Here is a 72,089-nt window from a genome sequence, read left to right on the forward strand (position 1 = left end):
GTCAACCATAGCTTTAGTGCTTTGAGTATGATTAACAGAATGAACTTTCAAAGGTCAATTAAATGTCAACACATTTTAAAGAGATATTCTTCTCAAGCTGAGGCAATGTGTAACAGTACCTTCCAGAGCTGCTGTGCACTTCCATCTTAAAATTGTACCCATCTTATACTTAAATGTGCAGATATAAAGATGATAACTAATTAAACTTTGAAAGAAAATAATGGCTGTTTACACTCCTGGCTTTTCTACCACTAAGCGTCTTTATTACTTGTGTCTAAGCAAGTACACTGAGACACTTGCTCCAAAATTCCATTTCAATTGTTGAAGGTGTGAGCAAAGTGAGACGAAAAGGAGCAAGAACAGTTTGAAAGTCTAATAACTTACTAAATGAAAATGAGAAGAGGCTTTTGATATGCAATTGAGCTGCCTCGATGTGAATCTGGGGGAGGGTGGGGGGAACGGAACCGTAACTGAATTAATTATGAACGCATTAATCATGACTTTAAGCAGCCCAGTGATTTATCTCTTCACTTCTAAACGTTTCTGAAAATTCAAACTTCAGCTAACTAGCTCAGGACATCTTAGGTCAAACGCTGAAAAGCTGAACGCTTGGTACGATTCATTTAACTTACCCCTCAAACCGGATGCTCAAATGATTAGTTAGTTTAAAAAAACCCACAAAAAACAAAGTCTCCATCTCAGTACAAACTAAAAGGATCAAAATCCCGATCAAGGCCTCTCAACAGTACCATAATAATTCTGACATGAGCAATATTTATTCAAGACCAGAGTTAAAGAGTAATTTGAGAGTCGAGAAAAGTCAGCAGAGAGCCGCACTCTGTGCAGACGCCAGAAGAAAACGGGTTGGAGAGTTTTCTTTTCACAAGGGCAGCGGTGCCGACACCTCTCCACAGGTAGAACTGTAACTCCACGCAATTTTAGGTAGAATTTTTTAGGAGGTTCCCGCTCCGGCCCTGACAGTCCCGCCAGGTTTTGGACCAGGTGCCGTGGTGTAGCGCACGGCCACGGCTCTCCCCAGACAGGGAGAAAACCAGGACGGACAAGCTTCCAAGTTTCTAAAAAGTTTCCAGACGTGGGGGCTGCCTGACCCCCACCGGCTCCGCGGGGCCCGCCGGGCACGGCCGCCTGGTCCTGCCGCACCTGCGGCCCCGGCCGGAGCCTCGGGAGCTGCGGGCGGAGCGGGAGCGCGGCCCGGCCCGCAGGTGCCCCGGGACCCCCACCCGCTCCTTACCTGGACAAAGCCCGTCCAACTTTCCCACTCCGGGCGAAACTTGCGGCAGACAGTGGCCCCAACCCGACGGCCACCTCCAGTCCAGTCCAGCACAGCACAGCCCAGCCCAGGCCGTCCCGTTTCGTTCCGCCCCAGCCCCCCGCCAGCCCGGCCACCAGGGCGGGGAAAGGGGGCGGAGGGAAGCGAGCCCGCCCCGCGGCGGGCATTGTACGCCCCCGGAGCGCCCTTCCCAGCAGTTGAGGCGGCGTAAGCTCCTCCTCCCCTCGCCATGTTCTTTGTTTCTCCGGCTTTTCCCGGCCGTTCCCGGTGACGCCACGGCCGCCCCGGCGGAGCCGGCAGAGCAGAGCGGGGCCACCCCGGCCGCAGGTGACCGAGCGGCCGCCCCCGCCCGAGCACCGGACCCCGCCGGAGGGGATCCCGGCCGGCTCCGCCAATCGGCTCGGGGCAGGGGGCGCCCCGACCAATGAGGCACCGGGGAGCGCGGAGAGTCCCGCGCGGAGCCAATGGGACGGCGCGGCGGGCGGGCGGACCTCCTCCGCGCGGCGCGGGGCGGCCGGCGGGGGCAGCGCGCGGGGCTCGGTCCGGGCTGCGCGTGCCTGAGGGGCCCGGCCTGTCCTGTCCTGTCCTGTCCTGTCCTGTCCTGTCCTGCCCTGCCCTGCCCTGCCCTGCCCTGCCGTACCCTGTCCTGTCTTGTCCTGGCCTGTCCTGTCCCTCCTGCTCGCCCGCAGGCTCGTTCGGAGAGGCGGCAGGGGTGGAAGGGAAAAAGAACTTGAGAAGAAGCTAAGTGGCGTCCCCGTCACACAGAGATCCGGAGGGAGGAGTTGGTGGAGACCAAAAGCTTCACTTGAGTTGTCCTCAGGTCAGTTTTGGACTGTAGGGAACACCAAGTCCCTACATTTACCATATACCCAAGAAGTGAGCAGAAGAGATAGTAATGATAACTCAGAGGTGAAAACTACCGCCTTGGGAATCTCACTGTCTTTCCCAAGGCTATCATGGAATTACCGCGATATGAGATCACCCAGTCCCACCGTCCACCTGGCACTGCCACTGTAACCCTAAACCACATCACCCAGCGGCACATCCGGACACCTCTTGGGCACCTCCAGAGATGGTGACTTCACTACCTCCCTTGGGCAGCTTTTCCAGTGCCTGACCAACCTAATAGTGAAAAATATTTTAACTAATCTGAATCTCTCCTGTCTTCACCTTAAGGCTGCTTCTTCCAGTCCTCTCACTATGTTATGCTCATTTGGTGACCCACAAGTATGTGCCACTCAGTCCTACCCTGTAAATCCCATTAAGCACTTCCAAACTGGACATGTTTATTGTTTATTCTAGAAATACATATTCTTGTTGCTTGGTGCTTGAACTTCTGTTACTACTCCAGTCTTCCAGTTCAGGCAAACCCTTTTCCAGGCTATCCTGATCTTTCTCCTGGCTGTTTCTCACAGCCACCATCAAGAAATATCACTGGTACAATCCATAATTTAGTGCATGAACAGACCTGTTGCACTTTAGATAGTTGTGATGCCTGATCCTTCTGGAGCTTCTTTCCATGAGGGAGAATTTCCTCTGTGACATCTCTTTTTAGCCAACTTCTTCCTCATGCTGCAGCATCTCACCAACCCCTGTATCAGCTTTCTGTGAAATCATATACCAAATGCTGATTGAGGTCTAGTCATGCTGAATTTCCTGCCTTCTTATTCAGGAACCTTCCTCTGCTCACAGAGGGTTCTGGGTTTGCTTCACAGAATATATCTTTGGCAAAGTCCTGTTGCATTTTATCCCACTTTCCACTTGGACCTATTTAACTGTATTCTCCTTACATATTTGCTCTCAATCCTTAGTGACTAATGGCAGCAAAGAAGTAGTCTGCAGTTGTTGGTGCTGATTATGAATGCTGTCAGTAAAAGCTCACAGGTGGGTACCCCATGTGGGCTTTCTCCTGGGAAGAACATCTCTTTCCCTTTGATGACAAGATTGCCATGGTAGGAGTCCCACGCCATAGATATGACAGTAACAGAGGCTAATTCCCACTTATATGCCATACAGTATGTATGGATTTTTCTCTTGTACATGGCATGACAGTCCTTCTTTCTCAGCCTTTAGTCTTAAAAGATGAATATCAGTGTGCAGGCACCCATTCTGTGCATCTCAAAACAGAGCCCAGGTTTAGATTTTTTTTTTGCTGCATTTCTGTTTCTCAGTTAATATCTGACCTACTGATCTGATTTTGTACTTTTCTGGTGTCTGCAGATTTTAGCACAGAGGTCCAGGCGTTTTTGTTTACAAGGCTTGCACTTCCATCACAGCCAGGGACAGAGCCTTGCCATGCCATTGTGTTACAGACGTCTCATCAAGGATAAACCTGCCCCCAACAGCCCACAGCTCAAGTTGGACAAGGTATAAGGGATACTGAAAGACCAATGACATCTAGTATTTTTAGTGGAATAGTTATCTAAGGATTAAACCAAATCTCAGCAGCAGAGCAGGGTGAAAATTTTGGAATTACTCATAGTGCACAAACCCTCCTGCAAAAACCCAGCTTCATAAAATGTGGGTGAAGTAAGACACTGGTTGCAGCAGATACATAGTGATTTGCATTGCCTTTATGGCCTGCCTCGGACTGACCCAGGGTAATTGGCCATGTTCCTCATAAACAGTTTCAAATGTGAGAAAAACCTTTCCTCAGCTGCATTTACAGAAGAGGGTTGTGTAAGTGACATGTCTCACTACTGCCATGGACTAAGGGCAGTCATGGGCACTTGGCTGACATCTGGTGAGAGGTGAACTCTCACCAGGCTTTAGCACCCAGATGGATCAAACAGAAAGCTGGGTTAGCCCAATCTTGCTGGCCTTTGAAGACCTCAACATTATTGGTTTACACTTAAAGTAGATTGGTAAACTTAAAGTTTAGTCATATATTTAAAATGTGCAGGCTTGTATTTATTGCCTTTTTTCACTCACAGCTTATTATTGTAATATCTGAGTGAAAGTGATTAGACCACCTAATAAAACATTCTTTGAGTTTGAAAAAAAAAAAAATTGTGTCTATTTTTTTAGGCACACGTCTCTTACAAACATGGTAAGTCAATGGTGCTCTTGTAGTGATTAATGGAGAAGCCATTCAGAGTAGAGCGGGTTGGGGTTTTTTAATTAACAAGATAACCACCTCATCAAATCCATTGCTCAAAGACAAAACAACTGTGTTTTACTCACTTTCACTGCTGCAGTGAGATGAAAAAGTAGTGATATATTCTCCCCAGAGGTCATCATAGATAAAAATAAGGTTGAGGATCTAATATATACACACAGACCGATGGATGAAACCCGAGGTTTATTTTCCTGTAGGAGAAACTGAACAGAAGGGAAGGAAGAGATTAAAAAAGGCATTTGGAAAGAAGAGGTACCTACCTTACATGGCATCTGATTTGCAGTGGAGCTGCTGGATGGGAGGCTGGAAGGAGCAAAAAGAACAGTCATTTAATTTTATTTTTTAATGAAGGACAAACACATTGCAACATTAAGTGCAAAACCGGTAATATGTTCTTGCTTCTTCTGATCCAAACTCAAAAAATGTGTCTCATTCCTTTTGAGGCAATACTCATGGTCTCACATATTATTTCCACCAGGAAACCAAGTCAATAGTAGAGTTAGGAGCAGCTGCCACCCTTCCCTTGCAGCTCTGACCACTTGTCTCTACCTCTTACCTGGCTTTTCCCAGTCACAAACAAGCAATACATTCTGGTCGATGTTCTGTTTCTATGTAGCATGGCCTATATAATCTGAGGTATTGGGTGAAATTAATATTACACCATTTTTCTTACTCTAAAAATGTTTGTACTAAAAAAGCGATGAAGCTAGGCACCCCTCCAAGCAACACATTTCAGTGGTACAAAATGATTTTCTGCATAGTCCAACTTTCAGAACAGCTTTTGGTTTTATAATGTCTAGCACAAGAGGATTTGATGGGGGTTGGCTGATAGATACAACCATAATGAATCTGCCTAATGAATAATACTAAGATTGGGCAGTTCTACCACTTCATTTCTGACTGAATCAATAATTCAGAAAAAGACACTGTTCCAAAATTGTTTTTCTTCTTCATTGTAAGGATGGTTTTTCATTCACAGGAGATGCAATGTGAATATATAACATTTGGACCACAGAGGTGACATCTTTGCCCTCCACTATTGTCTTCAGTGCTGGAACATGGCAATGGGTTTCTTTGAAGGCACAGCAGACAGCCTTTTAAAGTGGCCTCTCTGGTAAAGAGGATAGCAGCAGATGTCCAATTCAGTACTTCTATCATGTGCTTGGTGAGATACAATTAGGGAGAGGTATATAGTCTTTAACCTTCAAAACACATGATCAGAGTAACTGGAATTTCTGAATTTCAAAATAAAATTAACACAGCTTAGAAAATACTTAGAAAAATAATATTTTACAACTTAAAAAGAGTTGATTTTTAGATTTTAGATCTCAGCTATAAAGAAATGTTAATCTGGACTGATAGGGTTCAATTTAGTGCCTCAGAGAAATGCACATGATATATATCCCTCCTATTACCCCTTACTCTCTTCTCTCTCCATAGTTATTAATACCACAATTTACTTCCATATAACATAGTAGAAAAAGTATATGCTAACAAAAAATACCTGAGTTCTCTAATAAAATGACCAGATATTGTGTATTGACCATGACAGCATACACTTGTCATTTCTGGTGAGCTTCATGGGACAATGCAATAGTTAATTCCAGAGAAATGCTGTGGTTGAAAAACATAAAATTAATTTAAATTAAATTAAATATCATAGCCAGCTTTCAAAAGATGCAGAAGCTCTCTCTGATTTCGAGCCTTGTTACCAAACCATTTGCAACTTACATTTGAAACAGCAAAACCCTAAAGAGTAATGAGCAAATCGAAGTACAGGTATGTGCCATAGAGCTTCAATGAAGGTGTTTGCTTCACAGTAGGTGGTGTCACAGCTCTTCTTTTACCCTAACCTAGTAGCTTTGGAAGAGGGTAGGGATTTTTCCACTAACTGTTTTGAATTGTGTTCTGCTGTTGTCTGATAGCATCACTAGCTGAAACCTTAGCCATGAAGTCAAAGTGAAGCCAGGCATGAGAAAAATCTCTAGTACTGAAGCCAACAATAAGGGCAACATGACTTTGAATTGTTGTTTAAAGAACAAAGGGCCTGGTTTCGCCCTTCTGGTATCAAAGGAATTTTCTCCTTAAGCTAAAGACAGCAGGACTATTTGGTTAGTGCCACTTGCTATTAGCAAAAAGCAAAAAAAAAAAATAAAAAATCTAGTAGTAAGAGGCAAACAATTACAATTATAAATATTTCTAATAAATGTCTTTAGAAACAAAAGAAGCAGTTCTGGTACAAGATATTATGTAATTATTTAATTTTAAAGCAATTTATATTTGTAATACTGTAAGAGAACAGTAAATATCTGTAACTCTTTACATCTTCCACCAGGAATAGACCAGAAAATACTAAATGTATTATTCCCTAACAAATTTGGAGTAGAGGTAAATACAGAGACAAGAAAGGAGAAAACATGAAATACTGTATTGCAGGAACTATGATTTACTCATTTTTAGACAGTTCTGTGGTGGTAAATGTGTGTAACATGAACAGATGCACTGTGCATGAGTTTGTAAGGATGAGGGCCCTGTGTACATTGGGGAGATGCCATCAAACAGCATGAACTAACAATTTTGTTTTGCAAACTACTGCTACTATCATATGAGTTTTGTAAGGCTCATCCTCTCTAGCTGAATGTATGGGACAAGAAAGAAAAGTAATTAGTCTGCATTTTTCTGAGATAATTTTTCTCATTGGCTAGAAGTCTTTTTTTTTTTTCTCAAAAGATACTTTCAAGCTTCAGGTTTTCAGTGCTGTTCACTAAAACATTTCTGCAATAACTACAGTATAATGAGCAAACAAGTAATGCTCCCATATTTTTTCAGATTGTTACTTGGTAATATTAAATCATCGAACATGCCATTCATTATAGTATTATTTTCTATAGTAAATTACTAGGAAAAGTAAACATCAGCATCTTTTTAAAAAAGCATAGTTGGTGGAGTGTAGTTAAAATTTGTATCATGCAGGGACGGCAGTAGTGGCAGCCACAGAGGATTCAGGGAGCCTGGCTATCCCTCCAGAACCTGCCACACTGTTTTCATGTGACAGCTTTTCCATCTGCTCCTCTCAAGGGTGATCCATTGATCAACAGTGCTTCCCTAATCACCTGCCCCTGCCAACCATCCCAAATCAGCCTCATTCCTTCAATTTATTTTAATTTTGTAAAATTCTTGGAGATCTGCTGGTGCAAAACAATGCTGGAGAGGCAGGTGCTTTCCCCAAACACTGCCTGTGAAACATTAGAACATACGAAAAATGAACCAGAAATAGGGACAAATCTGCCTGATAAAGTGACGAGCACAGAACATGTGAAACCACAGATAGGAGATTATATCCTCCCATTACACCTGCAGAACAGGTAACAAGCCTGTTTTTCAGGTCTTGGTATTTGGAATAGTAGAGATGCTGAATTTCTATGTGTTCTTCAGCTGTCTGCAACAGCAAGTAGATTTTGTGGGTGCTTGCATGTTTTCAAGCTAATCAGGAAAGTTCTGGAGCACACTGTTGATTTCCTGCAGAGATGCTTTTTAATTTAGTCCTGGTACTTGCTGGCTCTCAAACACTAAAGGGCCTAGAGATCCACTGTGAAGAGACAAGGCTGTGTATCTGTGCTGAAAGGAAGGATACAATTGCTGTTAGGTGAATGGGATACAACTGCTGTCAGCCCTTTCACATGAGCTAGGTGTCTGCCCAGGCCTGCTCATCCCACCCTAATCTTCACATCCTACTCTCACCTCCGCATTCCCCCACGCTTCTGCATCCTACCCTCATCTCTGCATCCCACCTTTGTCTCTACATCCTACCCTTGTCTCTACATCCTGCTCTCATTCTCAGCCACTCAGTTTTTCTTTTTGTTGGGTATTTCACCTGCAACAGCTCCAGAATTACCAGCTTGATTCTCATTATTGTCATATTGTTTCATAGCAAGTTTTAAATGTGAACTAAACTGTGACAGCACTGTAGTGCTGGAATAGCTGGAAAATGTATGTATTAAGGCATATAGCATTGCCTTAGCTTGCATTCCCATCCTTCTAGAAGCCAGTTTTGTTAAAACACACAACTCAAAAACTGAAGTCTACTAACATCATAGTACATATAATTTGAATAAAATCTGCATTTTTTCCCATCAGATGAATGATTTAATACATGTTTGTATTCAGCAAGGTTGCAAATAAGCTGCTGTAGCAGTAAATGATGGTAAGCTCTGACCGCCAGACAGTGCTTTTTATAGCAGGTCATTGCTGTCTTCAGTGTTTGAGACAAGTACTGGATTCACTGGGAGATCTTTCAGCAGAAGGATAATATGTTGAGAAGCAGCTCTGTCAAAGTGACTTTGCTGCTAAACATTTTGTAGTAGTCACAGAATCTGAAATCTGACTTATTAATTAAATCCTATCAGCACATGCTCTAAAGAAACCAGCACAGCTGAACTATGCCCTTCTTAAGTGAGATTAAAGGACATGACAAAAGTTTGTAATAGTATGCCTCAGCCCACATTTCCTGTAAAGGATATAGCTTGCTATTTTTCAAAATATGCTGAATATATTTTCTTTATATCTTGGTTTATTATGACCCATGGGAGCAATCATAAAACTGAAGCGTGCAAAAACTAAATGAAAAAAAATAACTGGATTACACAGGAGGAACTGGCATATCTTCACTGTATCATTCTCCTACAAAGGAACATAAAGGTATTTGGCCAGATTTTCTTCAAAGGGGACAAAAACTTTGAAAGAATCTTTGCTTAAACATTTGTTGAGCAATTTTTCAACTGAATTTATCGAGCTAAATGACACATTGAAAGAAATAGAGCATGTCTTAACATGAACAAAAGAATAAAGGAATCCCTATTAATTAATGTAGCCAAGAGTGTCATCCTATGACATTTCTATGGGATTGCTGCAAATAGTGCCTGGTCCCATGGCATGAGACAAACATCTTGCAGTCTGCTGTGTGTTGAGTAATTACAATGCACTGAGCCTGTATGTTCAAATTTGTCCTTGATAGGAAGCTATTCCCCGAGCCCCAGCAGGTTACTCTGTCACTGGACATAGGCAGCTTGGTGCCAGTCTCCCCCCAGCCCCAGGCACACCTCTCCTATCTTTCACATTTTTTTGCTGCTGTTCTGTTTTTCCACCAGTCTGTGCTTCTTCCTGTAAGCTGGGGTGGTTAATGTGCAGCGCTCCTTCCCCACTGGCAGACTTCTAGCCTTTGAATTTTATTTGAATTCTTCATGTGGTGGCAGCAAGACACATGGATAATGGAGGGTTGATGCTGTCTGAGAGAGGTGAAGTGTTGGCCAAAGCTCTTTTTGCCCATGTTGATCTGCACCTCTCCAAACCCCCAGCCTGGCCAGAGAGACATCCTCTAGTGTGGAGAAGGCTGGAGGCTGGAGGGACCTCTGCTCTGCTGTGACTCTGCTGGGAGGGGAGCACCCTTCCTGAGTGCCGTGTTCTCCCAGGGTTCCCGGGAACCCTGTGCCCACCACAGCCTCCTTATGCCCAGCTTCATCCCAGAATCTCACCATGCCTTTCCAGTTTCGCAGAGACAGGGACAGTCCTTAACCCCTGGCCTAGGTGACAGCAGATTGGAAAGCACTGCACGCGGAACAGCAACATGGAGACAGTTGAATGAGTCCTGAATATTCATTTTGGTGGTAATGTGTAACAAAATCAGTGGTTTGGTAGTGCAGTAGTTTACTGGGTGCTACTGTGGCACCAGGGTACTGCCGAGCTCCACTCTAACCCAGCCTATGTAGTTACTGTTGGAGGGGGACTTGTGGGCAGCCCTGTGCCCCTTTTCCTCCGCTAGAGAGCATTTTCTGGGCTTTTCTTGCACCTTTTTCTGATTCTTTTCTGCCACACTAGAAAAAAAAATGCAGGGCCCTTTTTCTGAGTACTTCTTTCTTATGTCAAGGCACTGTCTTGGAGCAGTCAGTTGTCTTTGGTTTCACCACCATTGCTATTCCAAGTATCTACTTCACACAGCCTGAGTAATGTGGTACTTTGGGCTTATGGCATCACTTGCTAAGCCTCCTGATGGCAGAAAGCCCACCTTCATGTTGCACCACCTCCACGGTGCCGTCAGAGCCATGACCCAGCTGCTGCTCACTTGCTCCCCCATGGGAAGCACAGGCCTGGTTTTCCTGCTCTTTGTTCCCTGTGTGGAACAGGTGTCCCATATCCAGAAAGGCTCACTGCAGTTGTTCACCACAGTTGTGTTTGTTTTGCTTCAGCTGCCCCTGTTTCTGATCATGTCTGACTTTGGCTATGAGGGTGTTATCAAAAATTGGTTTGAATGTCACCCCCTTGTGCACTGAATCAGTGACAGAGGCTGCTGCCATGTACAGAGAACAGTCCATTTGCATATTTCCTCAAGCATCCTCATGACAGTCTACCCACAGGAATATTGCAGAACAGTTGAATAGCTCCTGGCATTAAACATGAACATGCTTGGTATGACATTTTGCCAAGGGTGGATTGGGATTTCATACAACAACTCACTGCAGGTACTTTCACACTCTGTTGGACATGAATGCTTGGCTAGACAATACGTTTTGCCTTGGAGGAACCGGCACAAAGCACCGATGCGCCAGCACCTGTGGGAGCAGATGGCTTGCCTATTTTCCTCCAGACATTAAGGCTCCAAATCCACAGCACATCTATTTCTCAGATTCACAGAAAGCTGCAGAGGAACTGTCTCCTGTCAAATTTCTTCTTCTGCCTGGTGGGACCAGCTCCAAACTCAGCTATTCACATTGCATTGTTCATTTCTGAAAACTTATGCTCTAGAGTTTAGAACTATAACAAGTGAAAATGGCAGGGAAAACCCAAGCAAACCACAGCATGGGTGACTAAAAGCAAGATGATAATCAGTGGTCCTTGGGGCCCTAAAAACTTGTCTGTGAATCACCAGGGACTTGAATACAGACCCCATCACTGGGCAGCAAGGCAACAGAATATGTATGGGTTATCCAGCAACACCAAATCTGGGGAGAACTGTAATACCAGAACTTACCTTGACTTTCTGAAATCCAAGACAGTCTGTCACACATTATAATACAGAATGTATGCTGAGTGACCATTTCCAGCTCCAAGAGGAATTTTCTCTGACTTTCTGAAAACTACCTGCTGTATCTCCTCCCCAGCTCGAAAAAATGAGAGAATAGTTCCCTAACTCAGTAGACAGCTCAGGTTTAAATTTAGTAGCTACTTTTAGAAAATACCTCAGGATTCTTGGACAGGCAGCTTTGTGCAAGCACTTCTGGCTATCACTGCTGTCTCCTTAGGGATGAGAAAAGGCTGTACTAAATAGGATAAGAATAGCAACAGAGGACTGATACTGCTCTTGTATGCAGGATGGGTGAGATGAATGTCATCTTCCTCTTATTTGCCTTCATAAATTATCTCCCTTTCTCTTTTTTTTTTTCCTTAGAAGTGTTGATTTTTTACCTTAAATTAAATGGGAAAGATGTCATCAAGGAAGTCCAGCTATTAAAATAAGCTGGCAAGAATTTTCATGCTGTTATTTCCTGACAACTGAAAGGACTTTGGATTTTATGCATAAGAAAAGATTTGGTCCACAATGGCAAGAAAATGACTCTATATATTTGTTTATGTGGCAATAGGTAATTCTGCTTTCAAGAAGCACTTTCCTGTACATATAAACACACAAAATCCCTGGAGAAGAACATCTAAAGAGAAATACAATTTTACCTTAATAAATAGGTAAGATAAATTTGCCATTTAGCTGATCCTTGCCGAGCCATGCAGGAACACTGTGGGTGTTTGGAATTCACATCTATTGTCCCCAGGCTGAATTGCTTTGAAAGAAGTCACATGAGGAGGAAAGGAAGTTTTGACTTTCACATGCCTGTTATTGCTAAGGAAACCACTTCCTTGGTATTCACATATTCAGCATGTCTCCAGTTTTGGTACTCTGACAAATGACATCATGCTGCTGCATCAAGTAACAAAGAAGGGTGGAGAAGACTATTAGACAACTTGATGTGTTTGAAACACCAGTACAGCTTTTGTAGGACTGTCAAACTTCAAGTAGGCTTTGTGTGAGTAAGCAGAGTCCTTTGTTAGCTGCAGATGGGATACCTGGAGTTTAGAAATGGAACAAAAGGTTCTATCCTACACCTCAGCAAACTCTGGTGTAGTTTGGAAGTTTCCTGAGTGGTAGCGATGGCAATAGTCTTACACCTCTGTGGATACCAGAGACAAATTTTCTAATGCCTATATTCTCTGTGTAAAATCTATTTCAGCTTTTGAGTACATGCTTGCCTTTTCTTTGGCATTTGTATGTCAGGAACTGAGTATCCTTGGCATTCACCACATATATCCTATGTGGTGATTTCAAAGTACTTGGATTTGAATTTTGGGTATGTAGGACTTTTCCCATTTTTTTGAATTCTTAATAAATTAGAAAGAGTGACAAGCTACCACTGGTCAGGACTGAAAATCTCTACTGATGTGGGGAATTTTGTAAAGAGGGCTGAAGTAACATTTCTTTGAAATTTTCTGTACAAATCTCAATCTGACAAGATAAAAATGTATCATAATCAGGCTTATTTCTACTCAGAGAAAAAAAGAAGTCTGGTATTCCTCAGGATACAAGTCTTCTTCACTGTAAATTTACAATAGCTACTGACATTACTGGGACCAAGTGTGAGGCATGCACAAATCACAGGAACTGAACAGCTAAAGCCCTGCTCAATTTACTGAGAGGCTACTGAGCTTTTGATATGTCAAGATCTATTTGTCTAAATGTTATCTGTAAAGACAACATAATGTAGTGAACTGAGCCTGGAACTCAGGAAGCCAGAAATCAATATTCTAATCTTGGTCCTACCCTCAGATGCATTTGGTAGCTCCAGATTAGTTGCTTAATCTCCCTGCATGCTTGCCAGAGATAAAACTGTTGAAATATAATAAACCCCGCTGAATTGCTGTGCAGATCAGTTCACAGCTTCTGTATACTTCTTTGAAGAACTGAATTGTTATATAAATATTACCATTACATGCAGGACTTCTGGAGGTTTGTATCTGGGAAAATAGCAAGTATCTTTGAAATTTGAAAATTTCTGAAAATATCTTTCATTTGAAAATTCAGGTCTATTTTCTAGCAGATGCCCTTGCCCCATAGATGCTTGAAGCACAGCCTGGTGGCAGTCCAGAAGGTTGCAGTGGCATCGGGCATGATACCATCTTTTCCCCCCTCCTTTTTCACATTTTCTCTCAGAGAGCATCGTCATTTTCATTCTGACCATGGCCAGAGTAGACCACACCTCAACAGAAGTTATTTGCATAATGCAGAAATAACAGAGAGAAGGACCTATGGCCTGTTTATTTAGGCATTAAGACTAGAAAATAGTTGTGATTTCTCCTGGGTTAAAATACTTGAAAACCTGCTACTCATTTCCCCCAGTATAGTAATTTCTGAGTAACCATGTTACTATAGGCTTAGCTTAGAGATGTACTTGTGTCTGAGGATTTCAGAACAGTTAGCTGAGGTGAAAAAAAAGGTAAGTAAAGTCACAATAACCTTCTTCAGCTTTTAAGAAATGAAACCAACAAAACAAATAAAGAAATTAACCAATCAACGACTCCACAGATTACCTTCTACAATATAGGAAAGAAGAGATTTTTTGGCTGTATCTCTCTTCCATGCAGGAAATTAGTTCCACCTGCAGAGGACAAGAGCACCCATATCTTTGTAAATTGTGCACTTTTCCAGCCCAAAAGAAGTTTATGAACTGTTCTTGAAACTGCATTTTTTAAATTTTGAAATTTCTAAGGAAGAGCAAGTGCTAAACCAATCGACTCTATATTTACTGCTATGTATATTTGTTTTACAGCCATTGTTACTTGCAGAAGGGGGTCGAGCACCTCTAGCAGCCCAGGGTTTTGTCTCCTGTCAGCCTCATGATGCCTCATGAATCCACAGGCTGTGGCTGGCTGGTGGTAGTTGCGCCTGGACCTAGGCAAAGTTTTGTTCCAGTAAAAGCTGGAATTATTTGCTATGTTCAGTGGTGAGGCAGTGGGGAAGGCAGTGCTTGGGGGCAATCACTCACAGCAGCCAGGGTTGCTAAGCACACAGCCTGCTATGCTGCTAAGCAGGCAGGACCCGGCAGAGCCATTAAGTCTGGAAGAGGCTGAGTATTTAATAAGCTGCATGCTACCATGCATTTACATAGCTTAAGTTGTAAAGCCCTAGCAGGAAAGGGTCAAAAGTGCAGGGCTGGAGGGCTAAAGCCCACGCAGACCGCATCGTAACCCATCCTGTCCTCAGCGGAAAAGAACTTAGGGAGGAACCACAAGAAAACAGCCTCATTCCAAGCAAGGAGAACTTTAAAGGCCAAAAGGCAAGAATTTAAAAAATGTAAATTTAAGAAATAATTGAAATTATAGCACGTGCAACCAGCTCTGGCAAAACTCAATTACACAGAGGTTGCAGGGTATCTACATGCCCCCAATAAACTAAGCGTAAGGAGTGCAGTGGGAAGGAAAATGAGATTCCCATCCTTTGTGGTTTACACATCTAAAACAAAATGACTCTTTGCTCACCCTGTGTACTCTTAAGACTCTTTCATGTGAATCATTTGACACTTATTTATTTCCCAGTACACATTTTTAACCATTTCCCTGGGCATCATCTTTACCCTGAAACACCCAGACGAGAGTCCTGTTTCAGGCAGTGCCTCCCTGCAGCAGGCTTTCTATTCTCTCCCCTCATTAGCAAAGGCCGTTTCAATACAGAACTACTGACTTCGGACAGGAGAGCCCATGTCTGATTTCACTTCCTTTAGCATAATCACCGACTTCAGTGACTGTGCTTTTTGCTTTTAATTTATAATGACATAAGTGAGACTGAAATCTGTCCTGCAGCAAATATTTATCAGAGCATATCAAAGGAAAAGCAGACCAGAAGAGAAACAAGCACAACAGAGAATGCCATTAAACTTTGCCAAGTTAGATTTTGAAGTCAGTGAAAACTGCCATGGAGACAAAGAACTAAAATGTAGGACAAAGTAGAGCACTGAAAAAAATAAGTTTCCAAACACTGGTGTCCTACTGAACAGGTTTTGATTACTTGTAATTTCCAAAGATGATGAAGCAAAACCTACACAGAACTAACAATGTGAAATACAGTTAAACAATATGGTGCTTTTGCTAATATCTTTGTTTTGATATGTAGACCCATCACACCTATCTGTGCATGTCAGGGACCCTTCCTACAGAGTAGTAAGAAAGCAACAGGACAACATCCACAACTGGCTTTCCAAATGATATAAAATAACAGGATGCCCCACTTTAATTAGATAATTAAAACTGTTTCTGCTTTGCTAGATGCCAAGGACACCCAGTTTCTTGGCAACAAACCTCTAATTTTCTTTCTTTGATATCCAGGTCACAGCCATTTGGATTAGAGGCTCCTTTCCAGCAGCAGTGCACAGCAGGGGCACACAGCTTCCTGTCCTGCTGTTGGTATCCCCCTAAGTTCAGCATCTTGCAACTATGTTTACAAAAGCTGTTAAATGTTAAAGCTCTTATAAAGGGTGGTTTCTCAATATTCACAAAGGTCAGGGGACATGTAAGCATATTTTAAAATTAGGCAGTCCTGTGGAACACCAGCAACCTCTTACTTCTGCAACAAAGTCTCACCCTGTTCTAGCTAAAGAACATGACTGAAGGGGCTAAAGCAAGAGAGAAGAAACCCCTTCCATCCTCACCTCTCAAGCTTATTTGAAAGTAAGGTCTACCAGATCCCTGACCAGTTGCTGCCATTCCCCCTTAAGTGGGAGAGGAACACTGTCCCGTAAGAGGTCTACCTGCTATCCAGATCAGGTGAGGAAATATCATACCCTTACTGAGTGTTGGTCAGCTACCTGGAAGAAAAGCATATAGCCCTGAATGCCTGGACCAGTGTTTTGCCTGCACTGACATAATTTGAACTGTGGAGAAAACTACAGCCTAAAGATTATCAAATGCCATCAATCCATATGTAAAGCACAGGAAGTCATTCTCAGCCCTACATGAATTAGAAGGGTATAACTGATGCCTGAAGATTTTCAGCTTTTTAATATATTTGTAGCTTTGTAGATTTTTAACTGACAGTCATACGGTTTCTAGTACTTTTCTTGCCATTCCTCACATTTTAAAATGATAAGCTAACTCTTTCTAACACGTTCTTAAAATTCTGTTTAGCCTTATTCTTAGGAAGAGAATTTCTGACAAGAATATCAGGTTCTCCACCAGAAATTAAGAGACATAACAAATAGGGCAAGGAAGCCCCTGGACCAACTCCAAGATGCTGACCTAAGGGTGGGTTACTTGGGGCAACTAATCTCCTATTGTGTGTACACAATACACTAGATATACTGCTAGATATACTAATTAATTAACCTTATAAAAATTGTAGAAATCTTTTATCACATGTGTAGGTAGCCATGCCTGTGTACCTGAAAGCTTTCATTAAAGATCTGCTTTTTATCAGTTTTAAGTTTTTGTCTTTTAATTTTAGGCAACATAACAGCCCATGCATATTTTTTATAGAGCATGGTACCAAGGGGTGGGTTAGACAGAAGAAATCATACAGAGCAGATGGTAGACACAGTGCTTAACACACTGCTGGAAGGTGCCCAGCAACTCAACTTATGAGTGACAGAAGAACCTATAGAGGATAATGACTTTGTCAAGTGCCAGCAATTTATTACATCATATTCCTGAGAACAGCTGAGGTGACTTAAGCACAGTAGCCATTTACTATTCCTTCTGACATCCTGTGTGTAGTGCTGCTGAGGTTGCTGGTGCCTTTTGGGTCATTGTGAACTTGTTCAAAGCTAACCCAAAGCCAACTGGCAGAGTTAGCATAGCGCCAAATCCTTGCCAGTCAGCCACCCAGCAGGTGTATCAGCTTATGCTTGCTGCTACACTAACCATCTCTTGGGTTTTGGTCAGCTTGGAGCATGACCAGAACAAAGAATGTTAACATACAAACAGCTTTACAAAGAAGGTACACCAGGTGTTACAGCAGTACTGGATAAATATGCCCCACTCCAGCTACTTCAAGCAAAGGTAATGAGGAGTGTGTGTTCTATATGCTTTCATCTGACAAAGCCAGTATAGATGACAAGACACTTGCATGCTTATATGCATCACCATTTAGCTATACAAAACATACTTCAGGTTGTATTATTTTTCATTAAAAAAAACCCTACTGAGCAATTTGATGAAAATGCTATAAATGGAATTTTGGCTGAACTCATGGAGGTTATTTTTCTATTGCCTGTCCTCAATATCTTCCACTAGAAAAAGTGAGATAAACAAAGCAGATTATTGATGACAAATACTTTGGATGCATTTTGGAAACAAAGCTGACGGGTTTTTTTACCCCCAGAGAACAGCCTGCCCCTGTAGAATTGGCGTCTCATGGACAGAAGGGGAAATTAATTAATTTTAACTCAATAGAAGGATACATTTTTCTACCAATGAGCACATCAGAATTAGTGTTACTGTTTAATGAACTTCTGATGATCAGGTAGCAGCCATTTTCAACATGAACTTTCATTGAAAAAAGTGCGTAAGTACTCCATGGTCATGTTTTACATCCACCATCTTCTGTTGAACCATCTGCAACGTCCAAGAAACCATGGATCAAAGTACAGAGCAAGTTAAGACAGTCTTGGCAACCTTACTATTCTGAATGCGCCAACTCAGTAAGACAGCTTATTGTAGTTGGGACACAGGTATGAGTAGTTTCAAACCATGATTTAGGATTTTTGTTATGTTTTATTTGGACTACCTTGTGAAAGGAACATTCCACAGAATGATGGCATGCAAGAGAAAATCTAGTCACCAGCTGAAATGCATAAAATTACTACAGTTCCTAACAGAAAAAAATTATAGAGAGTCAGAAAAGAAAAAAGGAATTTTTCTTTCTTTTAAAAATACAAAATCCTAATGAAGAAAATGTATTAGAAGTAACAAAATATAATTTTTAAAGAAGAAAATTGCTGTAATGTTTCAAACTTCACACAAAAAGCTTGTTAACAGGCAGTTTTATTTATTTTAGTACAACTTGCTTTAATGACTTACTTTCAGATAATTATTTTTCCAGTTAATCAGCATCTCTGCCTCATGTTTTGACTTAAAAGGTACTTTTCACCTTTACATTTGAGTAGTAAAGATTGCTGTTATCTTTATTGAAATCACAGCTTTCTTTATTACTACCCCAAATACTATTGTCAATAGCATCTTTCCTGTTAACTGACCAGGTACAGTTTGAAATACTGCAGCCAACTTTGTTGCAATTTCCTCTCTGATGTCAATGAATGGAATTAGAGCTCCTTAGCATCACCTCTTCCCTTCTCTGGAGAAAGTTACTTTCTTTACTTCATTATATCCTGTGACAAGTTACCTCAAGCCTCAAAATGATTTTAATGTTAACTTCGCTGCTCTTTGGTGTTACTTCACTGACAGTTAGCAAGCTGTTATCATGAGATGGCTGCTCAAAAGATTCTGGTCTTTCAAAATTCAGCTTTTAATTAATTGGTATTTATCTCTCAAATTATCCTGGCAGCAGTCTCTGAGAATGTACATAGGAAGAAGTTCCTCTAATACTGAAACTCAGACTCCCTTTAATGTAAGATTAAGGCATGCTAACCAAGGAACCTAAAGACCATTCTCTTTCTTATCTAAAAAAGGAGGATCTGACTTCACAAAGGTATTAAAAAGACTACACATATATATACATGTCCACTAAAGAACTATGTCCAGATTTTGTTTTGACTGTAAATGTGGTAATGCTTGTGAACCAAAAGATCTCTCAGAAAGACAAAATCAGCTGTCACTGTCCTCCAACAAAAACTGGAGACCTTCACTCTTCTCCCTCAGTCAACTTTCTTCATTCTTAGAGTCCCTCCCTTTCAGATGCAAGTGCTTCATCAACAGGTTTTGTATGCTTCTCCCCAGCATAAATCCCATAATGCAGGTTGTCATTCTCTACAGTAGCCCAGGACATTTGCTTGGTGGAGAACCTTGCTGCCCACTCTCCTGCCTTGTTGACAACAATGACACCCCCCAAACCCCCAACTCGTGTCTTCATGTAGTCTAATGCAGTGTCCGCTGCTACCTCTGGTGACATTCCTGAAAAGAAAAACAAAATCACTTTATAGTACCTGTCCTGACAGTTCTTAAATTCTCTTAAAATTTCACCCCTTCCCATGGAACCAGTCAAATCTAACTTCTCTTTCAACTCAGCAAATCAGCAAGAAATTTCCAGTCTGACAAAGGAAGCATTTTTGGAAAGGCTCTGGACAGTTGCGAAGAGCTGTTATGGTGCGGTACTGCTCCAAGTATTTATTTACATAGCTTCAGATTTTGATTCAGTTTCAGTGTTTAATACAAACTAACTCACAAACTTTATGTTCAAGACACAACACTTCTTATGCCATCATGTGACTGGAAAAAAATGCCAATCTGCAAGGTTTTCATCAAGGTTTGTGACAAGCTAGATCTAAAGCATTTACAATTTGAAAAAACATACATCAAAACAATCAAAAATTTCAGTCATCATCTCTGTTCTAGTTCCACTGGCTGCAACAGAGCTCAAAGCACGTACTACACATTGTCATAATTTATCAAAAGCAGACATCAGCATGACTCTTCCTGAAACTTCTGAAACCATCAGGCAAAATGAGGTCTCAATGTACTAGACATCAGACAAAGGACCAGCAATGCAACTTTAGCTTTTCACTGCTTGGTTCTCATTACCAAGAGTATTTTCTAATTAAATCAAATTTACTAGGTACATCATACACACAGACCTTTAATCGCTGCAAAATATTTGCTCACTACAAGCTTAAATATACATTCATGAATGCAGTTGGCTTGGCCTAATTACCTTAAAATACAGACCCTCAGTAATGTTATGCAAGCTTAGGTTATAGAACAAATCCTGACCTTCATGCCTTCCCTGCAAATTTTGAGTTAAAACCAAATAAAACCATCAGAGTCAGAATTATTCACATCACTGGTGACTGACAGGATAAAGCTCCTTACTGTGACACACGGGTGACACTGTGACTATTCAAGTCAGTGGCACTGTCTTCAAAGGGCCAGTATTTCACTGTTTGATTTTTCACCAAGACAACAGCTGCCACAATAAGACTGAAATTCCAACAGCTGTTAATACTGGCAAAGCAATTCAGTCCTGAAATGCAGAAGTAAATTTTGCAGAAGTAAATTTGTCCAAAAGAGGATATTTAGTATGCGAATTACCAAATAGCTGAACAGAATTATGAGGGCTCTGCAGTTGTTCTTACACACACAACTTCAGCTCACTGTTCAAGGACTCAAAAAGCTATAATAACTTGAGGGTTTGTTTTCAGTGCCTTCATGGAAACATGCTGGGAGGAGGGGCTGGGGGAATCTAATTGCTGACATGTTTGCCTGGCAGCTGAGTTATCCTTCTGAGCAGGATGAATGAAGGTAAAGCAAGCATGGGCAGGGTGAACAAGTGCAAACCAATTAGACATGAATACATGTGGGTTCATTTTCTTTTTTTCCAATAAACTTTCTAATTTGAGACTCAGTCGCCTTTCAAATTGATTAATCACAAGCCAGATAACTGCTATCAATGCATAAGTCTTACAATGCAGTTAGCTTCAAGCCAGAGAAGAAACTGGTTTACAGAGTTTAGACAAGAGCTTAGAAAGCTGTTCAGAAATTTAATACTTAAAGATGTAATTTAGAGAGTAAAGGGAGAACATAACATGTTAAGAGCTTTGGGAAACAATCTGTAGATTGTATTTTATGCTGAAACTGTCACGTCAGCTGTAAGATTTAGAGAAATGCACCCATTATATGCAAACAGCCCTATAAAGTACAACAAAAATATTTGCAGCTGTTACTCGTCTCTCTACTTACTGCTTCTCCAATGAAAATGTAAATTGAATGTTTTCCAACTATTTCCACTTCGGTCAATATCAAAGCAAGTTATATTGTACTGCCCCAAAGCTACAGCTTTCTAAAAATAATGGTGATATCTATATTAATGATTCTTGAACTGCATGCAGCACAAGTATGTTGTCTGTTTACAGGCTGTAACATAATCAAGGGTTTAGATGACAGACTAAGTCATAAAGGTAAAGCTACAAAGGGTCATCCCACAGTCAGATTGTATTACAGTCACATAAGACATACTGTGTCAGCTGTTTACCACATACCCGCCCAGTCAGTTTAATACATTTTCCAAAACAAAATGTAAATTGAAATCATGGTTAAAAAGTCTTAAAATAATTTCTTTTGCTGTATTCAAAGTTGTTACAATACAGACCTTTACAGTTTATTAGAAAGGCATTATCCCACACTTTCAGCTACAGTTATCTGTTTCAAGCCCACCCTTACTATTCCCTTAAATATATTTTATTTTTACTTGTTTTCTTTTTTTTGTTCACAGAATTTTAAATTATAATTGGGAAAAATTATTAAAGAGGACTTCCATTAAACAAAGTATAGAGTAATGTCTTTCAGTGTACACTGATATAAAGCATGATTCAGTACCAGGCAGCAGAGATAGTTCTGTTTACCTCAGCTATTTTAGCTTTGTTAATAATTTAATACTTTGTTTTTGAAGTTTTTGTTTTAACCCATCCACATATCCCTGAGAGCAACTCTTCTGACAACTGCTCCAGGATGACCGTATATACACTGAAACCTGTGATTTAGGCAGTGTTTCCTATCCTCATTATTTCAGGCTGCAGGAAGTCTGGAATATACCTTGCTCCATGTGATAAAGAATCAGTCGGGCTAAGACCACTTTCATAATGCTCTCCCCATGTCCTGTCGTTGAAGTGGCACCAGAATGGTTGTCAGCATAACCTCCACTTCCTTTCAAAGGGGAAAAAAAAGAAAGCAATATTGTGCAACATGATTTAAAAGCCCTGCATTATTTAAAATAGGTACCTAACATTTCTTCCTTTAGGTCCATTAGCTCTGTGCATTTCTGAGCAAAGTGTCAGAAAAGCTTCTTTCTCATTTCTGCCACAATTTGAGAAGTAAAATCTATGAAAGACATGAACAACAGCTGGAGCAAGTCAGTTGCCAAGTTAAGAGAGAAGACTAGTGATCTGTTTGTGTACAAGAGGCTGAAGCAGGCCAGCACTCCACAGGAATGGGCAAAAATATTTCCAGAACAGCAAGGGAGAGTATATTGAAGATCAACAAGACTGGGTTGGGATGCAGAATGCTAGGTCACATCAACTGAGAATACATGAAGGAAGATCTAGTCAGGGCATTGGTAAGCTGACCAGTTTGAGGAGAACTTACTCTCCACAGTATGCAAGAGATTTCAAGAGCATGGGCTCTTGTAAAATTTCACAAAGCACCCCTGAAGAATCTTCAAAGTCCTCACCACAAGCAGACTGTTTCTTCTATTGAACTCCCCTTTTTTTTTTCTCCCATCCTTGTTTTGCTGGCACATTCCACACCCTGTTCTCCACCAAGCTTCTGCTTGCTCAATACCCATATTTCTAGCACATCTCCTAAGAAAAATATTTCCCAGGAGCTAGGAAGAAACATACCACAGCATTATAAACAAGGTACTGGGGGGAGGAAAAAGAGGCCTTAGAAGAGCAATGGAAGTTTCCTGCCTTCCGTACTTTCTTGATCAGATCCTTTTAATGGACTCAGAGTAACATGAAAAAACACTGCCATATTAAGTCAGTGCCCCCTTACCAAAGCCTCATGTTTAAAAGCTGACATTTGAATATCAAATCCTGAAGATGCCTAGTGAGACCAAAACTTACAAGCAAGATTCTCAAAAGTGCCCAGTTTCCCTTGTCTTTCACAAACCCCTGTCCCAAACTGTAAGAATGCTGAACATGATCTACACAGGAGGAGGGTATCTGCAGTCAGAAGGCTGCAGTGAGACACAAAACTGAAAACCATAGTCAGAATCTAGAGGATAACAAAATGTCAGCAACTTTGTATGCAAAAGAAAGACAGTTTTATAATAATCATATACTGCCAACAGTAATGCTATTTGAGTTTGGAACTTGTTTTACTAAAAATAATTCTTTTCCAAATCTCAGCTGTATGGTAGAACCCTGAAGCAATCAAATGGAAAGCCTCTTTCATGAGAGGAAGAAGTCTGTGGAAAGGATTTCAAGTGTCTCTTTATACCTGGATAAGAGATCTCTTTAAATATTTCCTTTATTCCACACCACATCTATTAGGTTCTGAGACAGTCTTATTGGGGCTCTCTAAGAGTCACTTTATAATTCTTGCTCACTGATACAACAAGTGGTAATTGCAATTACACGTTCTTCCTTAAGTATCAAGGAAACAGCATCTTAATATGCAGCAGGCTACATTTTGTACCTTAGTGGAAAGTAGAGCCATAAAAACAGAGAGCTTTATCAGAATCAACAGAAAGGAAACACAGGTGTTAACACTGAAGAAAGGACAGAAAAAACCAAACTCCCCCATTTTTCACATGCAACTCCCAATCCTTTCTTGCAAATCTACATGCTGTAAGAAGCTTTAGCTAGAAAGACAGATTTGAATGTTAGACCTCAGTTTCAGATGGATTACTATTTACGTTTTGTTTCACTAATGGAGACTTGTAATACTTTTTTTTTCTTTCTTTAAATGAGATACCCCCAAAAAAGCTAAAGGCAGGATCCCACACCCCATACCTATGCATGCTGTGTCACCAACACGGCCAATCAGTTTATTAGAGAGTCCTCCTGTGGATGTTGCACAAGCTACATTGCCTTCACTGTCTATAGCAACAGCACCGACTGTTCCAAGGTCTCTGCCAAGAAAAACAGTTCAGAAAATTAGACAGAATTAAAGCATACCTGCCAAAGCACGTTGCTTTTATTTCCCAAGTAGCTTTAAAGAAGATTTCTACCACAGAATTACTGCTCATCATAAAGCCATTTTTGCCATGTTTCTCATTACAAAAATAACAAGAAACAAGCAACAATTCTCACAAGCTTTGTATTTAACAGAGCAGAAAACACTTTTTAAAAAAATCTTTCCACCATGACTTGTTTACTTTCATAGCATGGAAACTTGGGGAGGAAAGAAACCCACAAAACAAAAGCACACAGGGAAGAAATACTTCTAGTCATTATGGTTCTGGAGCAGTTTTTTGGCCGACACACAAACTGAAACACAACTTTCCCCTAAATGGCAACTCAAAGATGCAACAATTGGCTCCACTGTCTCAACAGGAGGTTAACCGGAATTATTAATGACAATGCACGTAAATGAGTGAATACAGAAAAGGACAGTAATGTTATGCATGCACTGAATCATTTCCTTCCTGTTCCTCCTCTTTCCTTTTCCTTACTCCCTTTACTGTTTGAATGCTGTAAAAAAAAAAAAAAAAAAAAGCTTATTTATTTTCCTTTAAACTAGTATTGCTCACAATGCATCATTAAGACATACTTTAGTCTTTGTACTCTGTAGCTACATAATCTTAAGGTTTATATCACTTGGCCAGTAGACTGCTGAAACTGCACAGTGGTTTAAAAATCTTCAGGCATGGAAAAAAAACCAGAAGCGTCAACTATATTTCTTCAACATGGAAAAGACATATAATAGCCTGCTCAAAATATACACGTGTAGTTGTGTACAGGGGGGGTGGGGGGGTGGGAAAGCCTGTGGTGACTTACTGTAACAGATGCTGCACTGAGAAGTGAGACATTACTGAGAAGCAACAGTTTAAATATCCATATATTCCAGTCTTAGCAATTCACGTAGGAACATAAACCAGTATGTGACTAGAAGTATACCAAACCCCAAAAATAACTGAAATCCCTCCGCACAGGAAAATAATTTGTAACAATCCTTAATGTAACTACCCAAAAGGCGACTGGAAAAGGAATACCTTTCAAATTTACCTGGGCAGTGGTGAGGGTTTCTCTACAGCTCTGCAAAATCTCAGCTAATTAAGTCAGACAAAGTATCTGTGTACCTTGAAACCCAGAGTCAGTTTCCCAGAGATCCAACTTCCTGTTCCCTCCTGCTTATGTAAAATATCATACTGTCAGTCCCTACACTTCATTCACAGCAATTCAAAGTTGACTGATGAATCACAGACCTTATAAGCTGCTCTGACATTTATGTAGAGACGGACCTCATCTCAAACTGATATGATGGTGCAGATGGGCTTCCCACCCATCCATCTGTTAGAAATGATTTGCTGAAAAGAACATTAGTAAATTCAGTACTCCCTTGCACATTCATGTAGCACCCTTCAACCAACTAAAGTTAGATCCTCCTGAGAAATTAAGAAAGATGTATCCAGATGTACATTTTCCTAGGTAAGTATTTACCTTAAGCAACTGTAAAAATATAGGTACACAGATTACATAGGCAGTAATTACCTGGTTTTGGTATGAGAGCACAACAGGCAATAAATAACAAAGTGAATGTTTCCAACACACCTCACCTGCAGTGGAGCAAATAAACAACTACACTTGATTTCTTACAGTCCCTTTTTTTACTGCTTCAGTGTAACCTTTCCTTCAATCATCCTCAGAATAAAGGCAAAGAAGATAGGAATAAATTTTTTTGCATGGATAGTTACCTCCAAAACATTAAGAAGGAAGACAAAACTGCTATCCATCTCTCTGTTTTTAGTTACTGACAGCAGCAAGAACCTAAACAAGTACCTGTGCTATACCAGAGAAGGCTATTAGGGATTTTTTTCAATCAAGAATTATTCCTATATACTGCATATACTGTGATACAGAATATACTATTTGGATTTGTTCATTCCCTTTTGTCTACATCTTGAATTATCCAATACCCATGAAGTGACATATACTTACACTATCCCCATTTAATTGATGAGTTACCTGCTATTTTGTCTCTCAGTCCTGCATCAGTTGTGGGGTTTTGTGTTTACTGTTTTTAGGGTCCTTGTTAGTCAATACCTCCTCAAGTCACTCTAGTAGTGTGATTCACAGTGGGGCTAGGAGCCCATTTACTACCTCACAGCCAGACTCAACACCTTTTCTGTGGGATGCTCAGGCAAACTCCAGAAATTCTTAACAAGGGTACTGCTAGAGTCTTTGTAGTGTGAGACTGCAGATAAATCAGATCACGCCTTGTTCTCAGCAAAAGGCATGCAAGATGTAATGTTGTATATGCAATGGAATCCTAAGTTTTCGGCATAAATCGATGCAGGCTTCTAACCAGCAGAGGAGAAAGGTATCTCTTATGGAGACACCAGACTCTACCTGCAAAGCCTATGAAACCCCAGGGTTTCCAACACTGTGAGGATCAGGGAAGTAAAATATACACCAACCTTCAAATTCCCAGTATGATCTGGTATTATGTTGCCTCTGACTAATACTACTTCACCTTCTGTCTGTTCGCCTCAGGCAAGCTTCTGCATAATCACTGTGAACATAACAGGGAACAAGAACATTCCACGTGTGACACAGAATGAAATAGATTTGCACTAAGAAAGACCTGTTTTCTACTTTTTGAATTTGTGATGTCTTGGTTTTCAGAAAAATAACAACATGGCCAAGACAAGAAAAAGTCTTCAGCCATTCAGAAACACACCCAAGCTTTTTATTATCAGATATTCCAGAAGAAGTTCATGGTGAAACTGAAGATGCCTAACACTGTTTGCATAAAAAAAAAAAGGTAAAAAATGAAGCAGTTATGAGGAATGAATGAAGACTTAAATGCCATGCTATTCCAACCGATATGTTCAAGAGAGTAAGAGGCAGTGGTGGCTACACCACGCTCAAAATTCTTCACAATGAATGAATGGTAATACCACACCTTGGACATACCTGACCTTGGACAGACCACAGATCAGAAGAAAGCTTCTGCTGGTTATAAGACAAATAAATGACCAAGACCTTATGGGCAAGGAACAACACCACTTTGTTTACAAGACCATATTTATGCTTGCTTCATTACTTTGTTTTTCCTTCTAGCAATTTACTGAAAGTAACATATAGGTTGTAATTTATAGCCTCTTTCATGGACTTTAATTAACATGGTCACAGAAGAAATTTCCTCCTTCTGATCTACAAATTCAGCTCTGCTCCTGCCATTACTCGTGTTTCACAAAACAGATGGAGAGCATGTAATACAGCATGTATGTAATGTAATATAGTGTTTTCCTGTACCAACAACATGGATGTTCAAATGGAAGCTCAAAACAATTTAGGCACAGAAAACATTCTTAACACCTGATGTTTTTATCCCTTTACTGTCCACCTCACCTTCCACTCTACTTTATATGAGACTGGGTTGTTTTCCAAGTGATGTTCATTTTGCTGTTGGGCAATAACATCCAGCAGCATCTCTCTTCCGACCCACCACTAAACTTGGTAATTTTTTTCATTGCTTGTCTTAACCAACAGCCACAATCACCACTCAGAAGGAATTACTGGTCAAAGTCTGATGTTGTTTAACTATCTAATCCAACTGAAAGACAAATCTGATCATCTACTTAATACTTAACCAAGATCAGATTCCTTAGGTTTTGGTGGTTCTTTTTATTAACTTGCTTTAGTATGCGCACTGGAGATATTTTTTTTTTAAATCAGTTCCTTCACAGAAAAAGCAATACAAAATCGTACCTGCTGTTTTTTAAAGCTACTCTATGCACTTCTGTAACTGATGATTTTAAGAGCAGTAACAAGGTCTGTGCTCTCCACTAAAGCCACAAAACCTATACTATTGTCAAAGTCCCAAAGTGACCCATAGTCTTCTTAAGCAGCAAGAAGTTTCATCAAGTTTGTTCCAATCATTTAAGTTTAAGCAAATTCATTGCAAGCTTGATTTTTGTACTGCTTTCTGTTAAGACATACTGTAAGGACTGTATCAAACCACATAACATTTGGAATACAGGTCTTCAAGGTTAGTGTTTATTTGTTTGGGGTTTTGGTTTTTTTTGGTCGCTTTGTTCTTTGGGGGTTTCTGGTTTGAGGGTTTTTTTGTTTGTTTTTTTTTGTAACCAGATAGCACAAATCAAATTACCCAAACTGGAAACTAAAGTACATTTTACCTACTTCTGAAACTCTTCAGGGTTGGAATCTGGCTCAAGGTTCTTCTTCCATCTCTCCCGGGATCTCTCAGTTACGAGTTTCTCCCCTGGAACTTCAGGAATACCCATGGACTGAGCAAACAGCTGTGCACCGTGGTCAGTCAGCAGCATGTGCTTCGTCTGCAGAAAGACAAGAGATGCATCGACAATTCTTGTTGTGTCTTTTACTTGAGCTGTTTTGTATAACCACTATTTTTAGAAGTATCCACACAAAGAAGACTACACATTTTATCTTAAAAATTTCCAAACTTCTGTCCATAACCCCTTCAACTATAGCTGGAAAAGCTTTCAGTTCTCCAAACCACGCTTACTATAACAGAAGAAAAATTGGAAAATTTGTTTTTTAGCTAATTTGTATGCAACTGTTTTGTACTGTTTCAAAAGAACCACCAAAGTGCTATATAACTAACTGTTTTGTCCAGTTAACTAAGAGATTTAGAAGGCTTTTATTCAAAAGAATGCTAAATAAATTCCCATTTAAAGGCATTACACCTAGTAAAATAACCAACAAATGTAAATAGTATGCAACTAAAATGTTCTTTATCATTAGCTGAACAATTTAATTTTAAATATTTCCTTCAATAAGCTGCTCTTCTTATCAGAGGATCAAATTTAAGAACAGAATACCTTTAAATGGATTTGACAAAAAAATGTTTACCCTCTTCTAACAGTACTTGAAAGTTTTATTTTGATTCCTTTATTTACAAAGCACTTCAAACCAGATTTTAATTCAACAGCCTTAGTTAATTCCATACTTCAAATTCTGTAGAGCTTGGTTAATTAATATTTTAGAGAAATTTGCCAGATAAGTTTGTTTAATTAGTCCTTATACTTTAGTAGTAGCTCTGAGCCCTGAAATCTGGTATTTTTTTTTGTTTGTTTTGATATGTCAAAAAGCAAGCAGCAGCTTCTTGCACAATTACACAGCTGTCAATTGCTCATCAGAGCCTGGGAAAGTTTTAGAGAAGTGGTGGTCTGACTGTATAGCACAGAACAATTTCAGAGCAGAGCACCTAACTTACAGCAAGACTTTTGTGTCCATGCAGCAGCACAGCACACAGACCAGCTGAGGTGCAAACAGCACCATGAGATGCAGCAGGCCTGCAGAGCCTTGTGAAGCACCCACGTAGCACAGTCCCAGCTCTCAGCCAGAAGCAAGGACAGCAGAGGTTGGGGGTTTCTGTATCATGCTACACTCTGGAAGACATTTACAGTCTCAAAGCTTCAGGTTAAGATGCTGCAGACCATCAGCTGCTGCTGACTTCTAAAGGGATGACAAGTAATCACTACCATGACCAATGCATAGCACTGCATAGTTTTAAAGGATTCTAGGCAAACCTCTTCCCAAGTCAGAGCAAGCCTATTACAGCCTCTGCACTAAGCCCTTTGGACAGGGACAGAGGACTACACTTTACAAACATTTCTGATGTTGCAGCCACGATATCAAACATTTTTGAAAATCTAAATGCCTTTTTAACTCATCTGTAATTCATGAGAGTACTGCTTTAGGGAATACTAAGGGGGACAAGGAAGAAGTCCCCTGTATATGTCAAAGTGGACATCAGGTTTTCATGCTGAGTGCTGTTACCATATTACAAGACGATGTAAGACCTACCTATGTCTAACAAAACTGAGTAGTGTTCTTCGACTTGAAAGCCAACTTCTTTGTGCAATACTGCCCCCCTCTGCCACTACCACTAACCCACAAGAAGCATATAATACAGCATTCAAAATAGTTTTGTTTTTCATTTGTGGGTCTGGGTTGGGGTTTTTGTGTTGTTTGGTGGGTTTTTGTAGGAAATTCGAAATTTGCTTTTGTCTTGACCTGTACCAGAAGGCTGTGTCCTCCATCCCTTGCTTTCTTTAGCAACTAAGACTATATCATCATTTAAATTAGTTTTAAAAATATAAAGTTTCATTATAAAAAAATGGAAGTTATTTCTAAAAGCTTTTTCATAGGATCCCACCCCATATACAAATCTGCATAAAATATGCACCTTCCTAGGCTACAAACAACAAATACTTGCATATTGATGAAAAACTGCTATGATAGGACTTTGGGGTTTTATCTTTTTCGATCCTCACTGACAAGAAGATGTTTTAAAGTGATTTTTTTTTTCTCTTTAGCAGATATTGTCAATCAAAGTAACTAGTAGAACACTGTCAAACAATGCAAAAGTACTTTTTTCTGTCTCATTCTTCCAGTTTCATTAATATGTTTGCTAGTGTAAAGTGCCTACCTTTTCTGGAAGACATTTACATAAAGTAATCCAAAAGGACAAGAAAAGGGTTCAACAGATCTTACAAACAAGCAACAAATACTGGCACTTTTAGTTAATTTCACTGGAAATGGGGAAGATACCCCAGATTTCATCCTGGCCTAAAGTTCAGACTATCAGAGCTCTTTATTTAAAAATTCTGGCAGCACAGAGCACAGAAGAAAAACCTGGCATTTTGCCTCAAGAAATCTGTGCTCTAAGCTAAATTCTCTTTTGCCTAATGTAAGTGGACAGTAAGAGCAGGAGAAAACATACACAACTTATATATACCAATGAATTAGTGCTCTAATGTTCATGAGAAGTCCATCTAATGAAGTGCTGGAGCTGAGAAATGTTAGATGCCCCAAATTAAAAAAAAATAATTTCAATGTATCATCCTATTTATGTTCAGTACAAACAGGAATAATTCAACAGAAATTTAAGTGCCTTTTCAAGAATGTGTTACATTAGTTAATTTACTAAAAGTCTTCCACCTCTAGAAGCTCCTGTGAACAACAATACAGTAAATCATGAATGGAAATTCTTCTGGTGCCCTCCCTTTTTCCTACTACATGAATTTGGACAAGTTTAAGCCCAGTGGGAAAATGACAGCCAGAAAGCATAAATGTGTTGCAACAACAACCCAGGGGAGCTGCTCTGGCCACCAGATGGAGCCCACAGTTCCATAATGCAATGGAAAAAAAATTACAATAAGATGTACTGGGTGGTTTTGGTTGGTTTGTTTGTTTTGGGGAGCTGCATGTTTCAAAATTCTTTATGGTATTAAGGCATCTCAAAACCATTGGGAATAATGCATACAGACCCCAGGAAAACTACCCTTCTTACCCCCAAGTCACACAGTTAAAGATGTCTGTTAATTAAGCACAGCACAACAAAACACACTATGAAATGCACTGTGAAATACCTTGGGCTGGTGTCTCACAATTCCTATCTAAGATGAACAGATGGGCAACAATGAGCTGAAGAGCAACATCAGTTGGTATTCCCATTTATGGAAGATAGGGAAGCACAGAAACTCTTCTCAAGATGCATCAAGCAATTTAGGCCAACATTTACATTTGAAATTTATCATCATGCACACAGATTTTTTTTTTTTTTTTTTTTTTTTTTTGCATCTTGGCAAAGAGTAATACCTTTACTACAAAATGTCATGGTGTTAGGGCTACACCATTATGCTTTGTCCTGTACAGCAGAATTTCATTATTTCATTTCAAATTTAGCCTCAACATTTTTGAACACCAGAAGCACCATGCAATGACAAGAAAGACCTTGTAGTAGACAAGACAGAGGAGAGGGCTTTTTGTTTGGGGTTGGTTTGGGGTTTTTTGTTTAATTTTGAAAACACATTTTGCAAAGTTATATTCTCAAAATCCAACAGTGCTGTTTTGACCTTATTCTTGTTGACTTAAATGTGATTTTTTTCATGAACAAGAAAACAAGGGAAATAAATCAGTGATTCTGGAATAAGAAGTAAACAATAGGCACTAAAATAGTTTCTCTACAGAGGAAAATAAAATACAACATTCACTTTAACATGCTAGAGACATCTCTTCCATAACCCCTTTATCTATATTCTCAAGTTTTGTCTTGAGAAGCTGTCTACCACCTCTACTTATTTACTGATGTAGGTAATCACAAAATAAAATCCATATGAAGAAAATTTTATTCATCACATGTTTTAACACTGTTTTCTAGCAGACATACATTTCACTGAAGTATTTATATTCAATATTTTAGTGAAATGTTCTGATTTTAAAAGCAGAACTATCCTTTGATTAAGGACACAAAAAATTCTATCTGCTTTGGAGGCCACTGAGGACAAGATAAATGTCAATCATCTTTATAGAACACCAAAACAGGTTTTGTGTACTCAAAAGCCACTTTGAAAGGTGAAAGAAACATAAATTCTTCTTTATTAGTAAATATTTTTATAAAAATGAACCTTTTCAACAATGGGGCAAGTGCACTAGTAGGATGAAAATGTAAACTCCAAAAACAGGAGAAACTTTTTGATCACTGTCACAGCCTTGTAATAGTAAAACAGACACAGATGGCTTACTCCCATCCTGACACAGATCAGTTGCACCATATCTGAAAAATAAGAGAAGTCTTCTGTGGCAAATATTACATGGACTTCTTAGTAGAGTAAGGTGGGATTCATCCTATATAGAAGGTCAAGTAATATTCTACTGCCCTAATAAATTTCATTATCTTGACAAATCTATCAGCACCACATAGAGCTAACATTACCTTCTATTGGTGGAAGACTACCACTGTACTGGTGCTACCACCTGATCAGGTCACAATGGACAATACTACCCAGAACAACATAGGAGTGCATTACACAGCCAAAATGTAACTGGGTCATTTAATTCAGTTCCGTATCACTGCAAAGTGAACAGTGTATTACCTAACTTTTATCTTGCAAAATCAAGCACAACACTGCGTGACAAAATAAAAGCTCTTCAAAAAACAAGTGAAAACAACAAAAAACCACTTGAACACCAGCAACGGAACTACAGGCAATCTACAAGTATAGGTCAAGTTATGTTTCCTTAGAATGCTATTTTTTATAAATATTTCTCAAAAACCCTGAAAGTAAGTGCTTCATGGTCATGACCATAGTATCCAAACACTCCAATCGATTTCTCCCTTCCTTCTTGCTTTAAAGCACTACACAAACATCATCATTGAGATGTATCAACATACTAGATGAAATTCAAAGGAAAAGAAAATGCTTCATACTCACGTAGATAATCAGAATACCTTTTCCATAACAAGTCGAGCAAGTTTTATTGGGTTTGCTATGCACTTAACTGCAGATACTGCTCCAGAGTCTAAATTTTTTCCATCCATGATAATGGCATCCATTTCTACTTCACCTTTTACATTTAGAACAGATCCACAACCTAAAGACAAATAAAAAAATTAGAGGGCAAGAGAAAAAGAAGTCATTAAGCGCTAACCACTCAGGTGATTCAATTATAAGCTCTCATCAGGCAACCTTGCTCTTTCCCACTTTGCTGACTTACTGAAAGTTTCTCCCAAATACAAACAAAACAGCAGAAACACTACTGAGTATAACCACAAAATTCATCCATTAACAGAAGTCTCACAGAGTGCAACATCTACTTTAAAACAGAGGGGATTTTTGCATAAGAACAAACTTTTAATCCCATCCAAATTGTACACTTGGTATTAAAGTTAAATCAACAAACCATCATGAACAGAATTCTTTATTCCCCAGATCACTTTTAAGTGTACAAAACTATTTTGCCATTACAGTTCTTCCAAAGGAGGATAAAACACCACCCAAAGAAATAGTGTAGCATTTGATTCTATCAACAGATTAACATCACACAGCACTCCAAGAAACTGCCAAAATTAATGGGGCAGAATAAGTGTCCTCTCACTACTGTAGCAAAAGCTTGAAAAAACAAGTTCTTCCATTACCAAACAAAAACAGTATATAAAATGTTTTTTGAAAAATAAAAAGTAAGTAATAAAACATCAGGTAGTTATCTTCTATAATTATCAGTGCTATCACCAACCTAATTGAAAATTAATGACATACAAAATAAGACAATGCAAATAGGGTGTTTTCTTAAATAATGCCAATAATTGCACCACAGAGGAATCATAGTAAGTCACCAAGTGCACAAGCCTTGCTAGTACAGCTAGTGAAGACTAAACCTGAAAAGAAGTGAAAAACGAAACCAAAACACAGCAGATTTACACAGTACCCCGGGTAAAAAGACCTGAGCATTGTACATAACTAATTCAGTAGGGTTTTTCTCCTTCCTGTTGAACCAACATTAAAGCAGTCCAGAAACCACTGTTATTAACAGACATGAGACTTCTATACCAATGTACTACAGACCCGAAAATATGAAATTAAATTCCCTGACAAAAAGGTAACTAAATCCTGTAATCCTCCTCTTGTAATCTCAAAAAGTGTCCTGCCACATACAGACACCCCCCAGAAGTTATTTTTTTACCTGTCTCCAACTGCATAAATTATTCCACAGTTCAAATCTGCATCATTCACAATATGTTAATTTCTAGACTGATCTGTAAAGAGCTTACAGGTTAATTGCCTTGTGCCACCCATGTTAACATCATTCTTCCAGCTTTTCCTTATGCTGGTAAGGAATTGTTTCCTTAGCTAAACCCTGCCATACTCCTAACTTCCTTTGACAGGGTAGACTTTCTAATCCATTATCAGAAAATTCCCACTAGAACTAGGGTACCCCTTTCTCAAGCATCAGTGACCAGAACCATGGTTCAAGGGGAAATTAAATGAGGCCCCTTCATCACTGCATTAAGAGCATCCCATGTCTACTGGACACATCTCAAAAAATACACTTTAGGATTTTCTAAAATTTGCTGAGCAGAAAATGGTTGCAGAGTTTCTGTAATCAAAGGCAGCTTTCTATAAAGGTCTCCTTTAACAGCTGGTAAAGAGAGACAGGTACCTTTTAAAGACAATTCATTCCACTTGCCATAGATTCACAGAAAGGCCTGGGTTGGAAAGGACCTTAAAGATCATCTCGTGCCAACCCCTTTACATAGGAAGGGATGCCACTCACTCGATCAGGTTGCTCAGGGCCTGATCCAACCTGGCCTTGAACGGCTGCAGGGAGGGGCTATCCACAACTTCTACAACTTTGAGAGCTGTATAGCCAACTTTTCTCATTCCACTAATCACCATGAAAGTCTACACCACAGCAAAGCTAGTTACTGAACTTCAATTGATCTCAGGCAGGATGAATCCTTCCTTCTGTGGTTACAGGCTGCCTTTTTACCTGCCTTCCAGAGCAATGAGTAGGGACTACCAGCCTCTGAGGCCATGGTATCCATTAGCAGCAGGGCTGAAAAAATAAAGTTTTTGGCTTACTTGTTAAGCAAAGGGCTGAGAAAACAAGAGTCAGCCAACAGAAGGCAAATCTAGGAGGAAACAAATAATCAACAGGTCTGACATCAGCCTAATCACCACTGGGAAACTGAGAGGAGTACTCTAACTCCCTCTGTGGATACATAGATCTGTCCTCTATCCTGCAAAGGCTGCACAGGAAACAGTGTGCAATAGTATCAGTTCTTACGCCTGGAGTACTCATGCCAAGCTGGTACCTACTGCTAGACAGAAAAATAACTATGTCACAAGTAGAACTTGATGACTTTATTACAATGTACAAGTCACTAAAATGGTAATTTTATACACCAGTATAGCTTCTGAGCCCTTGCATCAAGCCTACATCAAGATGACCTTACACAGCATGGCTGTATCCTATCATGCAAAAAAGGGTACAACCTGATTGTTCTGCCCATTCTTCCCCATCTTTATTATTGTCTCCTAGCAATGTCTGCGTTTGCCTAGAAAATATTACAGCAAAAATGATTTTATCCTTTTATGAAGATAAATACTACACAATGAGTTTTAAACAGCCGCTCCAATCAGGGTCCTTTCCACATAGCTTTCAGCTCATTTTTGCAGATTCTGAGAGCAGCTGTACCTAATGAGCATTAACACAAATAGATATATCTGTAAGTAACAGACTCTTTGCCATTTAGACCATCATAGTCATACCTGAACAACAGGTAAAGGCTCAAATCCAGTTAAGTAAAAGCTAAATGAGAGAATGCCACCCTGATGCTAACTGTATACAAGTACACACTACATCTCCAAGTCCACTTCATGATTTCAGCTTGACCGCTCTAAAAATCAGAATGCTCAACCCAAATCAATAAGAAAACAATGAAAGTTTCATATTAAAGAAAAGCTGCTCTCGACTGCAAGGTGAGACAATAAACCTCTGCAAATTAACCGAGCACATAACTAATAGCTATGCTATCAAAACCACTAAGCACCTACAGGTATTTAATTTAATGCTCTTTTCAGACATACCACGGTGGGAATGGGGAAATACTTTTGCTGAAATTCATCAAAATAATAAACTTGAGGTCCTAAGAAGAGGAGAAAGTATTTGATTACTACCACTAACATTAATTCACATTACTGATCAGGAAATCCAGTCATGAACCCTTACTATAAGAAGGTACATATTTGTGACTCATACACCATCACTGTAGTGCTTCTCTGGTATTATTTACCAAATAAATAATTGCAAACATTAATGAAAACACCTAAAATCCCCAACACCAATATTTCTGTGGCAATGGGTAAAGGTCAAGGGGCTCAGGATTAAACAATGCTGCACTTGGTATATGCAAGTGCCTTAAAAGAGATACCTTAACACATATTCTGTAAGAGTCCATGTCTTAAAACTGGATATACACAGCACAGTAACAGAAGATTTACAGAAAAGTAAAACAGCACTACACAAATTAAATGGCAGATACATAACAACGAAGAATGGGAAAAGCATAACTCATCTTCCTGAGGGTACTCATGAGAAACTACAGTACATACCATGCTGAGAAATCACCTATTTTGTGACACTAGTATTTACTCCACTGCAATGTACATAAATCATTAATAATGCGATAATAATAATTCAAGCCAGGATTTCAGAAGCATCAGGGCAAAACACCTGAAACATAATATGATTCTAAGTCCACTCAGTTCTTAAAAACATTACCTGCATTAAAATGGGGATCATCTTCCATTGACCGTACTGCCTCCTCAACTGCATCTACAGCACTGCCTCCCTGCCTCAGGACACCGTAACCTCTCAGCGCAGCTCTGACAACACCAGCACGACATCCCTCTTCTCGCTCTTTGAAGATCCGGCCAGCTCCACCATGCACCACGATGACAGGCTTCATGCTGCCAAGTTCCTCCCCAGGCTTTCAGCTGTGCACACAGGTCAGTTGATTGGAAGGTGTAGTCTGCAGCACGTCCTTCTTTCTACATGGAGAGTAGCTGCAGGTTAGGTAACACATATGGGTAGTGTGCCACAATTTTACCTTCTGGGAAGCCAAGTATTCACATGAAGGAGCTCCTAATTCAGTCTGGATGAGGCCCCAGGCAATTTGGTGCAACTCTGAGGCCAGCCCTACTTTGAAGAAGGGTCTGGGTCAAGTGGCACAGGAAGGACCCTTTTCAGGCTAAGTTATTCTACAGTCTTGTTGTTTAGTATGAACCCTGTCTGGTGATAATACATGACATGGGAACAAGCATTTGAGTAACCCTTGAACCTGCCAACTGCTCTTTGTTTTATGGGCAGCCTGCCGTCAGAATACAATAAAGACATGCAACTGACCCGACCCGAGTTAAAGGCTTACCCAGCTCAACCACCCGGATCCCAGATCTCTGACCTCTTGCAATACTTGGAACTTGGAGCAGGAAAACAAGGTGTTCATTCACACCTGGCAAACAGCACCTTGTTACTGCTCATGGTCTCCTGCGAGAGAAAGAGATTGTTGCTAGTTGCTACGCATCTTTGGTGATGCAAATCACGGGGTTTGACTCCAGAAAAAAAGGCAAAGAAGCAGCAGCTAACTCATCTCCCACTGAAATCTGGGGCACCTCACAGAGAAAACTCCCCTCGTTAAAAGTTTATCGGGGACGGCTAATTTTGGAGGCTGGAAAGAATAGAATCCAACAGCCTTTCCTCTCACGCTACAGGAAAACCCTTCCAACAGAGCCTCCCGCACTCCTCCGGTCCCTCGCACTCCTCCGCCCCAGGGAAGGCCAGCCGGGACGGCAGCAGGCGGGGAGCAGAGGAAATCCAAGCCGGGGCCGCTGTGGGGGACAGCATCCCGTAAGGGCGGCCGTTCGGGCTTCTATTTCAGCCATCAGCTACGCTCTTCCCTTACTCAGCACAGGCTACCCTCGGCCGTAGATCCAGCCCTGCGGCACTCCGGGGCGGCATCTCCGCTCAGGGCGGGCCCGCGCCGCTCTCCCGCCCGCTCCCGGCGTTCCCGCGGACTGCGGGGTCACATCCCACCTGGAGCACCCTGTCCTTGCTGTGACTCACGGCCGGGCTGGGCGCGCTCCCGTGCGGGTACTCAGGGCCGGCCTGGGCGCGCTCCCGTGCGGGTGCCCGCGGCAGTGCGGGGCGGGCGCAGGCCCAGGTGCCCTTTGCCGGCAGCCTCCCCTAACAGATACGGTGCCCCGGGCTGCGCCGCCGCCTGCCCACGCCTAACATGGCGGCCGCTGCCGCTCGCACCCCGCGGTTTCCGCTCCGCACCGGCAGGGGCCGGGCCGCTGCCGCCGGCCCTAAGACGGCCCGGCCCGGCCCGGCCCGGCCCGGCCCTGCGCTGCCGGCAGCGGGTGTCGCCGCCCCTTGCTCGTCCCGGTGTGGTTTCCACCTGAGCCGCGGCGCCGCCGCCCTGAGCACGGCCACAGCCGCCGCTCGCTTTCCCTTCGAGTTAAATTAGAAAGATGGCACCTCTCCCCAAAATCGGTCCCCAGCAGCGTGCTTACCCTTCCCTCTGTCCGGGCCGGGTTATTCCCTTTCCCTAAACTCGGGCTGCCTGTGCAGTTTCGTAAGCTGAAAGGAGCTGTAGGCTGAGGGAACTTCTGTCTGTGGAGATCATCACACACAGGTTGGCACAGACTACATTATATATACATGTGTGTGTATGCATATATGTGTATATATTTATATATATATGTATGTATACGTGAGGATAAACTGTATGTGGCCACACTGTTCCCAAACTGATGACAAAGACAAGAACTTGATGTTTGTTTTGTTTCTAATTATACACTGCCGGTGGAACAAAGTTGTTAACTAAAAGTAGAGCTGCTAAGGGTTCTTTCTGCAAAGTAAAAAACAGAGTTTATGAAAAAAAACCAAAAACACAATCCCTGTAATTCTGAAGCTCTCTACCTGTGTAACTAGGAGTGTAAAGAAAGATTTCTCAACATTTGTATGACGTGCTGGCATGCGTCGTCCTTCTCCCTTGACCATTCCTGCTTTGCTCAGCGCCTCTCTGCTCCCTTGTCTCTGCTCAGGTGTTGTAGGTCAGGCTGCAGGGAGACCGTGAATGCAGCCTGCTGTGTCCACTCAGGGCTGTGCCAAAAGGGCAAGGAATTATGGCAATGTGAAGTCACTCAATTTAACATCTGTTTTGGGCCTGAAGGTTTGTTGAAAATTAATTGGTGTGGTTTAATTAAAAAAAAATACTCCTGATGTTTTGGGGGTTTTTTTTGTCACTGGTAGGCTTAAGACAGAGGCATTAAAATTTGTTACGTTAATTATTTGAGAGTGCTGCCTGTTTTTGCAGAATATTTATCTTGTTTCCAGGTACTATCAAGACAGGAAACCAATACTATTTAGATTAAACAGTTTAGAAGAATAATTTTGGTTGTTCGCATGGATAGCTGAACGCAAAATTTATATAGTGACTTTAAGTTGAAATTTTAATATTTGTCTATTGTTATGATTTATCAAAACAAGTGTGTCACTTGATAGAATTGGAATAATCTGTCTCTACATCATCTTTTTATTTTAAGCCCTCTTTGGCCACTGCCTTTGTCATTGTGATCAAATAGTTTATGTGCTTTTTAAAATGCTGTAAAGCTTCTCAGAGCCGACTGGAAAGTATTAACTTTCCTGCATGTAAGATGAATGTGGTTTATTTGAATGAGGTGGGAATGTGTGTGAGGGTAAAAGGCTGAGGTGGGGTATAAGTGATCCAGGCACATGTGGATAGGGAACATGTGTGTGAAAATATTCTGATGTCATAGGGTCTGCATTTCCAGTGACTAAAATACAGCTGTTTGTCCCTTCTATTTTCCTGCAAAATCCATAAATTAAGGACATGCCCTCCTAGAGAAAGAATTCACCTAGAATCTCATTGAAATGTTAATTTTAGGAACCAGCACAGCAAGTGAAATGCATTGTAAAAGTAACTGTTTTAATGCTTGTTTATTATAAACCTATTTTAAAAATAAATGTTTATGTAGCAACTTGTGTGCTTATCCCTAAAATATTTTAAAATCTTCAAAATCTGGTGTAGCATAGAAAGCAGTGCTCTGTATTTTATTAATTGGATTGGAGGAGCATTGCAGAGTTTATCAAGGCTAAGGCTGCTTGAGCAAGTGTCAAGCATGCAGAAACAGAATGCTGCTCACAAAGTCTGCAAAGTTGGATCTTTTTATATTAGAACTGTCATATCACTACAGCATTATGATGCTCAGGTCACACTCTGGAAAAACTCATGCATGTTGAGTAACTTCGTTCATATGCACAATTTGATTAAGTCTGTAAACCACTTCTTACCACATTCTTACTGTCAAGTGTGCCACCATTTAGGGGAGCTGGAAAAACAGTTTCTCTGATAGTTTAAATTTTTTATGCAAACTTAAAGTTGTGTTCAGGTAAGATCAGCAGTGAAATGTGCAGTAGTAGAACAGTAAATGGTAGATGAGGTATTCACTAAAACACAGTTGTCATCAATTCTAATTGATTAATGAGCTATATGTTGAATATTTCAGGTGGAAATATTTTCTTGGGAAGAGGCACTGGACTCACCAGTGCTCATGATGTTTCTTCCCCTTCTGTGCAGAAGTGAGATTAAGATTGGAGATGGGTAAGTTTTCCTGCTTTGGGTAGATTTTAACCATAGAACTTAAATGTCTTCCCAATGGCAGATTGTCCCAAACAAGAAGTTAACAGTGCCTTACTGCTCCTAGTATTTAAGCACTGTGCACACAGGGGATGGTTCTAACAGGGCACTCTCAGAAACCTGCGTGAGAGGAAGAAGGGAGAGTGGCATAGGTTGCAGTATAGGTCATGGGAAATCCCTGTTCACATCCTAGTTTCGAACTGTGCGCATCATGAATTTGACCAGTTATTAAAGCTAGAGTTTAAAAATGGTCCTGGTGGTTCCTGTTTCTCTGTCCTGTCTATTTACTGACATTTGATCAGTATTTATCAGCTGTGTTCTCTTCTGAAGGTGCATTTGAGGTGAGTGTGCTGAGTAGAAGACAGACTGATACACGGATGACTGTCAGAGACTAAAATTAGAACTTTTTGTTTTCCTATTCTTCCTGATGCAAGAACCCTGAAACCATGTTGCATTTTTGTCACTTCAGGGCTGAAAAAATATGTTCCTCTGTCACTTATATGCTTTTGAAGTCCCTCCCACAGCCTGTGAAGTCTATAAATGCCAGTCTCCTCAATTCTAACCACTTTAACTTCAAAGAAGGCAGATCAAGTTCAAATTTTTGAGATTATTTTCAATTCTCTATTTATCTGTAAAACTCTTTCAGACATTCTTGTTTTGGCTCATCTGCATAAAACACAGGAGCATGTTGGAAAACTTGTCTGCATGTCTGACAGAGGCTTACAACTTCCCAGCAAGTGCAGGGGGCTTCTGGATGGATCCATTCAGAGAAAATGGCACCCTCAGGCTGGCAAGGATTACAATTGCTTTGGTTCAATCCCCGTGCCCCTAGCCAAAAAACCTTTCAAACTCCATAGCTACCACAACAATTGCAGCGTTTTAAACCCCAGGATTTAGGAAGTATTTCTCTTATGTAACTCTCTGATTTATTTTGTCTTATATTTTGATTACATTAGGAAAAATGCAGTTTTCTTAGTTCTTAATGATATACAATTAACATGCTCAAGGCTATAATTAAAAAAAGATTTCAGCTTAGCCTATATTTTAGGCAAAACCATCATTACTTTTTAAGGTACATTAGATGATGTTTGCTTAAATATTGCTTGAGATAAGGAGTTAAGCTTCCAAAAACTCCAGGAATTTCCAGGAAAATTTATAATACACCTTAGCAGTAACAAAGTAACAATTCTAAGAATTTTGACATTCGTGAAGACTTACTGAGGGCAATACAAGTATCCACAATAAAGATTTTAGGTGGATTTTGTCAATGTACAGAACACCTTTGGGAGAAAAGAGCACAAAATAGTTTAAAATAATTCACAGGGGATTTCTATGTTACAATGTGGGAACAGAAGGAAAATTAATCAAATGACAAATGAACATCTGTCCAAGTTTGTCCTTTCTTTGTGACTTCTTGTCACTCAAATACATGGACCTTTAGCCACCCTAATCGCAGGATACAAGAAATAATCACAGAATGCAGGAAACAAAAGAACATAATCATGGCAGATATATGCCAAGTGTATATATATGGTAATTGAGGTGCTCTTTGTACTTGAGAGATGAAGTAGGAACAAATGAAACTAAGTTGGGACACACAGTCATGGAATTAAAGAAATTACTTTTGAGTAACTTTTTAACCAAGTTTCCAGGCGTTGGAGAGAATCACAGGGCTCCTGTGTCAGATAAAATGTTCCTTCTTGTGATTTGAAATGGGGATCAAATAATAAAAATCTAGTAAATGATGCTCCAGGGAGTCACTACCATTACCTGCAGGTGACCCTGTGGAGGTATTTACTTCTGCAGAAAGGTGGGCAGGGAAAAATTAAGCTTTGGAAGTTTGCTGGCTGTGCATTCTATTGCAGGTATGCTTATATATAGCAGTTATCCAATTATCAGGAGGATTATAATTACCATGTGTGGCCATTAGAAAGAAAAATAAAGACATAATAGTTTTGCTTACTGCAAATGTTTAGTGTATTATTAGAATTACGGTGTAGTGCAATAAAAAGCTGAGATGTGACAGTAGAAGAACAAAGGAATTTTAAGTGATAAAGTCAGTTTAATGCAAGTGGTTTATGTATCCAATAAAAGTACCTCCTACTACGGTAATTTAGAAGAAAATATGTGCCACGTACATAAAACCAAACAAAACTAAACCAAGCTGTTTAGAAAGGTTACTCTCCAAAGTTCTACCTCAATTTATTTCTTATGAAAATTTCATTTTTTTCATCAATCTTATCTGCTGTCAGAGTGGTTTTGAACAAACATTGTATTTTGTTTTTTTAATGAGGGATTGCATTTCTTTCCCTTCAGTTCCATGTAAGTATAAACTCATACAGTATGTGTAATACTGTCGTAATAATTGATAAAAAATGCAGTTGGAAAAACTTACAGTTAAGACACCACCGTAGCTGTAGTTTTTGATGTGCAAATGACTACAAGGGCAATGCCAGGAGCTAAGGGGTTTTATTTTTAATACTTCATTTTCTATTTTATTTCTAGCTCTAAGTCAGCACCTCAATTCTAATAAAGTAACTAAAGCCTATGTAGTTACATATACATATAAAAGCCATATTTCAGGATAGATTTTTAAGATGTTAATCAAATTACTTATAAAATGCAAGAATACTGCAGAGAGTAGGCCATGAATAGTATGCTAACAGAAAACTCTCCAGTATAAATCAAAGAAGTCAATCATAAGCTTGTGGTAGGAAAAACTAATCAAGCAGGGAAAAGAAAAAGGATGTATTTTAAAATGAGAATACTAAATGAGATAGCCAATTGATGTCTGCCAGGCACAGACAGATCTATTATAGTGAGAATTGATGTCAGGTGTCTGTAAATACAATGTAACAGGTGATGAAATTTGTATGAGATCTTCAGGTAAGCCATGCAAAGATACTGGAATCAAAAAGCACTTTTAAATTGATTGTGATGGGAATGGGGAGCCAGTGGAGTTGGATGAAAGTAGGAGCATTGTTTTGTCTTTCTCCTCAGTCATGGGGATGAAAGCAGTGATGTTTGCCCCCAGCTGCAGTACAGAAAACGATCATCACATGAGAGCTCAGAGAAGAATTCAAGACCAAATGTACAGATTTTCACTTGTGTTGATCACAGGTGGGGAATATTGTTTATTTTGGTACTATTATCTGGGAAGCTTCCTAAAGCTGCTGAGAGCAGCAAACTTTGTTTGCCTTCAGGTAAGCAAAAATGCAGCTTACATATGCATACTGGACTGCTAGATGGCTGCAAAACTAGTTATTTTCCTGAAGATTTGATCATGTTGCTGGTGCCAGCATATTCCTAAACAAGCTCATAGGAAAAAAGAAACCTCAGGGTTAGGTGTTATTCTAAGGTTGCAGAAAGAGGCAATTTGTCATTTGATCTTTGAGTAAAGATAAATGAATGGGTATGGACTCACAATGTATTTTATTGAAGAGACTAAAATTATTGCAGTACTAGCAAAAGACACACATATGAACAAATGTAATTAGGACTGGTTTAAGATGAGTACTGAGTGTAGAAAAGATCAAGAGAGCAGGGATCAAAATGTTGGTACCGTTCTACTGTTTTCAGCACTGAGATATGTGTTAAGAAATGAGACAAATACAAACATGATACCTTGTATTAAAGCAGACAGATTTAGGTGGAGTTGTAAACTGCAAATGAGGTATTTTGTGAACCACCAGTTCTCTTTTTCTCTACTTCAAGCGCTTATGAATAGTGTCTGATGTTGTCTGTTAAGTCCTTATTTTAGTATTCTTTCATAATGTAGTCTCAATTTAAAATGTTATTAAGGGAATTTTGAAATAAATCATTATTCATATTGTTACATTCAGTAGCCACCTTCAGTTCCATATAAATTAGCACAATATGAAACAGATCTGCTAAGGGCATTCGCACATTGAAGTTATATTAAGGGCTTTGCTGGGCTATGCAGGAAAGATTTATTTCTTCATCCAAATGTTTTCACTTCTAATGAAACTTACTTGTCATGTATGTTCAGGACAATGGATGCTGGGTTTTCAAAGCAAAGTTTCAATCCAAATCTAAAAACTTAGTTCTGAGTGTCACATTTGTCCAGAGAACTGGAACAGGCTTTGTGAACGAAGTTCCGAGATAAGGCCAAAAAACACCCTGGTTTTGAATATCAGATAGTTTCCAGTGTTAAAGGAGAGGAGACTCTCAGGAATTGGGGTCTTCTACAACTATTGGATATTTCATAGAATGGACCTGGACTCTGACCAGTATTTGGGAAGGAGGATTGTGGTGTGGACCTAAGGTAGCACAGCCGTGAGCCTTGACAGTGCTTGGGACTTTGAGTACTGGTGATGGAGCTTTTGTTCCTTCTTAGGATGTCAAGGATAAAATGAGATCTGTGCTATTGTAACTATACTTTGTGTTTGGTAAGTGAAGTTGACTCCTGCTATAATCGGGAAGAATGTCAATTCCAAGGCAACTGCCATTGCTGCCCTTTCCTTTCCTCTACATTTTTCATCCTTCTCTTTACTCCTTTCCTTCGTCCTCCAAATTTCTTTTTTTTTGTACAGTGGGTTTCATGAAAAACCTGGCAATGCAGCACTGGTATTTCAAGTGATGGAAAATTCAAGAACATGAGATCATATTTGGTAAGCTGTTTCTGCAAATAAATTTTGAAGAAAAAGTAGTTAACATCTGAACATGAGTAGCCCTAAAATTTTGAGGATATGTGGTTAGATCTATTACCTTTCTGCTTCTTTTATTCCTTTTCTAGCTTTTGAATTTTTAAAGAAATAATTTCAATACCATTTATTCATAAGTCATTGGAAGTCACATTTCCCCCCCTTTTTTAAAAAAGTAAGTTTTTATGATTACAATATTGTGGATGAATGCTGTCTATAACCAGTAGAAATGCTTCAAAGCTGATTGAAAGGAGGACACTAGGCTTGCTGAAATGCTGTCTGATCAAATATGAGATATGGAAGCATCCAACTTGTTTTAACAATGGAAACTCCCTTTTTTTCCCCCGTGCAAAAATAGATCACAGTGCAGTGACCCTAGAGGGAGAGAAAGAATGTAAAAGATGTGTCTTTCTCTCAAAATTCTGACTACATTGTTACAGTCTGTGTCAAAGGATGACAAATCCGAATCTGCTTCCTGTGTTCTTTGAAGTAGTGCTTGGTGCGTTACACTATTTGACTTCTTCAAAGCTTTGTAATTTAATTAGCAGGTTTCCTTTTCCCTCTCTAGCCTATTTTGAAATGTGAGGGGGAAAAAAAGAACATTATATATATATATATATATATATATATATATATATATATATATGTGTGTGGGAGGGGGGGTAATACTTCATTATTTTCTGAATCTAACTGCATATTTTGAATGGAATTTGTATTAAAGCAGTCTTATATAAATTTAAATTAGGATGATATAAAAGCAATAAGTGGTATTAACCAATGGAGATTAAAGACTATCTGAACTGGCTAGAAAAAAATTACTGCCGTCACTAATTTATGGGCTTGATCCTTGCTGGGGTATTTGCCCAGCTGAACCTGCCTTATCAACATGCTCAACTGCAAATTAGTTAGCACAAAAAGTTGGCAGAGGAATAGGGAATTTCTCACCTCAAGGTCAGTAACAAGGCAGGCTAATACTGATTTAATGCTGTTATAGTCTGGTAGTTTGGCATGAACAAGACTCTATTGATGTCAGCTGACACACATCTACATTCAAAAAACCACTTTCCTAACTTACATCCTTTTTGTAAGAACAAGAACTAGCAGGCAATTGCCTTAGCTGGCAAAAAGTTAAGTGTCCTGGCTAAGCTAGTTGTCTAGGCTTCCTCTGTAACTGTGGGGAGAGGGATTTTCAGGGTGATTCATACTGTTCTAAGATGTGTCTAAAATAGATAAATGACTCACCCTCTGGAAGTACCTGCCACTCTGCTGACGACAGAGGGAGACCTAGATGACTAACTTACCATAGATGGCTAAATTTTGGACTGGTAGTTAATAGGAGAGAAAGCTCAGTACCTATGTCTTTTTCTTTTAATGAAAAGAGTCTGAAGTATGCAGTCATTATGAAGAAGTCTGTATGACCACTGATCATGCAGTATATGCTGAAAAAGAGATGGACCTGCACTGCTATCCTCCTGTGTCTTTCATAAAGATGTTGATTTTGTTTCTTGCTAAATTAGTCTATATCAAGGTGAGGAAAAGAAGACTTTTTTAACCTTAAAAATTCCTCTGGAAAGGGATAAGTGTTATTTACACAGATCTATGAAGCAATGAGCATGATATTTATTCTGCATCAGTTTCCATTATTGAAATTGCTTTGTACTGAAATCGCATTGTATTTATACTGGTGGTATTGGATTCAAAATCCATTTGGCAGGGTGTAACAGATTGTTAGCATGTATTTACTTAAATACAGCCTGAAGCTCTGCAGTCTGCAGGGCATTATCTTCACTGTCAGCTGCTTCAGATCCACCTTTTTTTTTGGAGAAGTTACAAAAATTAAGTTCTAAACTCATTAATATTTAATTAAAACCTATCACTTTCCCAATTTGAAAATTCTGAGGTCTTAGGGAATATTCAGGAATTATTCACCACATCTGATTTTAGATAGCAAATTAGGTTTCTAAATAAGGAGTCTAGGCACCGTTTGTAATCAGCAGAGTAGAGTTGACACCTCCAGGGAACAATTTGGAGCAGGTAAGGCAAGCAGGGGGTAGTGCTCTGGTTGCCCTCCAGAGCTGCTGCCTAACTTGAATCCTCTGAAATTGTCTGTGAGATACTTATTTATCCCTCTATATTTACTGTGGAGGAAGCCTAGTCTGGTTTTGTAGGCTGTTGATGTGGGGAACGTGAATATTCCCCTTGTTGTTTGATATCGTAATTCTTGGGTTAGTAATACCTTGTCAACTCAGACTGCAATATTTTTATGAATATATTGAGAATATATTTCTGAATGTCAGGTGTGCATTCAAAGTGCCTGCTGCATGCTTAATGTACATAGTAGGCTCAGCAACGTTAATGTAGTAGTGTACAACGTAGTGGTGTGTATGTAGTCTGTGTAGCATGCTGGCTTCCAAGCTATTTTCTTGTGACTTGATTAACTAAGCACCCCCTGGATGTCCAGAGTAATCAGCAAAATCCATTTGTTTTTCTCAGAAAATTTGCTTTCATTTTGGGTGCTCTCTGATTGAATCATAAACAGTTCTAACCTCTGCTGTGTCTGCAAAGCCCTGAGTAGTGAACTGCTGTCTGGCACTGACACTGTAAGGCCTTCTTCACCTGTCCTTGCATTTAGAGAGTCAGAACACAGTGCTTTGGATCAAACAGCACAATGAATTATTTTGGTTTTATTTTTGTTCAACAACAGCTGATTTACCTAAAGCAGTAGTACACTCCTACTGTAGCTTTGAATGTATAATAACTGGTTATATATTGCTTTATGCAGATTGTACACGGCTTCAAAATTCAGGTGCTAACTGATTTGATACAGTTTGAAAAATCATCTACAGAGTTTAGGAATGTATTATCATGGTAAGTTGAGATCTGTGGATCTTCCTTTCATATAATATGGAAGCCCAAGTTTATGAATAAAGCACAAAATCAGTGAAGGGTAAAGAGAAGTCATGAACACAAATCAGCCTTGATTAATCTTCATTATATACATGGAGAAAAAGTACAATATAGGATATTTTGTTAGCACCTGGAGGAGGGGGAGTTTCCAGAATTTCAGGAAGAAATGCAGGCATGTTACAGAAGACAAGCAACAACTCTACATGCTGTACCCTGGGAATTGTCTCCCAGTGAAGGAGTTTAGGTGACAAAATTGCTTTAATGTGGTAGCCATAAGAAATAGTGAGTGCTTCATCTAAGACAATAAACAACCTTGAATCTGGTGGATAAGTTAAAATTCTGTTCTTTGGCAATTCTTCTTATAAAAGACAAAGGAAGGTAAACTTGCAAAGGGCACAAGGGTGTATCCAGGGGAACAAGAACATCATTTATAGTCACCAGAGTTGTTTGATGAGGCTCACTTGCTAGATACCTGATAACAAGGAAAGCCAATCTGTCACTGTATGGTTCCATAAAGAAGATTTGTCTATAATAGGAAGCATTAAACAGGGTAATGGAAATTACTTGAGCAGCCACTGAATTAATTTTCATTTTAAAATATTCTAAAGATAACTGGCTGGACAGCATTGCAAGTTCTGTATCTGAGTGCATCCATTAAAAAAGGACTGTGAGAAGTTTGCTGGTTTTGCATATAAACTTGGCTTGTTGTCAGCTAACATCTCCTTTACCTGGAGCAAAAAGTGATGCATAATACAGATAGGTTCCATTGTGGAGTCCTGAAATCATTACTTCATACAAACTGCTTTTATTTAATAGAGCAATGTAATTGTTTCTCTAGAGGGTGATGAGAGTGATTCATTATATTTGATCTTTTTCATACCAGAATACTGCTGTTGCTAGCTCAGAAGACTTTTTGGTAAATCAAAAGGATACTGCTAGTTTGGAGTATTTCTCTGTCAGTTTGAAATCCCCAAGCTGTAGCTTCAAGCTTGGCAGTAAGTGCTTTGCAGTAGTACCAAGAGAGCTGAAATAATCAACAATAGAAACCTTTTATCTCATGTCTCAAATCCATAGATAGAAAGAGAATATATATAAATATTTCTCTTTAATATTTCACATCATGCTTCCACTTAAAAAGTTTAAAGTTCTTTCACTGGGAGTGGACATAAGCTAAGCCAACCACATGATTAATCTTAAATAATTTACATTAACTCCCTCTACTAAGATATCCCACAATTTCATAAAGAATGAACACATGTTCTGAGAATACATAAGGGTTGCTATAATTGGTTCACTTTAACACACCTGGGAGCAACACATGAAGCTGCTGTTGCAGTTTTTCTGACATAGCTGCTCATGTTGCTCACTGTCCACAACAATTAGATGTTCATTTTTCTCTGATTTTTTTTTCCTTAGAACTGTATCCAGATTAAGGAAAAAAAACACCTGCTAAAAATTCTGAACAATGTTGACTTGTGCAGGCTGTAGAACAACTATTGCTTCAATAAACAGGATTAGTTTTGGATTACTTTTTCTACAAAGACTCTGGAGCACTGCCTTATTCCTCCTTGCTGTGAAATGTCAACCCCTTCAGATCTCCATTGTTATCTCACAGAATGAAAAGTAAAAGCATTCTGGGATGATTATATAAAAACTTGTAAGGGTAAGTGCAAACTAAAAAAAACTGTATTTGACAACTAAACTCAGATGACTGAATTTGTGTGTCTGGTTGGAGAGATGAATAGAAACCTTAAACTGTGCAGCATGGAATGGGCCTTGGTTTGGGGAAGATACAGAAAGGACATAACTGATTTATTAGTGTTCCTTTTGAACAAATACCTACTAATTTGATTAAAGCAACAAGAAATTAGCTGGATTGTATTTGGAAACAGTGGCTTAGTCATTAAACTTAAACTTTACTAAAATACAAGGTATTCAACATTCTTAAACACCTGTACTGAAGAGATTTAAGAGCATAGTTAAGGCTAGGCTTGCATATGGATGTGCATACCATTAAAGCTGGGGAAGTGTGGATTTCTGCCATGTTCTGTAAATGTAAGATACATAAATTAGAATTACTTAGGGATACTGTTCCTTACATGAATCACTTCTCCAGTCTTTAATTTATGAATAAATGTGCTTGGTGTGACTACTCTTGTCTCACACTGATCTCAAATGGCAGAAGATATCCTGTATGCAATGGTTTGCAGATATATAGTATCCATGAGATATGTTTTTCAATATTGATTACTGTTCTTTTATGTTTACAGAAAATTTAAAGCTGGGAGGACTAAAATACACCCAAGAGAAGTTTAATACTGATGTGGAAAAATAGTCAGACAAAATTAGAATGCAGTTCAGGGACAATTTCAAAGTACTACTCTATTTAGATGGTATTTCTTACCTAAAATGTAATATGAGGAATGGACAGTGGTACTTAGGTTGAGCATGAGTCAACAGTGTTTTGTTACTATAAAAAAGTAAACGTGCTGGAGAGACATGACAAATATCAAATATTTAAAAGACTTGAAAGTAGAAGGAGAATAAGCTGTTCTGTGGGCTAATGGGAGTAGGAAAATATAAAATGGGCTTAAATCATAGGATAATTTCAGGCTAAATATTATTACCTTCCTCCTCAGCAGGTTGGGACAACAAAGAAAAAGAAACAGCACCATGGACAGCAAATTCAATTTAAGTTGACTGTCTGATGCTGTTGTTGGAAAGCCAAAGCTTGTTCCGTGGTGCATTAAATAAATATCATATGTAAAGCACTGGAGGTATGTGATCTGTGTGGCATCAGCTGGGCTACTAGAGGGTGACACACCACTAGAGAGAATACAGAGGACAACAACAAATATAAACATGGTAGAGCATACGTCCTGCAAGAGAGCAGATTGCAGTGTAGAAAAGGGGAATGGAGAATACTGCCTCCCAGTGAGGTGCTTGACTCATGCTTTGTGTATTTAGTGAATAATATCTAGTGTTTAAGGAGATGTATATGTATACACCTGTGGATATAAAGAATCTCTTCATGGAAACTAATGAACTCTTCCAGTCTGTAGAAAGCTGTTACAAAGGCAGGAGCTGCCACTTGAGCAAGAGGACAGCAATTTAATGTTTTTTTTAAAACCTATATTCAAGAAAAGTTTTTGCCTAAAGCATGACCAGCTCTATTATATCACTGTTTCTTTAACATTCCTGTTGGAAAATTTCTGAAGTAGGTTACCTAAATATATTTCAGGGCTGATCTTGATATGCTGAATTCTCTTTCTCAACAGATCCCCATTTTGTGACAATTTATTTTCAAAAGACAACTTTCAAAAGTTCCAAAATTTTAATTTCAAATCTCTGTGATTCCTAATACTTAATAGAGTTTGGTTTTGGTATTTGTAATCAACTCTTTTTTCCCTCCCTGTTTTCATTCACTGTGTCCAGAATATCAAAGGCAGTGGAAAAGAAGCATCCAGAAGGTCACTGCTAATGCTGCTCTTGTACTTGATTGCTATCAGAAAACATAGCAGACAGGTTTTGTAAATAAGTTTCCTTGGCAGAGCACCATATGCTGGTATGATTAGGTCTGGCAGACACATGCAGAGTTTTCTTCACAGTGGACTTTGTAAAGAGTGGCTGCTCCTGCTATCCACATATCAGAAATGTTTCACAAGGCACTTGTATTCTTTCATTCATGGCCTCATCATGCCTAAGATTAGACTGTAAAATGAGAATAGGCATCAAATATGTGCTTTTACATTAGCTCAGTGATCCAAAATACTTTTACCAATCCACAGTCAAAAAAACCCCTGAGAGACAATGTGAAGTGGGACTCTTTAAGGAATATGAAATGTGTTTTATTTTATATTGTGATATCTTCAGTTTATTTTAAGCAGCACAGAGATTGTTTCTGTTTGCAGACAAGTTCCCCAAGTAACTCTTTTGAAAAGGAATATGTATTTGAATTAAAGGCTGAATTATGAATAGTCAGTAATGTCTGCAAAACAATATTGGCAACCTGTCATGAGTTTTTTAAATTTGAGAAATTCCATTGCCTTTTTCAATTTCCTGTGAGACAAAATATGCTTTCCCCATTATGTGCAGGTGACAGAAGACTCATCTGTTAATCATCAATTTCCTCATTAGAAGTTCTTACCTCCTTTTTATATAATTATTCTAAAATATCATTGTTCTTCAATTGAAGTAGATTCCTTGAAATAATTACACTTCGATAGAGCATATTTCTTCTGTCCTTCAGAACCTTTGAATCTAGTGCCCCATTTCAACCAAATTTGAGAAGAAGCAATAAACTTTGAGGTAATTTCCTGAAAGTGTAATGAATGAAGATATTCAACGAGAAGAGGTGCCTTGAGTAGTTTTGAATGAAGGATTGTGTATAAGAGCATTCTTTATTGAGAAGCTATCAAGGAAGCCATATTGCTGTTCAAACCTGAGAGGTATATCTATAGGATACTAGATTAATTTTAAATTCCTTGGCTTGAATTTTTATTTCAGTGGAATTATTCAAATATTTGAAAGTAAAAATTCCAAATAATATATATGTGAGAACACTGTAAAATAATATGAAACTGTGAAAAAATCTCTAGCAAAGACTGTGATGCAAATTTTAAGTTCTCTAATAATTTATGTATTATATTGAACTAGTGTACTGTTACTAAAAGGACAGTAGAAGTAAAGAGGGATAATGTCATCAGTGGCTTACAGGGGTGGAAATTTAATGGAAATGAGAAGTGCTGAGTCATAGTTAAAATTTTCATTGGTGGAATATGCATTCCTGTAATGTTCTCAAATTCTAAATGAATCTGGTGAGTACTGAGAACCATACTGTAATATTGTCCTTCATTAATTTAATGGATAAGAAAAAGCTGTCAAATTTTTAAAATGCATTTACTTGCAGAGGAATTTTAAATGCCAGATTTTAGGAGTTCCTTATACATGGTCTGGAGTCACAAAATTCAATGTAAGTATTTTTGTTCATGGTTTATGAGGATGAGAGTATTGATCCAAGATGGAAACCCTTATGACAGAGACTGCCAGATTCAGTGAAAGCTGTTGCAGGGACCTGGAGATTACCTGATGTATACAAAGGGACAATACAGAGCAGCTGAAGAGGTCTGTAGCATTGGTGACATACCAAGTATGGTGCAGTGTGTTTCACTCTGGGTGAGTCAGTGTCCTGAACGTCTCAACAAGTCAGAGTAACACCAAAAATGCAATAAAAAACATCAAAGAAGTTAAGACGGAAAAAGGAAGGCTAAACTTGTATTACTTGGCTACATGGTAGCCAAAACTGTACAAAGGCACAATAAAAATTTATATATATACTTGAATAGTGTACAGGAAAAGATGAGAATTACACACTTCAATGAACAGTATAGAATTGAGGATGAAATGAAGAAAAGTTGTATTGATCAGTTCTAGAGCTCAGCTCCTGTGATATTAAATTTCCTTTTTGCAACAATCCCCTCAAGGGAAGAGGAGGAAGCCTTCTATTATGGAATGACACCAGTAAATGGCTGGAAGAAATACCAGTAAAAGACTGGGAAGACAGCAGTTATTGATGAATCCTGCACGGGTACCCGGTGGTGTGCAAGGTTGATGGTTGTACTTCATGACCTTAGAGGTATTTTCCAACCTTAACAATTCTCTGTTTCTATGAATCTGGGATGTAACTCATGGCAAATTCCTAGCTTAACAATATAACCCTGATGGAGCTAATGTGACCATATTGTTTGACTTTCTGTGTAGCACACAGGATATTCTTGAAGCAATTCCTGATTGGATTAGATTTCCTTCTTGTCCATTACATATGGTTGCACCTTTGGTGTTCAGGTTGTTATGCTATTTTTTCTCTTTTTAGTTCTTCACCTGGAATATTTTTTCATCAGTGAACCAAAGCTAGAAGATAGACAGTTTGAAAGCATGTTGTGAGTCCTGTACTTGTGAGGGAGGAAAGAGAAGGGGAGCCTAAATGTTTGGAAAATTATCTGTCCAATCTGTCTTTCCTTTCTACTTGTTCATTCTCTACACATGGTTTGTTTTGCTGCTGAACATATATTAGAAAAATCTTAATGTATTTGTGCCATAGGACTAGTGGAAGATGTGTATTCTCTCACTATTGGAGAGATGATCTTTAAAGGAATTCTATGCATCTTGAATACATTTTCAAAATGAAAAATGAAAATTAAGCAAAGATATTTCTGTGTAGTCTAAGAAAGGAAGGAATTTAATGAAAATTCCCTGTTGACAAGTTCTTACCCAAGCAATAGTAGCTAGCAATAGACGGACCTTTTATTAAACCCTTTAAGCTGTTTGTGAGTTGTCCAATTTATGGACTTACATCCTTTAAACCATTTTTACCTCATACCAGTTTAATGGTAGTGCGCACCTGTGGCTCTTGTTTCAAACTAGGCTTCATTATGGAAGACAGGTGTGAAGATGCGGGGCCCTGCAGTAATACTTGCATGTATACTGTCAGTGCTGAGGCCTGACTGAGAGGCTCTCTGAAGTCTGGGAGAAATTTGCATAAAAAAGGATTCAGGATTGAAAACAGAGATAATAAATTATTTTAAGTAAAGGCTCCAAACATTTTGTGTTTGTGCAGCATCCAGCTTGATATTGCCTTGATTATGTCTGAAAGCCTTGACTATGTGACAATTTCAGGTAGCATTATTTTATTTATATACTATATTTTTTCCCCTTCTTGCCATGAACATGTTTTATCTTCCCTCAAACTAGCTAAAGTTTGTTTTCCTTTTTATGAATATTTGTCTTCCTATCTCTTGTATATTAATTTGGAAAAGAAAAATATAATTTTACAGAGTTAATAGGTCCTGGCTTTAAACCAACAAAATCAAAATACTCAGTATTCCAGGGTTGAACCCAACAATTCATCCTCTGTGGCTCCCAGGTCTTACACCAGCTCTAAAATAAATGAGCACAGTCCCAAATACTGAGGCTGACTTGTTATCTCTATATGTACTTTTCAGATAACAGACATTAAATAATTCACTATACAAAGTCTTATTTCAATTAAAATGGTAAAACTGATAAAGAAGTTTTCTTTACTTTTGGGAACATATCTCTGGCTTGTAATTGCATTAATTACAAATACACACAATTGAAAAGTTATTCAAATGCAAATTTTCTTAATGAGAAGAAAGCAACTGGGAGTATAATTTTTAGTTGTTGCAGTTAATGAAAGTATTTTATTTTGTTTTAATTGCACTTTTAATAATATAAAGTGCTCTTACAGTGATGAGGTTTCACTAATACAGCATCATCTAAGCAGTGCTAGAGCTTCTGGAGGTTGCTGATGGTGGATAGATCAGCTGGCACTGGGCCCTTGCTGGAGATAAGAGAAGCAAGCAACCCTTGCTTCAGGGCAGTGCTGATCTCTGGCTAACAGCAGTGGGTTGAAGAATGTCACCATAATGATCCTAAAGGTTCTCTGATATTTCACCAAACACTTGTAAGGAATTGCAGTGACTTCCTTTGAAAAGGATTGATGTCAAAATGGATTTACCTCCTTCCCCAAACATCCTTCTCTCAATATATTCTAAACTATTACTAAAAATAACCAACTATATAGATATTAGTCGGTTACTTTTCATTCTTGCATGTGAGATGGTATCAGATGAGGAAGAGCAACCATCTGGGAAACTGGAAGCAACAGCCTGGTGGCTCAGTGACCATATCCTGCCCCTCTTCACATTTCGGTCTGGGAATGTTGGCAAAATAGGATGGCAAATCCCTCACTGGGTGAGCCTCCTGGTACCCATGAGTAGCTGTATCCAAACCTCAGGGGTTACATTTCCTCAGCTGTGATTTTGGAATGTCATACTTTCAAAATGATTTTGCAATGTAAATCAAGAGTGAGTTCGAGAAAGCCTTGGTCTAGTTGTAAACAATTTAGGAACAGCAAAAAGACAAAATGCATCAAATAAATAGGAATATTTTCATTTAACTCTACTTATAATTAATAATAATATTCCCAGAATAATTCTGAGCTCTTTGCTTCATATAATGAAGAAATCTAGTTATTTTTAGCATTCTAACAGAATGCAATTTGGTATAGAGTGCTAATTTTATGGCTTTTTTTCCAAAGAAGCAAGTATTTCAGAGGTACATACATGGCAAATTAATTTTTCATAGATAATATGCATAAATTAAATCTAGAGAAAATATGCATATCTTAAATTGAATAGATTCACCATAGAATCCTGATAAGAACTCACCTGCTGTTAATTTTCCTCTGAGATGAAAACACTACCAAGCAGCAAAACCAGATGTCTAAGCACATCTTCACAGGATGGAAAAGAGGGTTTTAAGATTAGAACTTCTAACAGATTTTGATCCCGAGAAAGTACTTACAGAAGCCCGTGGAGATCTCTCAGATAGACCAAACAGAATCCAATATATAATAAGGCAACTGACATGACAATCTCTGTGTTCTACAAAGGAAATGTAAGGGGTACAGGAGTGAAGTAAAGGGTGAGGCAAGTGCAGGAACCAAAAGACACCATTCTGGTAAAGGAAAGGTAGTACAGTCAGAGAGGAAGGGAAGGATAAAGCAGTGAGAGGGATAAGAGACAATAAGCTTGCTGTCTTCCCCACTTACCCATTTTTCTTCCCTTGTGTGTAAAACGAGGGATATCTCCTAGTCAATGTTAAGCATTTCACCTTTCTCCCATAGAAGCTCATGGCAAGGGGCTATCTCAGACCTCATTCACCCAATGTGGGGGACATGGCGAGAGATGGTTTTGTTCCAGATTGTTTCTGCTCCAGGACTACCTGCACTCATTTAAGTGTTTGGATGAATGACCCAGAGAAACATTTCGTGTGAAAGAGTAGCTGATGTAAGTGCTCTGAAATACATGTTTATTCCATTTTGATTGTGTCCTCTCAGAACGGAGGTTCTGAGATGTATTTTGGGGAATTTGTGTCCTAGGGCTCTCCAAAGGCTTCCTTTGGAGAAAGCAAGAGCAAGCTTTTATAACAACCATCAGATTCTATGAATGTTTTTTGCTTCTTAAATACTGTTGCTTTAATGGGATGAAAAAAAAGGAACAGGCTCTAAATGGCCAGTATAGGTATAACTTTTATACTCCATAATGGGGAAGTAGATGATGACGGGGCAGACATCAACCTGCTTTTAAGTACTTAGGATTACTGTAACCGTCATGTCATGAAAGGTCATTGACATCATCAGCTATAGAGCCAAGTTATTTTCTCTTTTCTGATACAGTATTTCAGACAACCATTAGCCAATCTTCATTGTGCTATAACAAACAGAAATTTAGAGATGGGAACTGAGCATTTCTGTCACCCCTGGAGCTAGTGGAGAGAAGAGTGATGTGGGATCCCTAGAGCTGCTCACTGGCTTTGGGGGACACTTGTGTCTGTGCTCTGTGAGTTGACCTTTTCCTTCTCTGTGAAGTATTGACAGTGGTGTTTCCTCTTCCAGTAAGTGCCAAGGAAAAGCACTGTCTGATTTCACATACATGAACTGCATCACTATAGCCTGTGGATGATTAGGAATAGGTGATCGGAAGATATTGCGTTGTATGGGCAGACAGAACCCCTCCCCTCAATAGTTAAAGTTACTAAACCCCCCCTTAGTTAGCCAGCAACATCCAGTTTACGACGCAAACAGAAGGAAGTGACGTGGTAAACCCAAGCTATATGCAACTACCCATGCAACCTACTAATAAACACCATTTGCTGTCCACCATACTGGTGTCTGTGAGCTTATAGCCCGAGCGGCCTGGGGGTGGCCACCGTGCCGTTCCTGAACCAGGTCGCCACACCTCAGTGAAGGCAACAAGTGGTGCCGAAACCCGGGAACTTCATCCAGGAAACGGGAATCGCCTGGACGGGTGAACAGCGGCCGAAGCGGCTGGACCAGCTCGGCGGGGAGAATGCTCCTGGACCAGCGAACAGGAGAATGGAAGCTCTTGCAAAAGTCGTATCTCAGATTCATAAGCAATGGGGTATTAGTTATAAACCAAAAGATTTTACTCTCACCGTGTTGAGACTTTTGCAAATTGGGGTCATTGACCGACCGGTGGATATACTCCACCCAAAAATATGAGATAAATGTACTAAGGCTCTGGCTGAGGAAACAATGTCCTCAGGTTCAGGGAAGAATCTTAAATTATGGGGAAAAGTTGTACAGGCTTTGCAAAAGGCTTTGCAAGAGCAAGAGACCTGGCAAGTCGCACAAAATTGTTTGCTGGCTGTACCCCAGTTGGGAGTTGAGGCGACCATGCAAACTATGAATGAGAGCAGTCCTGCCGAGCACAAAGACTCTCAGGAGCAAGGACCCTCTCTATAGCCCCCGAGCCCAAGCCCCTCTACAGAGGGAAAAGAGCGGGCACAACTACTCAGGGATGAGCTAGCAGAGGAGGCCAGAAGTGCTACTATTAATTCGGAGTCTGAAAGGACCTGGGAGAGACCCCCACCTTATGTGCCACAAAATGGCGCTGAACCCCAAAGGAATAGGAGAAATGCAAACACAGCCAGCTGGAATAGAAAAGGTCCATTAAATAACACAGACACGTGCAAACAGGAAGGGGGGGAGAATCCAGGAGGGGAGATTAAGGCCAATCAAAGCGCTTGCCTAAAAACATATCCATATAAGGCAAATGCCTCCCTTAGGAGGAAGCAGGGCGAGCCTAGGGGGAAAGAGTGGCCCAACCCCAAGAGAAAGGGGCGGGATCGAAGCCCACCAAAAAGGCTCTGGAGTCTGGAAGTATCCAGTCAGTTGACTTCCGGCTCCGAGTCAGACTCTAGCTGGAGTGAATGGCTTGACAAGCAGTCTGCAGCCGACTCCAGCTCCAACTCCGATAGAGAGGAAGTGACGGTAGATAAAATCAATAACCACAACACTCCTACTTGGGTCAAGGGGAAGTTAGAAAAAAATTCAATGACAAAAAATCCACATCAGTGCAGGTGGGACACCCCCCATAAAGAAATTACTCTGAATCAAGTCCCAAGCCAAGACAAGTACTTTGGCAATGCAACCAACCTTAGCAAGACAAATGGGCAATATCTGCACTAAATTTATCGAGCCTACTACAACCAACAAGTGTGCGATCCCATCCGTATCAGAAATGTGGGTCTGCCAGCAATCCAGAGTAAGCACCTGTGTGCTCCTTAATAAATTCAATAAATCTGTTGACTTTTGTATCCAAGTTTTAATTGTTTCTAAAGTCCTGTATCACCAAGAGGAAGAAGTGTATCATGTTTTAGAGGAACCCAACCAGCTCCACAAAAGGGAAGTAATAACAGGCATAACCATTGCAATGCTCCAATGGCCTAGGAGCCACTGGTGCAGCCACAGGTGTTTTGGCCCTCGTAACCCAACACCAAGGACTTTCTCAACTGCAAATAACCATTTACAAAGACTTAAAGAGAATTAAAAAATCCATCCCGTTTCTAAAGAAATCTGTCTCCTCGCTTTTGGAAGTCGTCCTACAAAACAGGCGAGGACTAAACCTCTTGTTCATGCAACAAGGAGGCCTGTGTGCAGCCTTGAAAGAAGAATACTGTTTTTATGCAAACCATACCAGAGTCAAACAAAACTCAATAACCAAACTAAAAAAAAGGCTAGCCCAAAAAAAAAGAGAAAAAAAAGCCCAACAAAAATGGCTCGAATCATGGTTCAACCAGTCTCCATGGCTAACCACCCTCGTTTCCACTCTAATAAGCCCTCTTACCATAATACTCCTAATGTTAATGTTTGAGCCTTGCGTACTAAACAAATTAGTGTCGTTTATTAAAAACTGTTTAAAAAAGTTAGCATTTTATTTGTTAACCGCCAACAATTGCTGTGAGGCACGTTTATTATAGACATATTATATCACCTTTTACAACTTATTATGTTAGTTTTAATAGCCTTTTTTATAGCCTTTATAGTTTTTATAACGTTTATGCTTTGTACGTTTTTTAGTTAATCATGGAGGGGGGGGGAAATGTGGATGATTAGGAATAGGCAATTGGAAGATACCGCGTTGTACGGGCAGACGGAACCCCTCCCCTCAATAGTTAAAGTTACTAAACCCCCCTTAGTTAGCCAGCAACATCCAGTTTACGACGCAAACAGAAGGAAGTGACGTGGTAAACCCAAGCTATATGCAACTACCCATGCAACCTACTAATAAAAGCCATTTGCTGTCCACCATACTGGTGTCTGTGAGCTTATAGCCCGAGCGGCCTGGGGGTGGCCACCGTGCCATTCCTGAACCAGGTCGCCACACCTCAGTGAAGGCAACAACAGCCACATCTTAAATGGCTATCTGCAGCTGCTTAAAATCCACTGACATGTTCAAAAGTGAATGTAAATGCATTCTCTTTAAAGTAATTCACTGCTGGAAAACTGTGCTAAGACAGTAAAGGCATCCCAGGCATATCTTCTGCCCTTTCAGATTGAGAAAGTCAACAAATACTGGTCTTCTAGAAAAAACACATAATGAAGAGTTATTTTCAGTTCTCAAATAACCTTAATTCTGCTTTATTTGAAAAATTACCCAATAAACATAACTTCTCTCTTTCAGTCTCAAAAACTGTAATGAAAGAGAAGCTGCTTATAAGTTTCTCTGTGGTCATATTTGCCTTAGTCCAAAAAGGTACAACTCTCCTGCTAAATTTTACAGCTACATCACCTTTAGCTGGATGCACATGTACAATATAACACTATTTGTTTTTCAGTTAGCCTCTACACAAACTATATTATTCTGCAGCTTCAGTGTTGGAAAGCTTGACAACAAAAATACTTCTAAGCTGACTCTACCTATCTTTCTCCATGAAATTTTTAAAATGTGTAGAAAAATTAAGATTGGAAATGACCAGCCAATAACCCAGCACCTCCATCCACCAACATTTAGAGTTCACCACTAAATCTTGTCCTCAAGTGTCACATTCACAAACCTTCTGAACACTTACAGGAATGCTGATTCCACATCCCAGCACAACCTGCTCCAATGCATAACCACCTTCCCAGTGAAAAAAATTTCCCAAATATCCAATCTAAACCTTCCCTGGTGGAACTTGAAGCCATTTCCTCTCATCCTGTCAGCAGTTGCCTGGGAGAAGAGGATGACCGCTCCTCACTACAACCTTTTTTCAGGCAGTTGTGAGAGTGATAAGACCCCTCTTGAGTTTCCTTTTCTTTGGGCAAAATATAGTTTATTATACATCTTAAGGCACTAGCACATCACTTTTTATCTCTGATCACATGTCAAGGTCTGATAGAGTTCCTGTTATTGCACAGAACATCTCCTGATGCCTCCTCTTGGACCCACAGCTCACCCACACTACTCTTGCCACATGCTGCAGTTACTTTGACTGGGAGCAGGACACTAAGATTTTTACCAGCCTTCTCAGGACTGCTGTCCTCAATGGAAGAAGAGGGAGGACAGAATTCAATGTATCTGTATTTATTAAGCTTCCTCATAAATTTGGGGTTGCTGAATTTAAAATTATACAAAGGTGTTGTCAGGTATCCATCATTATTCTCAGTCTCTAATTCTTGCACTGGAATGGCAGGGATTCTACCACCTCCCCAGCTAATCTCTTTCAAGGCATGTAATTAGAAGACAAACTGTTGATAAACATTCCCTTAAGCATGATTTTAAAAAATCATGCTTACTGAAAAGTAATTGTATACTATTTTCATCTTTCAATAGAAAGTAGTCATCTTGCCTAAGGGTAGATATCTGAAAGTTGTTTGTCGATGTCTAGACTCATCAACCTAGATTCCCTTTATAGCCAGCTGAAAGAAACAGGCACCTCCAGGGCATGATTCATCTGTCTGTCTTAGAAGAAATGGTAAGTGGATAAGGATTTCTTTCTGACATATATGCCTCAGAAATTATTTTAGTTGTTCAGGAAATGATTTTCATATTCTGTGGGAAATGGATTTAAAGAATTGGTTTTCTTCAATACTAGAATGAAGAAAGAAACTTTCAAGAAATTTTCAAGAAAGTCACATATTAAAAAATTCCCTCTTAGTAAAATGAAAGGCTTATTTTCTCATCTTTTTTTTTCCATTATGTTTTATAATTCACAATGGAAGAATTAAATTTGTAAATGAAGAGAGGTTTTAATAAGAAAAATTGAAACCTGAGATCAAAGTGGAATATTTTGATCTTACTGTTATCCTTCAACTTGAATTGCCTTTTCCTTATGACACATTACCAAAATTGGTCCATTCCTACAGAAAGTTTTGATTTCCATGAAATAGCATTTTTGTAGAAAAATGAGACAACAAATTTTTTTCAACCAGCTATACGAGTTATGTGTGAGTGAACAGAACTTTTTACAGATAACTGTTTTTAATCTAGATACCCTCTTTATAAAAACATTATGCTTTTAATTAACAAAGTTATTTAAACTTTCCATGGCCTAACAAGTAGGTCTCACTTAAGAAAGGGGTAATGGTGGCACAGTTTTAGAAATGTCTTATAAAGGCAAGCTTCCAATATAATTTAAAAAAATAGAATGAGACATATAAGATTGTTTTGGGCTGTTTTTCATGAAGGACATGACCAAAAGATTGAAGTAGCATATAGTCCCTACTTTCATGTGACCAAATGCAAACAAAGAAAACAAGCAAAATGACGTTGTAATAAAAATAATTTGGTTTGGTACCCCATTAAAAAATTATCCAGGGGTTTGAGTTTTGTATTATAAATGTTTGATGGCTATCAAGCTATGTGAGACTGCAAAGCTAATACATCAAGCTACAGTATGACAATAATGAGCTGTGATAGTCTGAGTAAGGGAAAGTTTCACAGAAATGGGTGTCTGGAAGGAAGACTTCAAAGCTGACAAATGACTTCTAGCTAACTTGCTTCCTTCTGCAAGGCATGTTCTAGTGTTGTTGAGAGACAGATGTTAAATGGAGCTAGACAGAACTGAACACACTTCAGTAAATATCTTGCTGATAGGATGATTTACACACCAGAAAGAAGGAACAAGCATTTTTAGGAAAATCGGAATGAAATCTTTGTCTTCATTCAGACAATGTGGGATTCACTGTACCTAATCATGAATTGTCTACTGTGCAGTATTTACACTCTAAAGTAGCCAACACACTATAGTCCAGGAAGAGAAGTACATGTTTCTAGGGCATTTTTTAGATAAAAGGTTTAGGATAAACATACCTAAAAAGCACGTATTTGTTTTGCCAGATTTAAAAGGAAGTCTAGGGTAACTAGTTTAGATGCCAGTGGTTACAATCACTGATCTTCAAAAAGTCTCAGAATCTGATCAACTAAACCACTGCCTATAGAATGTTCTGTAATTAATTTTCCATTTTTACTATATTGACATTTTTAATCAGTCAATTGGATTTAATTCACTGCCAGATATTTTCTATGAACTAACTAGCTAATTGTTTGAGGGAGTAATGAAAACTGAAATATATATGTGATATCATAGTTAGGAAGAATTTGACCACTATGCATTTAGACTTCCCAGAAAAAGAGAAAGTCTTATCGGCTTCTATGCTATATTAACATTTTGCCAGCATAAAAACAAATTGTTAACAAGAACATACTAATTAAATAAAAAGGTTTTGGCTTATAGTTCCTAGCATGATACTGTATTATCCTTCCCCTATGACATCTCCATTTCCCATGTATAGTACTGCAGTATTTGCTGGACATGAGGTTAACTCAATGCCTGAGACTAGAAGTTACAGATAGCCCTGCATGTTCCAGCCCAGCCTCCCAGGGCCACCCCCAACCCTCTCCTGAGTCCCAGCACCTCCATTTCATCCTGTCTTGGTGCCACCAGTCCCTGGCCCAGCTACATGATGGATGTGCATGTGGCCAGTACTGTCTCTGTCCCTGTGTGCTGTCCCCCTAACTGGTTCCCTCAGCAGAAGAAGCCAGTCTTCCTGGAGCAACTGTACTGCTTGCAGTGCTTGGGGCTGTCAGTGTTGTCTATCTCTACCCAATGTGCTCAGCCCCTGCAGGATGGCACCTGCTGGTGAGGGCACAGCCTACAATGGGTTTACCCTTCACTCCTTCCTGAGGGAGCAGCCAGACCCTCGCTGCTACCCCGCATGTCATCTTCTTCAGTGTCCTCTGAGAGGCTAAAACATTGCTGATCACTGCTTGCCATTGATTTATGTAGGCTGTTTGTCCAAGCAAGCACTGATCTTTTATTTACTTTTTATTTTTCTATTTTCCTTTTTCTTTTCTTTTTCTTTCTTTTTTATTTCAGAGCAAGTACACAGATGGAGCATTTCACCTGAAATGACAAAAGAAGAGCCCTCACAAGTCCAGGCTAGACAAGTTCTCAATTTCCTAGGCTATTTGAAACATCTCTTCCTTGGAATGACATCAGAAATGCCCGAAAAGTGTAGACAAAGAGGATAGATGAGCATTGGGTGCGAGTGTATATGCAAGTTTGGGAAAGGGGGTTTGCCTGTAGATATGAGTTAGATCCTTGCCATATCTTTGGCTCCCAGAAGAGGACAGAGCTACAGACACTGCAGCGCTCTTGATGCTTGGCATGAATTGGTCACATCAACTACCATGGAGATTTCAGAGACGTGACTTCCAGAAGGTGGAGGTTGCACAGCAGAGGTAATAAAGATCTTTGCTTTTGAATTGCAGTTGCCAAAATATGGACCTGTTGCCAAGCATTTTCAAAATATTAAAAGATAGGCAACGTGGCAGAACTGCTGTGTTAGAAGCTGCAGTTACTGAAAAAGTAACTCAAGCACACAGAAACTACTGAATCAACACCAAAAAAAATGCTGAATGGCTGATATGGAACAGAAATTAATCTGATGGATGAAAAAAAAGGTATTGGAAAGAACTGTATAAACAGGACTATGTTTTTCAAGACCTGTGACTAGAAATGACTGGAACATATGATAGCATGGTGATACGATGGCAAGTTTCTTAACTGAGGAGGAAGTGCTTAGACTAGAAGAACACACAAACAGGCATGGTATAACAGACCAAAACTCAGTCTTGGCTACCTTTTGTGTATCCAACAGCAGCCATAAGCAAATAGAGAATAACATAAGAGCAAGGCTGACACTTACAGCTGACACTCTACTAGTCTTTAGCCATCCTCATCTTGGGGACTGCTGTGCTTCATATGATTTCTGCTTATTGTAATCTTCTGGGGATTTATTTTCAATTAACTTATTGTGGCCCTTTGAATTAATGGAAACATCCAGGACCCACTGGTAAAGCAATTCCTGTCAGGGGCCATCTTTCACCTAAACAATTCCTCAATGTTTTATTTTGAACCAGGATTCTATTGTCTTCATTTAAAGTTCTATTCTTTTCATGGAAAATGTTTTGAACAGCCCATTAGAGATGAAGTGAATGTCTGTAGATATCTTTGACTGCCTAATGAGATAAAAATTACCTTTTGAACAGTATTCACTGAAATTTTTAAGCTGTTTGGACATAAAATTTTAAATATTTTGACATTTCCATGGTTTGAATATAATTATTGGTCTGTTTTGAAAGTATATCATTATTCAGTGTTTCAAAAGAAAGACACAGTTCTTAGCACACCTTACTCCAGCCTAGATAAATTCTAAACATCTCTGGCATACAAGAGTTTTCTCAATCACTTCTAGGTTATTTTACCGTTTTTTTTCCTCTTCCAGTTTTTCTTTCTTTTTTTTAATGAGAGTCTGGTTTAGACAAAATAACTCTTTCCTAGGCTGCATGGTTATTATGCCACACAAGTGGAGTTTTAATCAATTAATCAATTAATCAATTGACATTGAAGAATGGCCAGAAACTTCAGATGCCATCCATAATACTTTCCATCAGTGAATTGAATAGTGCAAGGAGAAACCAAAGTTGCATTTCCCCTTTATATGTGATTAATCTAAAAGACAACATAGTTTTTAACAGCATTCCAAGAACATCTAAACAATTATTTCTATGTAAGATGGTAATACAAACCTATTAATACAGAAAGTTGTTTTAATTCATCCAACAGGAAAATTAAATGGAAATTGTGAAAATAAAGTAGTATTTGTTTAAAATAAATAGTTTTCTTATTTATTCTTTCTTCCTTCTGTATTTGATGGTAAGTTAAAAGCATTAGGTAAAGCTGCCTTTATAACAGAGTAATCCAAAGATAACTTGACAACAGACCTCCTCTGTTTAGCATAACTGAAACAAGCAAATGTGCATCTTAGCTTTCATTGGGCTTGAAATACCCTTCACCAAAGCAAGACTTCCAATTTTGTTACCATGACAATATGTGTGACTTACAAAAGCTGTGGATCTTTTTGCCTAAGAGATGTGACTAAACCAGCAATATTTCATTTGCCTTTAAGTCTGCTTTTTTCTTCTCAGACATGAGAAGACTTTGTTCAAAAGATTTATTTATAAGAGGTTCTGCAGTCTAAACTTCCACATTGTTGTTCTCCTTTACCTAATTTTCAGCATCGTCTATGTAGGAATGTCCTCTTCTGTTTTTTATAATATTTAGTCTAATCCTCCTCCGTTTTCTTAGTCTTAACAATACATACTTTCCCTGTCAGACTAATTTTCTTCCATTTCAACTATTTTAGTTGATTTATTTTAGTGCTTTGTTACTGAACTACCTTTCACATGGAAGATTTCCCTCTCTTCTTGTCTGAGTTATGTAAAGATAATAGTAGCTGTTTCTTAAAACAGTCTTCTCATACTTGTCTCCACTCTCTCTATTATAATTCTTTTATTAGCCCATTCTTGATCAGTTAACAATTTTTTTCCTTAATACAGGGTCTGTTTTCCAACTTTTTTTTCATACATAATGCTATTACTTTTATCCCCAACTGCTTTATTGAGTAGTAATTTTGACAAATATTTTATTTTGAAAAATATTTATCTTCCTACAACCTAATATCAAATGTCCATAAAAATAGATTTTTGGTCACATGAAGACCAGAGTCACCGAAATTATAATTATTTTACAAATTATTTTAAGACCATGTGTTTTTCTTTTTAGTTTAATTTTCTTTTCTTGTTCCCTACTTTTAATCCTTCCCTTTTTCTATCAATAAATGTTCTTACTGTTTCAGCAAAACCTCTTACCAAAATCTGTAAAACTGTAATTTGCTACAATTTCATATTTGTAAAGAACAACTAGAAGGGGAACACATGATTGCATTTCCACATGTACATAATTAGTCCACTGAAGTTATTTCTTCAAAACAATGCCTGCAGGATGTCACCAAAATTCAAAAGCTCTTGATAATTGAACAGAAATAATAGTGCTACAAAGTCTAGAAATTTTCACGTTTCAGTGAGAAAACCATATGAATAATATTTAGAAGAAATCTCAAGGAAAAGGGATTTGTTTTTCCTTTATATTTCAGTGCTCCTACTGTTTCATAGAATCACAGAATTTGGTCACCCAAGGAATTTTCATCAGGCTCTGAAGCTTTGTCTGTTACTAGTGACTTGTTAAGTCACAATTCTGACCCAGGAAGGTGTTTTTATCTATGCATATTTTTCAGTTGAATCAAAATTTTCCAAAGCTGAGAGGGGGATATTTATATCTTAGCTTTTTAAAATGTAAGGCCATCACCCATTTTAAACTGAAGATTATAAAATAATCTAAACTTTATGTCATTTGGTGTATAATATTTATTTCTGCTCATCTAATTCATCCTTGCCTTTTTGAAAAATTAATTAAAATGCATTTTTCATTGCATAAATTAGGTACATATACTTAGGTATTTCTGTATTATTTATGCTTTGATTTTTATATTGCTGCCTCCTCATGTACTGGAAAGGGTGGAATAAGCATAAAATGGATTGGATCTGGTTCAAGTAGAAATGTCAGCTGTGATACGTGGTGTATCTTGAATCAGCACTGAGCTACTGTGGAGACCAAGAACTGGACCTTTGCCTTTTTGAATGATTGACAGACAAGAAAATATTTCACCTAGATGTCCCACTATCCTTTCCAACACCTTATGAACACGGAACATCACAGATTTCCTTCTACAGACATGCTGATTTGTAGAGATAGATCCTGTACTGTGAAGTACAGCCTTCCTTTCCAGCAGCCTTTGCAATGTCTGGCAAAAACGCCACCAATGTCTATGTATGGGCATATGTCATGCCAGGGATTTCGATTCAAAGCATGTCAATAAAATAAGGGAAATTTAATTGCTGGTTTGTGCCACGTCCTGCACATAAGTACTAATTTCTAGTCTTCTGATGCTTGTCATGGCTGTGGAGTCGGATTGCTTTAGAAGTCGGCATTTTGTTCTGTCAGAAATATACCAGCATTTGAGCACCTCAGCATTGGAGTTTCTTTGGACAGCAGATCTTCTTTGCTGGTTTCTTAAATCACTTTTCCATACACAGAAAAGAAGTTTTATCCAGTTGGCATTATTATCCGTTATTATTTTCATTTAGTACACACAGTGCAATCTCAAAAACCCCTGAGGAGGGCACCAGCAGCAATGACTTGGGATGCAAAGTGTGTGTAATTGGTAGCATTTCTAACTCCTGATCAGGCCAGGGTGGACTGGACATCATCTGAAACAGTTTCATTTAGTTTTGAAAGGAGGTGTAGCTACTGTATATATCCTAGATAGAAAGAATACACATCCTTGCCTACATCTTTGGAAAAATATCCACAAACCCTGCTTTCTTTGATCTGCAAATATTAATGCAAGTTTAGAATACTTTGATGAGTTTTCATGCAGATTGAATGAAATTTTATGCTGTCCCGTTTATCTGCGTACAAAAAGAGAAGCCAGAATGCATTTTTGAAATGGTTAACAGGACAATTAGGGTGATGGAGAGTCTGTGGGAGACTGGCTCCCAGTACACTAAATCTAGAGCTAGAAGGAGAAATGATCACTGCCTATAAAGATCAGTGTAGGAGTAGAGCTGTTTAAACTAAGGGGCAGCAGTACAGCATAGATGAAGAGAATTTGGCATGAATTAATTCCAGGCTTGAAATTCAAAGAAGGATTTTAGTACTCAAAACATTCAGGTTCTGGAAGAATCTTCTAACAGTAACAAAGTGAAAATGTGTTGGCTTGGTGCTTGATTGAGTTATGAAAAAGATTGTGTTATATGATTGCTTGAAGCAGTTGCAGTTGGATTTGTGAACCAGAAAGTTGTTCTCAATTTAATTTTGTATTCTTCTGGTATGATTTTTGGCCATCCCCATGGTTTTTGGCCATTTCCAGATTCAAAGCGTGAGAAAGCAATACCTGTAAAAGCCGTGTGACTGCAACATGAACAAAACCATTGAGAGTGAGGAATTTTTATAAGAATCTTGTTCTTCTCCGAGGAGGATAATCCAGTCCATGGCTTGTTGGACAGCAATAATAGACTTATTGCAGACATGCATATAACTTGCTATCTTGGCCAGTACATAAAGGTACAGTCTCAACCAAAAGGTTGAAAATTCAAGTTGGTGTTTCCAAACATTAAGTTTGTGTTGAATAATATGTAACATCTCACTTTGGAAAGAGCTTGCTGCTCTGCTGCAGATACTCACTGAGCTTACAGCTATGAAGATGTTAGGTCACCAAAGGACAATCTCAAACATGCTGAAGGAGTCCCAGCAAGTGCAAGAGATTTCAGCCAGCAGTGTTGAAACATTCTACTAAGAAAGATGGGTCTCATTTCATCTAACTTTAGATGTCTGTAGTAGAGCCACTTACTGCTAAGCTAATCACTCTGAGTTTCCTCTTCATCAGCAGGGAGGATATAATTATTTATTATATAAAAGGAGGGGGAAAAAAGCATCAAGACACAGTACTCCTTCTAATTCTGTGGCCTTTATTTTCAAATGGCAGTATTCCAAGCATAGTAAATTGGAAAGCATGTTAACTGAGTGGTTTAGAATTCCTTTTTAGTTAGATTATTTTTCAACCTGCTTGAAGCAATGGAGTAGACAGCAAGAGATAAAAGAACTAGTAATGTTATTGCCACTAAGAAACAAATAAGACAATTAAAATACATACCCATGCAGAGTTGCTATACTTTACATGGACAGCATTTTGAAAGTTTAGCTTCTGTAAAGGTATTTGCACATAAACTTTCTTGTAATGCTCCAAGAATTTAGAATTGGAAATTGGGAAATTGTAGATGCAAAGTTATTAAGGGTAACTTAAGTTTGTACAGGAAAAAGCAATATCATCTGAAAATAGCTGCCAGTAAGAGCCAAATAAACAACTTTTTTTTGGTCTTTTTTTTGTTTGCTCTTGAAGGTATTAGGAGCTACAATCACCCAGGTTTCACATGAGATGCCAGTGGAGTGGGGCATTTTTTATAGTTCAGTTAAGCTAATACTACAGGTCTTGTCCCCATGCTCTGCAGGTCAAAAGGGGTCCTGTTGTACATGAGAACATTTGTGTTTCTTGTTTCTACAAGATTTCTGACCTTCTGTATTTTGGCAATCTCAGATGGATTTTTATAATTTCATTTTTTTTAGGAGAAGAAACAAGAGAGTAAAGATGTGGGTTTTCAACTGGGGGGAGACGAAAAGCAGTTTGGAAGGAGAGAGAAGATTTTAATAGCAGCACTGCTGGGCAAATCTTTGAGATGTGGCATGAAGAATTTGCCTGGGAAGGGCAAAAAAGGCAAAGTCTACTGATGAATAGAGAAAAAGAACCATTAGGATTTTAATTTTCTATCCTGGCTAACCAGAAAACATACCTGCCAGAAGTAGTGTGAATATTTATGATTCTTTTGGACAGTAAGCATATATGTTACTATCCTGATCCTGTTGCTTTTGAAGTCTGTAAGAAATCCTTGGTAACTTCAGAGGGCCAAAGAAATCATAAAACCACCAAATTGAGAGATTCTTGACTGGAATATGGGCTCCTGAGGGAAGAGTTTAAAATCCTCATGGACCTTCTATCAGGATTTCTCCAGTGATAGGATAAATGTGGTTGATATACTGGTGGGTACTGATTGAGGAAAGAGCAGGATGAGGAGGTGAATTCTAGGGAATTTAGTGACAGTAATCAGTATGTAATACATGCAAGACTATTAGTATCCGTCTTTGTTTTATGTGCAGGCTATAAACATGTGAGGAAGGGGAACCACACAACAGTGCAGTCCCAGTTAACATACAATGAATTTTGTGAGGGACTTTTGGTCCTTAAAAAGAGACAGATATATTTTAAGGATGATAAGAATTACTCTAGGGATGTAATCAGCAG

General features: G+C 39.2%; 1 protein-coding gene across 1 annotated transcript; it reads right to left on the minus strand.

Moving 5' to 3' along the window:
- Nucleotides 1-19,332: 19,332 nt before the first annotated feature.
- Nucleotides 19,333-37,577, minus strand: ASRGL1 (asparaginase and isoaspartyl peptidase 1). The gene is made up of 6 exons (XM_062488961.1): nt 37,391-37,577; nt 33,558-33,700; nt 28,478-28,632; nt 24,122-24,240; nt 22,203-22,313; nt 19,333-19,568 (listed from the first exon to the last, which is right to left on the minus strand). The coding sequence occupies exons 1-6, from the start codon at nt 37,575-37,577 to the stop codon at nt 19,333-19,335; spliced, it is 951 nt and encodes a 316-aa protein (XP_062344945.1).
- Nucleotides 37,578-72,089: the final 34,512 nt, after the last annotated feature.

Source organism: Cinclus cinclus, chromosome 3 (genome assembly GCF_963662255.1).
Source record: "Cinclus cinclus chromosome 3, bCinCin1.1, whole genome shotgun sequence".
Classification (NCBI taxonomy): Eukaryota; Metazoa; Chordata; class Aves; order Passeriformes; family Cinclidae; genus Cinclus; species Cinclus cinclus.

What these genes read in the sequence shown, in the direction of transcription:
- ASRGL1 (XM_062488961.1), bottom strand. Translation starts at nt 37,577, where the DNA reads ATGAAGCCTGTCATCGTGGTGCATGGTGGAGCTGGCCGGATCTTCAAA. An exon ending in CTCGACTTGTTATGGAAAAG is followed by an intron (nt 28,633 to 33,557) that starts GTATTCTGATTA and finishes GTCTTTCTGCAG; the next exon opens with ACGAAGCACATGCTGCTGAC. An exon ending in AACCCTGAAGAGTTTCAGAA is followed by an intron (nt 24,241 to 28,477) that starts GTAGGTAAAATG and finishes TTTTCTTGGCAG; the next exon opens with AGACCTTGGAACAGTCGGTG.